Here is a 70,547-nt window from a genome sequence, read left to right as displayed (position 1 = left end):
GTGTGTGTGTGTGCGTGCTAGCCATGGTCTTACTCGTGTGTAACTGTAGCCTGCCATCAGCACTAAGGCTGCCACTTCCCTGGGGTCTACCTCATTGCTATGGCGATGAGTGACAAGCAAGAATGGGTGGAGCTGTGCACTGCAACCACTTGTTGCCCACACCTAGAATCTTCGCTTGTTTTTTCTTTCTCTCTCTCTTTCTTTCTTTCTCTCAATTCTCAAAGAGATACCCATCAGAATATATATGTGCATATGCTTCTGTGTTTGAGTACTATCTGACTGGTGTGTGTGTGTATATGTGTGTGTGGGGATTAACACGAGTGCATATTGCATTTCAATCTGTCTGTGTATGTGTTTATGAGGAGTAAAGTCTGGCTTCTTATAGGCTTCTCTCTCTCTCTCTCTCTCTCTCTCTCTCTCTCTCTCTCTCTCTCTCTCTCTCTCTCTCTCTCTCTTCTCTCTATGATTCATGAGCCATGCTGTCCTCTGTATATCTCAGGACATGTGTTGTAGCATATGCCTATGTGTGTGTGTGTGTGTGTGTGTGTGTGTGTGTGTGTGTGTGTGAATGTGTACATGTTTAAGGTGACATTGAAGGTGATAAATTCTTCTCAGACGAACGTGTAGATTAGAAAGAATAATAACGGATGGGGTTGGAGACTTTTTCCAGAACAGGTTCCTCTCAGACACACAGATCAAGTTTTAATAAAAAAAAAGCTTTAATTCTCATTCTGTCTGTTTCTCCCCTCCCCTTTCTGTCTCTCTCTATCTCTGACTGTCTGTCTCTCTCTTCCTGTCTCTCTCCCTCAGGGAAGAGTTTCACTCTCACCATCACGGTCTTCACAAACCCACCTCAGGTGGCTACCTATCAAAGAGCCATCAAGATCACCGTCGACGGGCCCAGGGAACCACGCCGTAAGTTCTGCCCGCACTCCATGACCTTCAAACGCATGAGGGCTCCGTGCCATGAGAGTGCCATGCGCACGTCACCGCTGTTTCACCAATCACACGTATCAGTGTTCATTTCATGCTCACCACTGTATTACTGTAATTGACAGTGCAATTAAAATAAGGAGAAGTAATTGGCTGTCAGTCCTGCTGGTGTCTGTGTGTATGTGTGTGTGTGTTTGTGTGGGTGTGCATGCATGTGTGCATGCGTGCGCATACGCGAGCCCTCGCACGTGTGTGGGCATGTGTGTTTTACAGTGAGGTTTATACACTGTTGATGTTAACGTGGTGGTTGGAGGAATGTTAATAGCAGTAGTGTGTTGATGTCTGAATCCTTCTCTGGTGCAGCTCTCTGCAGCTTAGGTGTTCCAATAGCTGTGAAGTTTTGTGAAGAATATGAGGAGAAGCTACACAAATAATGCTTCTCTAGTTTGCTTATAATCATGCGGCAAATAGTTACTGAATGTCAGTGTTTATTCCCTAAGAGTCAGTTGATCATTGCAGTGTGTTATTGCTGCTTTAGGATTTTGGCTGTATATTTATAGGAGGTAGTTCTTCCGTAGCACCCGGTGTCTTTATTTAAATGTGGTAAAATATCACTAAAGAGAAATCCAGCAGGTCTCCTGGAACAGTTCTCATTGGACACATTAAACTTGTCTTGGCACGAATCATCGTGCCTGTCACAGCTATACGGCGTTTATCATCTTGGGATGTGTATGTGTGTGAATGTGTCTGTGTGTGTGTGTGAGTACGGGGTGCATGTGTGTGTGTGCGCGCTTGTGTGGGTTTGTGTGTGAGGGGATATAAGACCTGAGTTTTTTATAGAACAGCTTTATATGAGAGCATATCACACTCCACCCTTGTGCTCACGGCAGTGGTAGGGCTACTCCCCCCCCCCCCCCCCCCCACGTTATTCCGGTCGGGATTCTGTCGTGCGGCGCCTCCCCGTATATGCAGGGTCTGGCTGGCTCTGTCCACTGGCTTCAGCTTCAAAGTCCTCAGACCCAGGCTCTTGTTTCAGGAGGACTTCCTCCCTCGGAGTCCGCACACACTGTGTGTCTGTGTGTGTGTGCGAGGGGCCGAGTGTGACTGACGCTTTCGCACAGCTGAGAGACTTGTATTTTTTTTCCCTTGTTGCTCCTTGCATTGTTTTTGCTCTTTTCTTCCTCTCATCGCCTGCAAGCACTTTCGTGCCCTCCTGTTGCCTGGACGTCAGAGCGGGGGGTCACCAGGAGAGATGCTCAGATGCTCCCGACTGTGAGTGGGCATACGTGCGCCACAAGCACGTGCGTCAGCATCGGCGCGCGTAAGCCTGTGCGCCCAGACGCTAAACAGAAATGTGGGCCGCCTCTCAGATCTCCCGCTGCCGCGTGTGACTTCTCATGGACAAAATATAACCCACACCCTCAGCTGAGGTCAATTAGGAAACCTCTCTGTGCCCCTCGATGGGCAGATTTACTGCTGTACATTTACACTGATTCTTATTTCTTCTCTCACTTTGAATCCCATTCATTTTATCCCATACTGCTTATGCCCAGATGATTCAGGCTTAAGTGTTCGACATCCCACCCCACCCCACCCCACCATCTAGTCAAATGTTTCCATCCCTGCATCCCTCTGTCTCTCCTCCCTTCATCTCTCTGCCCTGCGCTGGATCAGGGTCTGGCTTCCTCTTGTCTTAACTAAAACATGCTGCTCGGAGACATTAGTGCCACTCCATAATGGGGCTCCACACTGAAATGTACAGCAGATGACAGGATCTGGGAGCCATTATTGATGTATGAAAGGGAATAGGAAAATGAGCTGGAAGAACAAGAGAGAGGGAGGGAGAAAGAGGGAGGGGGGATATGGAGAGAGGGGAGATAGGGAGGGGGGTGTGGGTGGGTGTGTGTGTGGGCGGGTGTGTTGTAGCATGGGGCAACGCAATGTTGATCCTAAGGATGATTAGCTAGTAATGTGGGTGGGCTAAATTGTCAGCTTGTGTGTGTGTCTGCGCATGTGTGTGTGTGTGTGCATGTGTGTGTTATTATGCCACTGATGAATCTGAGTTCATACATCTCCCTCTTTTTATACAGTATGCATAAAAAACATACGTATGTCTATATATATATATATATATATATATATATATATATATATATATATATATATATATATATATTACAGTATGCATAAAGAACATACGTATACACACACATATAGATATATATAGATATAGATATAGATATAGATGTATGTATATATATATATATATATATATATATATATATATGTATATATATATATTACAGTATGCATAAAAACCATACGTATGTCTATATATATATATGTGTGTGTGTGTGTGTGTGTGTGTGTGTGTGTGTGTGTGTGTGTGTGTGTGTGTCTCTGTGTGTGTGTGTGTGTGTGTGTGTGTGTGTGTGTGCAGGCCACAGACAAAAGCTGGAGGAAACCGTAAAACCCGGAGCGCTGGCGTTCTCAGAGCAGTTGAGGCGGAGTGCCATGAGGTGCAGCCCCCACCAGGTCGCTGCGCCCAATCCCCGTCCTACACTGAACACGCCCCCTTTCAGCAGCCCCGCCCACAGCCAGCTACCTGGTCAGTTCTCTAATTGGAAAAATACAGAAATGTGTTCAATGAAGAGTGAGTGAGCCAAGTGTTCTATTCTATTCTATTTTACCACTAGGGTCTTAGTCATTCATAGCCACTGGCTGATCTCAGTTTACTCTTAATGAGCTGTCCTTGAAGTGCCATAAATTATGTTATAAAAATAATTATTTAATTGGTTTTTGAGCATGATATAGGATTTTTGCAAGGTTATAACTAAACAGCATTAAAAAATACAAACAAGGTTACTGGGTAAACATAGAAGGGAATATGGATATAGATAAAGGTTAAATGGGGCACTTTTGTTCTCGAAGTGCATTTGCAGTTGTTCTTCAGTGCCTGTTTTGGTGTGAGTGGCCTGGTGTGTTTGGTGTCTAATGTGTTCTTGCCAAGGGGGTTGGTTGTGTATAGGGACGCATTCTTCTGCACATGTCGTTCAGCATAGACATAACAATAAGAGGAACAGGACTGTGTTTGAGTGGAGCTGGGATGACAACACCCAGGCATGATATCATACACACCAACACACACACACACGCACACACAAACACGCACACACACACGAGTGGCGTGGAGAGATTCCTTCACCTTAATGCTGCGAAACACATTGTTTTAAATCAAAGGTATTCGATTAAATGATTTCAAAGTAGCTGCACAGCGTAGCGCATTTGTGGGAAGAGAATCATCACCTAGCACTAGCTGGGTGTGATTGTAACTCTAATAGCTATGGTATTTTTTTCTACACTGTTGTATGCCCTGAAATGAGGCCTCTTTTCTGGGAATTTTGTGAGAGTGACAGAGCTAAGCATTATGTTAGCATGATAATATCACTTCTGCTTTTTCTGTTCATCGTTTTGTGCATTTCCTAATCGGGTGTTTTAGCGACAGGGCCTGTGTCTCTCAGAGAGATAGACCGTTGCTTTCTCTTCCTCTGTGAAAGAGTGTAAATAGGAGGGGTGCGTGGGTGTGTACATATGAGTGTCTGAATGATGGAGAAAGGTGACAGAAAAAGACACAGAGGTATTGCATGTGTATTTCTTGGAGGAAGCAGGCCAGGGTAGAAGAGAGAAGTGAGAGTCAGCTGACAGGAAACAGCCATGTGTGAAAGTCCCCGATTCAAAATTCTAAAAACATTGATTGTGGGAATAATTCAATACTTCACACTTAACAGTTTCCAGTCACTGAGGCTGGGCATTTGGTTAATGTGTAGTGAAGGTAAACAAACAAACACATGGAGACATCATACCTAGAGGTATTTAGCTTGTAAAGCAAAGTGAAGTTCATAATATGTTCAAGCATAACTTCAAGCAAAACATAAAAGAAGGCTGGTGTGTCTCTATGTGTATATATAAATATACAGATGCGGTTAAAAGACTAAGGCTTGAGAGGACAAAAGCCTGAGAGAGAAGGTAGAGATTTGGTGCGAGCAGAGCAGTGTGGAGTGTAGTGAGAACTGGCCAATGGCTGGTGGCTGGTGGCTGATGGTTGGTGGCCCAGGCCAGGCCAGGACAGGCCGTGTGTAGGGCAGCGGAACGGTCTGTTTCCTGCCGCGCATTGCTCTCGCCCCTCTGATCCTGCAGCCAGAAATAGCAGTGGGAGTGGAGCCAGCGGAAACCGTTATTAAGTCATTCAAGAGCTTTTTCTCTGTTCTCTTCCCCCTCATTTTTTTTCTCTCTCTCTCTTTCTCTCTGTATTTTTCTTTTTTATATTATGGAAAATGAGGAGCAGCTGGGGCCTTGAGATGCCGTGTGTGTGTGTGTGTGTGTGTGTGTGTGTGTGTGTGTGTGTGTGTGTGTGTGTGTGTGTGTGTGTGTGTGTGTGTGTGTGTGTGATACAGAGTTTAGATACAGTGTTCATCTTGGTGGCATTTGTAAGCAACTTTTTGTTGTGTCCCCATTTCGTGTGCGCTCATGGTTTTTGCTCATTAAAGAGGAAGTTTGACTTTGGAGAGTTTTATATGCAGATCATTTGTATGATTTGCCTGTGGGTCTGTCTTACTCTCTGTCTCTCTCTCTCTGTCTGTCTGTGTATTTGTGTGTGTTTGTTTGTTTGTTGTTCGGAAATGGTTTAACGGTGATGACACAAATTGTTTAACAGTCTACATGACTAGAATTTTAGGAAGTACAGAGTGAAATTTGCCAGTGTGAGTTGGTTGGTGAAAATTGCCAAACTTATTTGTTTGGTTTACCTGAGAATTCAAACACAATGAACACAGGTATCAGTATTTTTCTTTCAACTTTCAAAAATAATTTTCTGGAAAAATAGTAAAAAATATGAACTTTGTAAGTTTAAACTCTAGATCACTTGGTGCAATTGAACCCAAGAGCACAGCAGTAACTTATTTTTATTAAAAGAACTTTCAACCCACTTGCAAGCAGCCGAAAACGAACGCTTCCCCAAGACCAAACTGGATGATTTGAGCACTTTTTCCACATTAGTGTGCAGAAGTGACTCTTCGAGTGTGTGTGCTCGCCCCAAAAACTTGTGTGTGTGTGTTCCATTCCCCTCTCTCTCCCCACTCTTAGTGTGAGAGTGCCTGTGTGTCTTTTCATCCCACTCTTCTTCGTGTTCCCTCCTCCACCGTTCCCTCTATACTTCGGCACATGCGTGCTTGTGTATATGTGTGTGTGTGTGTGTGTGTGTGTGTGTGTGTGTGTGTGTCTAGGTCTGTGTGTGTGTAGGTCTGTGTGTGTGGGAATCCTGTGAAAAAAAAAAACAAAAAAAAAAACATGAATGAGGCTTGCACCGGATGCCCAAATCTGCCTCCAGCCACCCACCCAGCCATGTGTGACTCCTGCCCCAGATCAGAAGCACCAGGCCTGGGGAGGGGGAAGCAGAGAAGAGGGGGGCTTCTGGAAGGAGCTGGGGGGCCCTTGGCAGCGGGCCGCACTCTGGCTCCACTTGAAACGGACCCCCACACTCTCTCTGCCCGCTCTGCGCAATTTGCTTCCTCCCCAATGCCTCACCCTCCCCTTCTGTCTGGTAGTCTGCAGGCTATCGGCAAGTGTTTATTAGACCGTGGGGAGCGGGAAGGAGGGAGGGAGACAGAGAGGGAGAGAGAAAACACAGAGAGAGAGGGAAAACTATGGAGAGAGGGAGAGACAGGACTCTGGCCAACATGCTGAGGGAAGGCCTTACTTTTGGCTCCTCCTCTCAACATCTTTGCCTCTGTTGTGGTTCCTCTCGCTCTGAAGAGACGCTGTAGGTCTTACTGTAGTATCAAACTACAGCCATGTCAGACTCTGTGGAGAACAATGTTGTTTGGAACTGTTGTTTCGTCCCCTTTCTATCTCTCAGACTCCACAGTATCAACTGTGAGGTACTGAGACTTTAGCTCCTAACATTATGATACTCGGCTCCAGCTTGATAGAGCAAAGCCCCAAACCTGATACACCACTGATTTACACGCTCAGTAAGCATGGCAGGGGACATTTCTCTGCACAGACCACTGCACGGATATTTATATGTTCGACTGTTTTGAATGTCTGCATAATAGTATGGGGAACTGCGTGTTTTAAGGTCACCAATTTAAGGATAAGGGGAATGACTAAAGACATGTAATGGTATGAGGGGTGTTTTTTTGTTCACTTGTTTAATTTATTTAGAAAATTTTAAGTCCACAGTTAAAATAAGCATGCTAGAAGTACAGTCGAGGCAGAGCGACTTAATTAAAGGTCTTACGAAATATAAAAATCTTTCTTCTTGAAAGTATTTAAGTCGTCAAGGGCCTTCATGAGATCTGGGTTCGGAGCGATGGCAACAAAAGACAACCTTGGAAGTCTTTAGTTGGTTTTTAGTTTTTGTCAGCTGATCAACTGATATAAAACAAATAAAATAACAGAAATAATAAATAATTTATATAAGACAAATAATAAAAATGGACTCCCAGTCTGCTGTAGGGTCGTACCTTTTCTTATGATTGTATGACATGTTTCTAAGGATGTATCTAACATCCAAAGCGAAACAGTGGTGGTCTCAGCACTGACCTTTCTACCTTCTCCCTTTTTATTCCAGACTCCAGGCAAATGCAGACGTCTCCGTCCTGGTCTTATGAGCAGTCCTACCCTTACCTGGGCCCTATTTCAGCGCCAGCAGTCCACTCTACGACGCCCATCTCCCCCGGCCGCAATCCCATCCACTGTAAGATCTCCTGCTCTCCTGCACACCAGCACATTATATCCAACCTTCATCTGTCTTCTGCATTCCATCAGTAAATGAATGAGGAGATATTATTACAGTTGTTTTCATTGTTCAGGTTCTCATGCAGTGATCAGATGTATGTAGGTTGTTTGTGATAAAATGACTTGTATGGTAGTCATTTAATGTTTATTGCAGTCTATGATGAGAAAATCTAGTTCTCAGAAGTGTAATGGTCTTCTGGTCTGAGCATTGAGCCAAAGATATAGTACAATATAGTTGGGTAATAAAAGTCTTGGACCAATGGAAACTAGTATGTTTTTAAAGGGCTATATCTGGAATTATTTTCTTTGGCTGGAGGGATTGGATACATGCCATATCTTTCTGGCTGTTTCTATGCCATTTACCTGCTGTAAGAACACTCCTCCCAAAACTTTCATCCCCACAGGTCCAGACCTGACAGCGTTCGCGGACCCACGTGTGAGTCTGGAGCGGCCCTTCTCCTCGCTCCCCTCACTCCCAGATAGCCGATTCTCTGACCCCCGCGTCCCATACCCCACTGGGGCCTTCACGTACACGCCCACCCCTGTCACCAATGCTATAGGCATTGGCATGTCTGCCATGACTGCGCAGGCAGGCCGCTACCACACTTACTTACCACCTCCCTACCCTGCCGGTTCCTCCCAGGGCCAAGGTGGACCCTTCCAGGCGAGCTCCTCACCGTATCACCTCTACTACAGCACTGCTGCTGGGTCATACCAGTTTTCTATGATGCCAGGGGGAGGTGGTGGTGAGCGCTCACCACCACGGATCCTGCCACCCTGCACAAATGCCTCCACAGGCTCTGCCCTCCTCCACCCCTCACTGCCCAGTCAGAGTGATGTCGTCGTGGAAGCAGAGGGAAGTCACAGCAGCTCTCCAACCAGCATGTCTGCTGAGGCGGTGTGGAGACCATACTGAGCAGTGATGGACTGGCATGTTGACCAATTAGAAGTGGGCAGCTGAATTAGTTGTGCTTTCATTGGAGCAGTGGGCAAAGGACTCATTTTACATGGCATGAGACTTCTCTTTCTTTTGTTTTTCTAGAGTTCTGGATTATGATTATGATGATGATGATGATGATTATTATTATTATTATTATTATTATTATTATTATTATTATTGTTGTTGCAATAATGACTCAACTGTATCTTTGTTAAATTTGTCAATGACACCAGCTTTCCATTGTTATAGGGATACAATGATACACACTCTCCATAAACAAAAAACTCGCATATATTGCTACATCAGAATTATTTTCTGTAGGAATACATATAAACACATAAGCCACCAGTTCACAACAATGAACAATTATAGATGCCAAAAGACCTGGGCAACATTGATTTAACTTACTCGGTAACAAGGAATTCTAGACACCACTGCCCACCACTGCCTGTTCATTGACAATGAGTGTATGGGGATTCATGATTGAGGAGAACCAGCATGAAGTCTGGTTCATGGCCTGCTCAATAAAAACATGTCAGTGTTTTGTGGCCGAGCTAAGGTTAGCATTGTTAGCACTGGCAGAGCCAACATAAGGCTTGACCCAACGCCATGCAGTATTTCCTTTGGAGAGTTTAAACAGGCTCTGTAGACTCAGTCCCAGTTTTACGAGGCTTCCTTTTTATCTGGTCACTGCCTTTCAAGGTCTCCTTCTCCACTCCATTTACGCTGCAAAATGGTCTGTATTTCATATTTCCAGTTGATCTCTACATAGAACAATATAGCGGATGATTTGGAATTAAATGGAAGGGACTCGGTCAACATACTTTTGTGTAAATAGACTGTAAACTACTTTCTGATATCATTGGTCAATAGCCATTTGATGATGACATCAATCGTGACACTGTCCTGACTTTCACACACTTGAGAAAATTAACATAAATGCAGCTTAGCCAATATGTTTTTTAGTACTTCTTTATTTTGTGAATGTAAACCTTTGTTGTGAAGAAGTTGAATGTTTGTAAACCGTGTCGTGTCTTTTTTTCCTTCACTAAGCATCAGTCCAACTCATGAGAAATCTGGAAAGTTGGTAGTCTGTCTCTTACACACTCTCTCTCTCTCTCTCTCTCTCTCTCTCTCTCTCTCTCTCTCTCTCTCTCTCAGTGTCATCTTGTGCTGATGGGACAATAACTGCTTGCCTCCTGAGTCAGTGCCAGTTTCTAACACCCCCACTCCCAGAACTAGCTGCCATGTGCTATTCCTGACCCAAGAAGAATTTATACAGACAAATAGACAGGTCCTAACCTGCCTTGTGCCAGTCAACACTATCTTACACACAAACAATCTCTCTTTATATTCTTCTTTGCCAGTCTCTCCCTTTTTTCTATCCCCCTCTCAACCATCCACTTCCCCCAAAAATTTCTAGAGACACTATATTTTGACCCAAAGGATCTTTTGGATATAAACCGACACATTTAGTTATTTGTGTATTTCTTTTTCTTTTATTCTTTCTTTCTTTAATTTTCTTTCTTTCTTTCTTTCTTTCTTTCTTTCTTTCACACATAAAACGCACATAGAGGATAGAAGAGGGCAGAGGGCTATATAAATGCAGACCTGGCCAAACAGTCAATGTGAAGAGACCACAGAGCCCTATGGCTATAATCCTGCTCCAGGATACAGGCCAAGATCCATAAAATCAAATCGTCTTTATAAAAAGAGCCCGGGGTGTTAGAGCAGCATGACACCGCCAGCCACACACACACGCACATACCAACGTCTGTATTTATATGTGGATTTTGTGTGTGTGAGTGTGTGTGTGTAGGTGTTTTGGGGTTACTATCTCTATAGGGACCAAGTCACCATAGTGATAGCAAAAGATACAAATTCTGAGTCTGAAAATATTTTGTACTTTTCATATAAAATGCAGGTTTTAGATGCAGATGCAGATGTAATGGTTTGGCTTAATTACGGAAACAAGCATATAATTTTTAGCTACAGTAATACACAAGTTTAAAAAATCTCTCTAGAGACAAATGCGTGTTGGGTAGCTAGAGTATGTGTGTATGTGTGAGAAACATGCTGAGGGGTAAAAGAAAATGGGTGACTATAAAAACAACAGCAAGTAGACACTAGGACTGAGGTGAAATGGAAGCTATTTACAGCAATTAGACAAGAGGTTTAAAATACACCTCAGATCTCAATTCTCCAACATCCTGCAGAAGGAGCTGCAGCTCTGAAAATTTGCAAACTAATGTTCATCTTAAAATTGAACACAACGATTTTTCATTAATTAGAAGTTAATAAAAACTGAAATGTCTGACTTAACTTAAAGCACATTTCATTTCAGCTGGATGTTGGGCAAATAGAAACAATGAAAGTACCAGGAAAAGTCCAAACTTTCATAGTCATCATTCAGCTCCCAGCTTTAGACCACCCAATAATATTTTGTAGTGATTTCCTGATTCAATTTCCATATTCTTAGACAATTTAGCCTAAACTGATTAAGGGTCAAGGTCTCTCACCTATCAATTACAAGCCATTCATCAAGTGGATGGTCTATCCCCCACATCATGCTTGACAACCTACAGAATCAATAAGCAGTGCTGTAACCTCCAAAAACCAGTCCACTGTCATTTCAGTTGTGTTCAGCTTGCAGATTTTAGACTGTGATTAATCACAAATGATGAACAGGGGGGAAATTACCAGTGGCAAGAGGCAACACAGCTCCATTAATCTAAAAACTTGACATTGCAGGTGTAGATAAGGGGAAGCTGGCAGAAGGAGGAGGTGTTGAATGGTTGAGCTTTATCCCACTTGTCATGGAATTCAGAATATAAATTTCCTTTAACCAGATAATGGGCTATATGAATATAACCATTTGGTCCTCTTAGCTTGTCTAAAAATTACGGCTCCTTTATCACATTAAACAAAGTAGGTGTTTAAAAAAAAAAAAAAAAAAAAAAGTGTGCGAAGGCGTACAGTTTACTCAGCAATTCATAAATTAAAACAAATTTGATGATGAAATCAATGTCATAATTATGCTGTTCAGTATTATAAAACATTGGAGGCAGGGAATGCGGGTTACCAGAGCTCTAACGTCATTTGCAGATGGAGGTCACAGCGTTATGATATAAGCCTTAAATGAACTGATTATTTGGATGCTTCAGATTACGTGAGAAGGTTTTTAATGAACATCAAACGTCAAATACAAACGTTAAGGTTACTGTTATTCTTTCTCTTATATCTTTTCTATTAATTTGGAGAGCTGTCGATGACTCTAAATTTGGGACGGTGATCCTCAAAATGCATCTATGGGGGCGTAGATTTTATAACATGTACACATACGCACAATTTTTACTGTAAGCATTTTATGAAGATTGACAAACGTACACGGGCTTGGGTAAAATATTGCGTAACTGGAACGCACTAAGCACGCTCTTAAAGAAGTTCGCTAGGAACGCGCGTCGTTGACGTATTTACGTCACGCGCGAAATTTGGAATGGCATAGGCAACACAACAAGAGCGTAAGCGTATTTGTGTGTGGTTTTTGTAGTGTGCCAGCTAGCTAGCGCCTTAAAACGATTACTTTATCTAGTTCTCAACAATGTCAGAACAAGGCTGCTACTCTCCAAGCTTCAAAAAACCGTCCGATGTTCTTCGAATGAGAAGGAAAAGGGCGCGCAGCGAAGGCTTGCAGGGCACCCGAAGCGCTTCTACAGGCTCCGGCACTTCAACGTTAGCAGGCATCCGACCCTTTTCACCGGGTCATCTGTTAAATGCTGAGGCTCGAAGCGGTGGTATAAAGCGCAGAAATCCTTTCGCAAACATTGAAAACACGTATAATAGCCCAAAGAAGAGAGCGGTATCCTGTACAGAAAATTGTCCTGAGTTCAGAAAGTCGCTTGCCATTTTTAGCGAGGAGGGACATTTAAGAGAACAAAATGCCAGTGGCGGCGCCTCCTTTGGCGACCTTTTGGACTGTACTGGGAAGCAAAAGGAAAACCAGAAAACGGTAAGTTAAACTACCCAGCTGTTTTCGAGAGGTGGTGTTGGTTGGATATCTTCTAGTCATCCAAACGTAAGCTAGCTAGCATTAGCTATGCTAGTTACATAGCCAAATGTCGACATGTAGTAATTACACAGACAGCTGTTATCGGGCTGATATAATGTTTAACTACAGCATTTGTAGATATGTAGCTAACTTTATATTTTTATGTTGCTAGCTATCAAGCTAGAATATCTAACTAGTTACCAGCATAAGTAACCTAGTAACCTATAGTTCGCACGCTGGCAAGGGTTGAGCATTTAACCGCTAACGTTGGCAGTGGGAATGACTTATAACGTACTTGCACATGTTTCTATGAAAAATCCTAACCCGGAGTGTTATAGGATAAAACAAAATACATGTTACCCGACAGATTCACGATTTTCTTTCAGGTGTGTTAATCTCAATTACGCCACTGCTTAGGAAAGCAAGAATGTAACGATTGATTCTGTTCTTCACAGCCAGAGAAACCTGCTTCTTTTTCTGAAGATTCTTTATTCGAGGAGGATATATTGGATGCAGAAAAATCCAACTTCATCTCGAAGGTTGTGAAAATAACCACGTTGCCAGCATTCTACGGTGCTGCTTTTGTACGTCAAAGGTTAATGGGTCGGTCTTTCTGTAACTCCAACTAGAGTCCGCAGGCCCCTGGTCTTTGTCGCACACCTGCCGCTGAAGTACTTGGAGAATATCCAGCTGACTGGAGTCTGAAGACTCGACTGCTCTTCACCTCTCCCCAGTCATTCTCCTGGGCTGAGCACCTGAAGGCTCAGGAGGAAGCACAGGGCCTGAGTTTGCACTGCAGGGCAAAATATACTTCCCTGCCACAGGCTCTCCAGGTAGAATTCACACTTGACCTTGTCCTGTCTGAAAAAGTGAGATGTATGATAGACACTGGATTATTGTGCAAAAAAAAATACATTGCTTTACTTCACAGATTCAGCACTGTCAGTTAACTACATAATCAAACACCACGTTGCTGGCAATTTTAATAGTTATTTTCAGATAAATGCAGTTGTTGCTTTGGCAGATGTAGCTATGGCTCATTAACAAGTATGGTAAAAAAAATGAGTAATGTCCTGATAGAAAAACATTTTTGTCACATCACTCTGTTTCGAGGTCACATTATAAAGATGAAGTTGTTTGGCACTGGTTGGTTATCGCTGCTTTCCTATTTGCAGGAGCCCCGCAGCTGTGCTGAGCTGCGCTGTGCTTTCCAACAGTGTCTGCAGTATTGGCAGCACCCTTCTTTGCCATGGCTGTCCTTGTTCCCCAGGATTGGAGCGGAGCGTGCATTTCACAGCAAGAGCATGCCATGGGCGCAGGACGCTGCACTCCAGCAGAGCCTGATGGGGGAATGGTGAGTAGGGAAAGGGGCGTAACTGCGGGGGCAAAAAAAACTCTTTGGTGCTTGGGGAATATTTTGAGAACTTTCCTAAGCTTATCTGTAATTTAACCTTGCCCATACAGTGTGTTGGCCTGTAATGTTGTAATGCACTTGCCTGTGTCATCGCTCTGATGGTCTAATGTTCAATGTCTCCGGTTTAGCTACTAGTGTGTACCGCGTGTTTCCGAATATCTATGTTGTATATGTCTGAAATTTTCCTTTGTTCTACAGGTCGGTGAGCCTCACATCTCTGTACAGTCTTCTCAAGGCCAAGCTCTGTCCGTACTTCTACGTTTGCTCCTACCAGTTCACGGTGCTGTTCAGAGCAGCAGGCATGAGTGGAGCTAAAGTTATAACTGCACTGCTCTCACCCACCACTAGGGGACTGCGAGAGGCCATGAAGGCTGAGGGTAAAAACAATCCACATTGTACCTTGTACATTTAGTTTATTATGGGCACATACAGGCGTTTGAATGCAGAAAATACACAGCAAATGTAGAGCTGCTTTGAACAAACTAGTCTGGACTGGGACTGAATCTTGACACATTGATGGTGGTAATAGTCTCATCAAAGAACTGGTGCTTCATCCAATTTTTCATTACATTCAAACTTCTTTAGCACCTTGCAATAGGGTCATTTAAGTTATTGAAAGGAGTTTGGGCAAGCATCATTTGTCATGGGCAAATGGAATGTGTCCTGGACAAAATTTTGCATTGTTAAAATTTAAATTCAATTTTAAGTATGAGTCTTTGTGAACTGATCTGCACTGGAATTCTGTGCAGCATAAAGACTGATTGTACACATGCTTGCATGAACTGTTCTTATCTACCACTTTCAAGTTACCTCATCTTTAGTATTTGCCCCAGAATCCCATTGGCATTGTATTACAAGTGATGCAGCGAGTTAATTAAATCAGGTGGTTTAGAACTCTCTTGTTTTCCGGTAGTCTGGTTTGGAGCTGATGAACACCACAGCATTTCCATGTCATTCCAGAGTGTTTACCATTCTCTTGTTATATTCTTTGTAGGGATAGAGTTCTCACTCCCTCTACTGGAGGAAAAGAGGAAAAGCAAGGAGTACTGCTCCTCTCGGCATAACGGCTCTCAGCAGACTGAAAATGAACCCAACATGTAAGTGCTTCTAGTATGTAGTAATTGCATTGCATATATTACACATTGCATGTTATTTTTAATGGGATGCCAGTATTCACATTGGAAGTGGTGGCTACTTTTATTGATATATATTATACAGTGGTAGTCAAAATTGCAGTGAACTGCATAAGGTTTTCTGAGAAACAGGGCATTTCAGACTATGCAAGCAAAGGAACAAAGGGATCATCTTCTGATAGGTGTATGTGTTTGCTTGTTTTTCTTCCCCTTTCTGCTCTAGGAAATCAGAGCATAGCGATAATGAAGAGGCTATAGATGATGACGATGATGGCGGTGGGTTCTCATGGCTGAAAGAGATGGGAGTAGAGGACAAAATCAAGAAGCCTGATGCAATCTTCATCAAGATGTATGTTAAAATTGATTACTGTCACTGCCAGTCTGTACGTACCAGTTCTAACACTAACATGAGATGTATATACTGCTGTCTTTTTTGATGCTGTCACACACGGAACGCGACACGAAAATGCCCAATATTCGGATGCGTGTTTTTTGTTTTTGTTTTTTTTGTTTTTTTCCCCTTTCTTTCTACTTTCCCCCCCACCTAAAAAACTGTTTAATAACCAGCGCAGTACACCAACATCAAACATGTGCCCCTCGCTCTCCTGGCAGACGTAAGGAGCACAACGCTGTCCGGATGGACCACAGACCAGAGTCGGTGGTGCTGGTGGAGGGCTCCAACACCTTCACCCTCATCAACTTCCTTATCAACTGCAAGAGCCTGGTGGCCGGAACCGGCTCTCAGGCTGGCCTGCCCCCGACACTGCTGGCACCGTCCCCATTCAGAGGAGCTACCCTGCACACGCTGAAGGTGAGCACCTGTTCGGTGTGTGACACCCCACCTACTTGGATCCGTAGTGATTAGTGTAAAGCTCAGTGCCAAATGACCACTTCCTGTGTGATTACATAATTTGTCTTAAATATAATCTCCTCTACCCCTCAGGCAACATTTACGTTGCATTTAGCTGAAGCTTTTATCCAAAGCATCTGACAATTATAACCAAATACAATTTGAGAATTGACAGATAAGGGCTGAATAGTGGCACCTTGGCAGTGATAGGGCTTGAACTTCCTTCTGATTGCTAGTCGAGTACCTTAACCACTGAGCTACGACTGCCCACCTTGATGACTACCTGTGTCATGCGTGAGCAGACCGGTGTTCTCCACATTCTTCCTGTCCAGGCACGGAGTATGAACGTGAAGACCCAGGAGAGGGCGGCCTACAAGGACATATGCAGTCTGGAGGTGACTGGGCCCATCATGCCCCACACACTGCATGCGCTCACGCAGCTCCTGAGACCCGCCCAGAGAGGAGAGTTCTCCGTGGGGCTGTACACGCACGAGCCCAGCGCTGTTCTCAACGTGCCCGTCGTCAAGCCGACCGAACCTGAGTTGCAGGTTTGTTGCTTGTAAATGGGTGCTTGGATGAGTAATGCTCAAGTAAAGAAATACATATTTGTATATTTATATTTTATGCAGACACCCTTATCCAGAGCAACTATTTTAGGCATGTTACAAAGGTAGGTGAATGTAATGTTAAGAGTTGCTCAAGGACTCTTATAGGTATAGCATGGCACATTTGTCCAGAGGGGGATCTCCACCATGGAAGAGGCAGCATTGTTACTCATTACGCTATACAAACCTAGTTCATGACCAGGGTGTTAACTGGTACTGTATCAGCACGTTACAGACATGAGTTAAAAGATTTCTTTAACCTGATCAGCGTTTAATTTCATGCAGGGGTTGATTCTTTAATGGTAAATATGAAGTAATTGCATTGTACTACTTAGTAGTACTGTTGATTATACTAAATAATAAATTGTTTAATATTAATATAATGCCCACCCTGTCATGTACTCATCAGTTCAAATGTGTGAAAATTCATTCTTATTCAAGACTTGCAGGTTTGATACCCCGTTTAATTCTTACGCCAAATATATATTTAGAACTATGTAGGCTTGTCATGACATAAAAAAATCACTTCAGCTTCTTACAAGAAAGTTAAACTGGTTATCAGAAGCAAAGAACCATCATCAGTTTGAATTTTATTAAAAGCTACATTGATAAAATTCAATTCAGACTGATCTGTGGCAGAGTAAATAAGTTCACTGATTGAGGACCCTAAGGGCTGGAGTGAGTGTGACAGCACATATTTTTGGTTGCCAGCATTCTGTATAAATAGCTTTCATGTCAATGACACTTAGAACGAGACCTTCCAACTGGGCTTTAAGATCTATGTCCCCGTTGAATTTTACTGTGAAAAGTTGACCTGTGCTCGTTAAGTAATTTCACCAATTTCTCTCAGAATTCCTTTACACAGCCTAACCATTAAGGTGTCGTCCCCCCCCCCGCCCAGGTGACCGCAGCACAGGACCTGAGTGCGTGCGGCCTGCAAAACAGCACGGTGGAGCAGCTTGTGGAGCCAGCCACACTGGGCAAGGCTGCTCTAAGGCAGCTGCATGTGAGGGACCACTCCTATAGCTGGAGGACCTGAAACCCAGTTGCCTCCTTTCAGCCCACCATGGCCTGCTGTGTGTGTAACTGTGGGGCTTCAGGACTCAAAGGAATTGACACAAGTGTTAGGACTGTCCAATAGGAATGCCTCGTTCCTCTTTTGGACAGGCTTGCTGTTTGTTTGGCTAAGTGAGAAATTCTACTTTAGGAAATGTGTCCAGAGTTTGTCATGCTGAAGTGTTCTGTGCTATATCTGGCTTGAAAGGCCATATGAGTAAGGTGGACTTACAGTACATACACAGGGCCCAAGGTCATTTGCAGCAACATTTGCCATCACAATTGACCAAATTCAGACATGCTAATAGAGGTTGATTCTTTTCTGATGTTCTAGTTTGTTGATTTTGTTTTTTACTCTTACTCTTAAATGTGAAGGTTTTTAACAAATGTTGTCAAACTATGTCCCTGCCGTATGCTAAGTGTAAGACATGAACAGTTCTGAGGGGGTGGGGCTGGGGGTGTGTGCGCACATGCTTCTCAAGACTTTACTTGAAGGAGTTTTACGTAGTACTTTCCGCTTATATAGCCTCAGAAGTGATCTCTTAACCACATAGACATACTTTACAAACCTTTTATTGGACAAATGTTGAAATTTGAGTCAGTATAATCATCTGTATTTTTATGACAAAAAGACATTTATTTCAGAACCATCTGATTGGGTGTTATTTCAGGGTCAAATCTGGTTGAAATATGTAGCCGCCTACTGCTGCTCGTCTTTCTAATCTTAAGTATGATACATTAAATGAGCTTGTCTTTGTTCCATTCTTTTATCTACATTACATGGTCCTTGTCGTTACGAAACGTTTGATTATAGTTTAAAATTACCCTGTTCAGATTTCTCCATGACGTAACTATAAAACGTGTTAACTAGCCAGCGTGTACACACGAATTTGCTTGGGCAAATTAAATTTCGTGTACTTATGGTTTTGCGTCCTGCAGTTGGGACCTAAAAAATTTGTCCAGTCGGAATTTATAAAATGTCCGGGATTTGACGTTACTTCAGTGTCGCTGTACACTGCGGCAGTTTTTAAGCATTGTCGTCGCTCTACATTATAGGTCCCGTTTTCTCGCTTCACCGAAGCGCATGGCCGGAGAGGATACAATAAGTGCCTTAAGGCGCCTTAACAAAGCCTAAAAATACCCAAACGCAGATAGAGGAAAAAATATTCATATAAATGTTACACTCACTTCATCGCACTCCGATTAAATAACATTCTATGTATGTATGCGTTATAAAGCAAGTTATAAATAAATCGGACATAATTAAAGCAGTTACCAATTTATATGGAACTCTATATTAGGCCAAATTACTATAAGTAGTTAGGTGGCACGTGTGTCTTAAAACAGCATTTTCCTGTGTAAAACAATCTTCAGGAACCTATACCTGGGTATATCAAAACTACTGAAAAGTGTCTAGTGTCAGCTAAATGCGGAAAAACAAGATCATCTGGACATATAGGCTCTGAAGGCAGTTATTGGTCATGTAAGTAAGCATAATTAATACCCTTGTATTTACACCCCACATGGGTCCTCTTTGGAGAACGAAAATATGGTTACCCTGTTTAAACATGTCTTACACCACAGAGCTGCGAGGGTATGGTTTGCACACAGCTGCTTCCTTTCCAGCCAACGTCACATTTATTGTGTCTCTGGAGTAAATCGTAATGTAATGCGTTGGATTGAAACGCGAGAGGCGACCAGCATATCTGGAAGGGTGTCTAAAAGAGCCGCGTTTCAATGCTGCACGTCCGACAGCTAAGCGTCTCTTATCAGTGACATTTTAAACTTGTTTTTTCACTTCGGTAAGTATATGTTTTGTTCCTGTTTTCGGACCTCGCCTTTACGGATTCTTACCGGTTTCATACACAGGGATTCATGTTTTTTTTGGTAGCAACATCGACACCTTCCTTTGGTTATCATGAGCTGCAAAAATATTTTAACTGGTTTGTTTAATTGATGCGAGGCTGTTTCAAATGTTTTCATTAATTATTTTTTTCTTCGAGTGTTTATTCGAAATAAGTAGTCTCACTTGTAGCTGATCTGAAAAAGTTTAAGTGGGTTATATGAAATCATAGGCTAAGCATTAAAATAGTAGACTTAATTTAATGTCTTCGATGACAGTTTAAAGGTTAAAATATTTAGAACTATGACTTTAAGATACATTAAAACAGAACCCTCTTCTGAGTTATATGGAACATAATGTAGTACACACACACACACACACACACATACACATACATATATATATATATATATATATATGTATATGTATATATATATATATATATATATATATATATATATATATATATATATATATATATATATATATATATAATTTCACACACACACATATTTTCCAATTTCCAACGTTTCCAATTTGGATGCAATCACACACACACACACACACACATATATATATATATATATATATATATATATGTGTGTGTGTGTGTGTGTGTGTGTGTGTGTGTGTGTGTGATTGCATCCAAATTGGAAACGATCCAATCCAAACAGCTGTTTTATGGCTAGGATGATGAAGCTACTAACAAGGTCATATGGCAAATTATTTCATTTCATGATCCATAGGTTCATTCATTTATTAAATTGTTTGGTAGTTTATTTATTTATTCCGGCTATTTTATTTGTATATGTGACCTCATTTTTATTACTATGCCTTAACATTTTTGTAGTCATATTCAAATGTGACTCCACAATATGATCAATATGATCATCTTGCCCCTTTGGTTTATTGTTGTACAGTGTTATTGCTTTTTTTGTATTTTAGCCTCTACTGCTCTCTGAATTTTTGAGAGCAATTTCCTGGCTAAATGAACGTCTTTGGTCATGTAGTGATTTTAGCATCAGCCCTAACAGGTAAGTCAGACCAGATTGTGTGATTATTTGAAGACTGATTATTAAAGTACATAGAAAGTGCCTGAATACTCACATTCTTAAACCTTTTGTTTATTTCTTACTTTGTGTCACATTCTGTACCATCTGTACTACAACAAAGCATGTCTAGCTGTGATCACTCAGATCAGTGTGGAGGATGTCCCATTTGGTGGCACAGTGTTCCTGCCCTGCAACAGCTCAGCCTATGGTGGAGGAGAGCTCGATGTGAAATGGCAGGTCATGGGCAAAGATGTGGCTTCTTTCCTGGATGGCCAGGTGGTGGCTGGGAAGGAATATGAGGGGCGTGTGGAGCTGCTCCAATCAGAGACCTTGGAAGGGGACTTCTCCTTGACACTGACCAATGCAATAATGAGTGATACAGACATATATGAGTGTCTATGGCAGGGGAAGATGATCATAAGCATAGTGACACTTAACGTTTTGCGTGAGTACTTCTGAATTTTGCTATCATGCTGTTGCCAATAATTTTGTATGGTAAAAGACTACATAACAGAAGACATACAAAGGCTAATGACATTACACTAGCTCACCATTTTCTTTCCTCATTGAAGCCCCACCATTTCCTGATGCTCGTACTCTCATTTTGGAGGGTGAGGATGTCACACTGCCCTGCTTCGGTAAAATGCCCAAAAATAAACACTGGGAGAATATGTATATCCAGTGGCTGAAAGATGACATACAGGTCCTGCTGCTCGAATCCGGCATGGTCACCAAAGATGGTGGCTCCCAGAGCCAGTTATTACCTTCCAAAGAGGAAGTCAGCCAGGGCAACTTTTCCCTGACCATCAAGTCAACGAAGGTTTTGGACCAAGGTGTTTACAGATGCCTCTATAAGACCAACGATTTTGAGGGTCCACGAAGGGGTCATCCTGAGGCATACACTCTCACTGTTACAGGTGCAACATATTGTGGTGGGCCCAGGGGACTGCATGAATAGTTTGGGGGTGGGGGGGGGAATCGGGTGCATTAGCGCTGCAAAACCATAGCTGTGTTGTGCACAAGGTATCCCATACTGACACTGAAAATATGGTCTCTTATTTGACAATTTGCCAAAGCTGTCTGCAAATCAAATTAATTTCTAAATGTGATTAGTGAAAAGATTTTATATTAAATGAAAATATTCTTTGAAAAAATGTATTATTTAATGGAAGAAATGCTGATCTGTGTATTGCAAGTAATGGTTTTATCTTATTCAACTGGATCTTCAGTATTAGCTCAGAATCAGCCATTTTTACATTTCCATTAATGTTAATGTTTTAGTATCAGTCAGATACATGTGTTCATTAAATACAGTTGTATACTATAAATAAATAAATAAGATTGATAATTTCATTATTTATATTCGCACAGATGGAAACATTTAATATGTAGTTATTTATTGAATGGGTTTGGAGATTTAGGACGTTAGGCCAATGTAACAGGAATATTCCTGTTTAGATATTTTTTTTATTATTTCAGAACCAAACAGTCCAAATCCAATTTTGTCATTATATTCTGTGACAAATCAAATCTGCAAGATCTGTATGGTGCTACCTAATAGTATTCAATCAAAACAAGTGGAAGAGCTCTACCTGTTGCAGCTGTGTGGGGTTTTAAACACTGTACTTTTTTGCTTAGTGATCTAATTACAGTGTTTCCTTCAAGTGACCTCAGAGCCACCTCTGTTCCAAGCTGTGCCAAGCACTACTACTCAATTTACTGGGTTGGATGTTGATGCTAAAATGGATAGCACTACGGAGCAGCCTGCTCTGGAAGGTAATGTAATGAGTACTAGTTCTACTGATTACTTATGCATAAATATATTTATAAACAAATGGAATACTTACATTTCTATTGTGGCTTAAAGAGGTCTGTCACAGACTAGGGTAAGGAGAGTAAATGGGTATAACGTCACCTTTTAGCTATTTGACATAAAGCACCACAAAGGGGCATGAAATCATAAACTCTGAGTTGTCTCTGAGTTATGTCATGAGTGACATAAACATACCAGGAAGTCTTCTCTCATTAGGCTATGTTTCATTCAGGCTTTAGTCCCTATATCTTTAAACCATCTATGGCATGTACTATATCACTAGCTAGGAGGATCAAGTTCAGGGAGTCCCAACTGTGCTGTTGGGTTCACTGAAAAGGGTAACAGATAGGTAGGCAAGCTGAGTGTGTTACTCCCAAGAGCTTACTGCAGCGATGGGTTTGCCATAGTATTGCTATCCTCTCCACGTCTGGAATTTCTGATTCTGTTAGATATTTCAGTATTACATTACAATATTGTGGCTGTCCATGGCTAGTTCACAGTAATGCTACAGTAGATGATGTTTGGACATTGGGAGAAATTCAAACATTTCTTGAAGTTGCTCAAAGACCTGCAAGCCACTTGCAAAATGAAAACATCGTTCTGTTTTCTGTGTGTAGGAATGAAAGAAAAAATGTAAACTATGTAAGCCTGTTAGAATAGCCAACTTCTGATTACTGTGTGCATATAAACCTAGCAAAAAATCTTTTGTTTGGCAACCTCTCGTGTTTGGCAACCTCTGAATTGATATGGGGTTCTAAATTTAGTTTGACACTGCTCTCAAACTCCATGCTGTGGCTCTCTAGGACATTAATTTGATAGGCATAAAATTATTTATGTGATAGTATCATCTGGTGCAAGACTTACAGCTTATATAGTGTACATTAATCTTTTTTGTCCAGTTTTCCAAACATTTACACCTGATGATACAGCTTGGATGAAGAAAGCCTTTGGTGTCACAAAGAATACCAAATCTAGCACCAGCATGGAGGTTACTGGACTAATAACTCATAACAGAGAAGACAGCACTACAGTGCAGGATTCTGTGAGAGGTACTGTAATGATATTCTATGGCTCTAACAATAGAAGGGCTTTGTGGCACTGGACCAGTGGAACTGGAGGATTCCTGCTTTGGTGCTTGCTAGAATCTCAGAACCAATTTTGATATTATCTACAAATCAAATCTTTTATATTTGTGTGATGCTACCTAACAGCATATTTCAGTGGACAGATGTACTGCACTTTCTTTTGATAATAATGTGGAATTTTTGTAAGTGTATCAGGACTGCTTTGTGACAATGGAAGTGTTACATTTCATTGAATGCAACAGTGAATTTATACATGAAAAGTATTTACTATTGTCAGATTTTTCACTCTTTGTTGTGGTCGTGCTTCAAGGGCCAAGCTCATAAAAGAGGAATTTTCCTTCCAATATCTAATACTTGTGGAAAAAATATTCCATGGGAGCGTCATACTTTTCCATATCATAATGAGTCTATATGTGCTTACATGTATTTGCACTGCAATATTTATTTAGTGATCTAATTAGTGAATAATAAGCTTTTGAATATCTGATGTCTTTCCTTATCACAAAGTCAAATTAAGTAGAAATGGCATATAGTAATATATATTTAGTGATCTAATTATAATGTGTTTCCTTCTAGTGATATCAGACCTACCAACACAGGCCAGAATGACCACTGACCTTGTTGGTGCCAGTGCTAACAGGACTACAAAGCTAAATACCATAGAAGGTACTGCAATGAGTAAAGATTTAATTTGTCAACCACTGACAGTCATCACAAACAAGTAATAAAATGGTTACTTTAGAAGACAAGCTAATTAGAAGCTAAAGCAGTTATAAATGCTGTAGAATCCTCAAACAAGTGGCAGTTTCTAGTGTGACAGTTAAAGATCTGCAAATCCTTTGAATTTGATAACATCAGTGTTGACTATACAACATAAAAAGAGACAAAATGTCCTCACAGATGTGCAGGATTAATTAGTAGCTTCTAGAAGCAATTGGTTAAAGTTAATATCAATATATATGTAAGAATATCTAATAAATGAACGAAGTTACAGACTTTGTCTACCATGGACCTTGACTGTTTAAATACATTGCCCAATTTATTCATATGTTACGATAGGAATGAAAGTCTTTCATTGTGATTTAAATTATGCTAAGATGACAAATATGTGCCATTCATGGAGGAAATGGTATGGAATGGAGAATGTAAATGGCTGTTGCACCTACACATAGTTTTTAAACTGTAATTGTTGTTTAGTGAGCTAATTGCAGTGTGTTTTCTTCTAGTGATATCAGATCTACCAGCACAGGCCAGAATGACCACTGACCTTGTTGGGTTAATCTCTGGTGGCAGTACTGACAGCACTACAGAGCAGGATCCTCTGGAAGGTAATGTAATGAGTAAAATATTTTGAGAGTTTTAATACTGTGAAAGGCTAAAGTTACATTACACAATGAATCCCACAATGGAACGAGGAGAAAACTGTAATGGTAGATTAGAGGAAGTTTATTCAACATATTTTGAAAATCACAGTCAAAATGTATGTAAACCTCTAGGAAAATTATCTCCCCAAAGATGCTATGTGGAGTAAAGTGTTCACTGAATCAATTCATGTATGCATTTGACCTGCAGAATCCTCAAACCAGTGACACATTTCATAGGGTTACAGTTAATGTTCTGCAAATCTTTTGCACTTGATACATCTGTGTTGAGGAGTCATCACAAAAAACACTAACCAATAGCATAATTTATTGTGAGGTTGCAATGTAAGAAGCCATCTTTACTGAGAAAAGATAAAAGCTTTCAGTTGTGGTTTAAAAGAGGGAAGAGAATGAGACTGAAGTAGAGTACTTCATAGTTTACAGCACTAAAAGATCTGTCCCCAGTGGTAACCAATCTGAATTTTGGGACAGTAAGAAGACCAGCATCAGAGGACCTAAGTGTTCTGACAGGGCAGTGTGGATGCAAGATTACAGCTAAATATGGGTGTGCTAGGCCATAGTAGAAGGGTTTTAAACTTGATGTGCAGTAAGCCAGGCATACAGTGTAAATGAAATAGAATTAGAGTGATGTGCACCAATTCTTGAAAGTACCTGTAAGAAATGGTTTAATTGTCTGAGCAGTGACGTCCCATAATTTTGAAAATTGCTAGTTTGCATTCCACTGAATGTAGCAAAGAATGCCACAGTAAATTTAACTTGTGAAGGTGCCTTCCTGACAGCAGCCTCCATCTGGCATCCGTGGTGTCCATATTGTGCTTTTGATTCATACAGTTGGTGCATGTTAAACCATCAGCGCCTTATCACCTGTGTTCTTCACCTCGACATTGAGTCTGAAAAGTATTCTACCATCTTTGTATTTTCCATATTTTGTCAAGACCGTGCTTGAAGGACAAGTTCATTAGAGGTTTTTTTTTCTTTCCAAAATGGAAAATACTTTTGGAAAAAATATTCCACACAAGCCTCATCTTTCCTTATCACAAAATCAGAATAAGTAGAAATGGTGTGTAGTACACAATATAAATAGCTGTCCTACCTATGTGTTTTTGTTTCACTGTAATGATCTAATTATAGTGTATTTCCTTGTAGTAATATCATACCTACCACCACAGGCCAGAATGACCACTGACCTTGTTGGGTTAATCTCTGGTGCCAGTGCTGACAGCACTGTAGAGCAGGATCCTCTGGAAGGTAATGTAATGAGTACTAGTTCTACTGGGTGTGTAAGGACACAGTCCCTATGGTAACAGTTAATGATCTGCAAATCCTTTGCACTTTATAATGCCAGTGTTGATGTTGCATCATAAAAAGGGACAAAACAATTCCTCATAATTCCTCTGTGCAGGACTAATTAGGAGTTACCGTTAGCATTTGGTTAAAGTTACTATCAAAAAATAGGTAAGAATAGTTAATAAATGTACGAGTTCACAAAATCTTTCTACCAGTGACCCTGACTATTGAAATCTAATCCAATAAAGATCTGTTCAATAAAGCACGATACTATAGGACTAGTAGTCATTATCATTGTGATTTAAATAATCATATCATCACAATTATGCGCCATTCATGCAGAAATCCAAGTAATTCAGTGAGTTCTCACACATATATTGACTCACACTGCTTGCCTAAAATTGTACATTTGTTTCTATTTTGATGGTTATTCTACTGTTGATGTCATGCAATCTCTTGAAGGTCATCCCAACAATGTTAACTTACTAATACTGCTAATTTATAGGATTCTTATGTAAAACAATAAAGATACTATATTATTATTGATAGTAGTAAAGGCAGTTATCAAAAAGTGAAAATAAGTCAAATTGGTGTTGAGTACACAATATAAATTGCTGTTTCACTTATGTGTATTTTTAGCACTATAATTTTTTAGTGATCTAATTACATTGTCTTTACTTCTAGTGATATCAGAACTACCACCACAGCCCAGAATGACCACTGACCTTGCTAAGTTAATCACTGGTGCCCATACTGACAGCACTACAGTGCAGAATACTGTGGAAGGTAGAGTAATGAGCCCTAAATAAAAGATTTAATTTGCTAACTATTAACAACCATCACAAAAACACCTATAAAGAGGTGAGTTTAGAAGTGAAACTAATAAAACTATAAGGGGTTATAAATGCTATGGAATCCAAAGGGACAGTTCCTAGGGTGACAGTTAATGATCTGCAAATCCTTTGTGCTTGATAACATCAGTGTTGACGATGCACCATAAAAAGCAACAAAACACATCCCCCACATCTGTGCAGGATTGATAAACAGCTACATTAAGCATTTGGTTAAAGGTATTGCCAATAAATAGGTAAGACTGAATATTACATGTATGAATTCACAGACTTTTTCTAAGACTGAGCCTATTTAAATATTTTGTTCAGTTTGTTCAATAAAGATACAATATTATCTTAAAGATACAATACTTGTCTTCCATGTTACCATAGGACTAAAGGTCTTTCTCATTGTGATTTAAATCATAATAAGATCACACATTCATGCAGAAATACAGGTAATTCAAAGATTTCTCACACATATATGGACCTACACTGTATGCCTTAGATTGTGCATGTTTATTTTTTGGCAGGGAGGTCATAGCATGACAACCTCTCAAAGCGCATGCCAAAACCTTTACTTAACTGATGCAGGCTTAATGACATTATTATTATTATTATTATTATTATTATTATTATTATTATTACTGCTACTTCTTCTACTATCACTGGTATTACAATAACCTTATTATAATGAGTTTTTTTCTAGTGATATCAGAACTATCTGGACAGGCAAGTACCATTTCATGAAAGTGCCTATAAGAATGATTTAATTGTTTGATCCCTGACAACCATTAGGTCATTTTGAAATCTGCTAAAATTCCATGAAATTAATTTACATTTCATTGAATACTACAATGGATACTATAGTGAATTTACCTATGAAAACAATACACAATCTTTAGCTTTTTCCCCCATTTTGTCATGATTGTACTTTAAGGGCCAAGCTCATAGTTTTTTTCTACCAATGTCAAATGCATTTGCAGAAAATATTCCACAACAGATTCTGGAATTTTTTTTTTTTTTTTTTTGCTATTCCTGATTGCAAAGTCAAAGTAAGAAGAACTGATGGGTGGTTGAAATTGCTATTGGATCTATATGCAGTTTTTGCAGTGTCATTTTTAGTGATCTAATTACAGTATGTTCCTAGTGATATCAGACCTACCAACACAGGCCAGAATAAACACTGACTTTGTTGGGTTAATCGTTGGTGGAAATGCTGACAGCACTACAGAACAGAATGCCATGGAAGGTACTGTAATGAGTAATGATTTAATTTGCCAAATACTGACAACCATCACAAACAAGATATAAAAAGTATCTTTAGAAGATAACCCAATTAGAAACTAATAAGGTAATGAGTACTAGTTCTACTAAGTACCCAAAGTTTTCTAAAAGGCTGATGTTAGAAGACAAGCTAATTAGAAGCTAATAAGATAATGTGATGAGCATTAATTCAACAGAGTAACCAAAGATATAATTTGCAAGCAGTCACAAACAAGCTGTAAAATGTTCACTAAAGCCACATTTCTCAATAAATTCCTCAAAGAAACAGGGAAAAAATACAACTTCAAATAGTACAATTAATTGCAGTTTATACAGTGTGCTTGAATCTTTATTGTCCAGTTTTCCAAACATTTACACCAGGTGATACAGCATGGACAGAGAAAGCCTTTGGTGTCACAGAGAAGACCAAATCAGGCACCAGCATGGAACTTACTGGAATAATTATTCATGACAGAGAAGACAGAACTACAGTACAGAACTCTGTGAGAGGTACTGCAATGGTAATTTGATAACAGCATCTTAAAATGGAGAGCTGTAAAATACAGTGTTTGAACAGTGAACCTGTTCTCTTTGGATTATAAAACGTAGAATTTTGTGAAAAGTGATGTATCAGGATTGAATGGTTCAGACATTGGAAACATTGGTCTGGAATGGATGATTGAAATGGCTGTTGCAATTATGTATAGTTTTTGCATTACCAATATTTACTTAGTAATCTAATATACATTTGCAGCATTTAGCAGACACTCTTATTCAGAGCTACTAATAAAAGTCATTTACTCATAGAATATATCCTAGCCAGTACAGTAGGTTAGAGTTCAACTAGAATACTGTTGAAATACAGGGATCAATGCTGATGACTAGAAGTGCAAAATACACAATCTCGGACAACAATCAGTGCAATAAACAATACACGACAGTAAATACTAGAGTTTTAGTTAGTCAACATAGGAGCAGGGTTAGACAGAGAATAGTCTCAATGCTTGCCTTCCATGAGACTTAAAGCATGGTATTTCAAGCCAAGCTGTACTTGAGGTTCAAAGTAATCAAGGTGCAGATTGGGCTTTGACCACCGACATCATGTATGGAGGGGCTGGTCCATTTTTTGCTTTGAAGGCAAACATCAAGGTTTTAAATCTGATGTGGGCAGCTACTGGAAGCCATTGAAGGGAGCGCATCGGTGGAGTGACGTGTGAACTATACATAATTACAGTGTTTCCTTCTAGTGATATCAGACCTACCACCACAGGCCAGAATGACCACTGACCTTGTTGAGTTAATCTCTGGTGCCAGTTCTGATAGCTCTACAGGGCAGAATCCTCTGGAAGGTAATGAGTACTAGTTTTACTGACTACCCAAAGATTTAATTTGCCACCCACTGACAGCCATTACAAACAAGCTGTAAAAAGTTCATTAAAGCCACATTTCTCAATAAATTCCATAAAGAAACAGGGAAAAAATTACAACTTCAAATGGTGTTATTAGTTGCAGCTAATATTGTGTGCATTAATCTTTTTTGTCCAGTTTTTCAAACATTTACACCTGATGATACATTGCGGATGGAGAAAGCCTTTGGTGTCACGGATAATACCAAATCTAGCACCAGCATGGAGTTTACTGGACTAAACACTCATGACAGAGAAGACAGCACTACAGTACATGATTCTGTGAGAGGTACTGTAATGGTAGTCTATGGCTCTAACAACAGAAGGGCTTTGTCACTAGACCAGTTGAACTGGAGGATTCCTACCTTGGTGCTTGCTAGGATCTTAGGACCCAATTGCACAGATCCAATTTGACAGTATAGTCTAAAAATCTCTTTGGACTATAAAATGTAGAATTTTTCTAAGCGATGTATGCACTGGTCTGGAATGGATGATTGAAATGGCTGTTGCAATTATGTATAGTTTTAGCACTGCAATATTTATATAGTAATGTAATTACAGTATCTTTCCTTCTAGTGATATCAGATCTACCACCACAGGCCAGAATTACCACTGACATTGTTGGGTTAATCTCTGGTGCCAGTGCTGACAGTGCAGGATCAGAGCAGGATCCTCTGGAAGGTAATGTAATGAGGACTAATCCTACTGACCACCCAAAGATGTAATTTTCCAACCGTTGAGAGAGCTGTAATAATTTGAGTAAAGCCACATTTCTCAATTAATTTGACAGTGTAACCAAGGGGAAAAGCCTAGTGTAACAATTTTAACATAATACCTCACATTTTCTACTATATTAGTTACTATGTTAGTGATATTTTGTCAGTATTCTACACACACCAATCTGCTAGCAATACCAAATATGAAAAAAAAGGGGGGGGGGGGAGTATGACTGACATTAAGGAAATTAATGTAAAAATGAACCTCTAAGAACATAATCTCCTAAAAAGATGGCACCTGAAGTCTAGTGTTCAGGTAATAGGTTGAGGCATGTGTTTGACCCCACACATTTGGGTTACCTGCTGTTTACAACAGACGTCTGTTGCCATATGGGCAAAATATAGCCCAGTGAAAGTGAAATATAGTGAAATATAGTGAAATATAGCCCAGTGAAAGTGAAATATAGTGAAATATAGCCCAGTGAAAGTGAAATATAGTGAAATATAGCCCAGTCAAAGTGAAATATAGTGAAATATAGCCCAGTCAAAGTGAAATATAGTGAAATATAGCCCAGTCAAAGTGAAATATAGTGAAATATAGCCCAGTCAAAAGAAAGGACATAGCAGAGAGTTCAGTGGCTGAGACTGGAAGGACTGGTATACCAGTGATCTCTACATACAAATGGAATTTACCAGACAGCAACTTCAGAAAGTAATATTCATGCACTTCATGTACCAAGCGCATAAAAGAGCTTTTATTTCTTTCCAACACCAAGTACGTTTGGACAGACATTCTACATAAATTTCTGGATTATTTTAATGCTGTTTGAAAGACTTTTAAAACAGCATTTAGCAGAAATATCCAAGTATTAATTTAGCAGACATGTAACCCTAAAAAATAAATACAACACAAAAAGGTTCCATAATGTTGATTAGTAAATGTGTCATGTTTGTAGCATTAGGAAATATGACCCAGTCATCTTTTCACAAGTCAGGTTGCATTTTCTTGCTCGAGTTCCAATGGTTAATTATAACTCAGAGTGAAACCTGAACACATCCCAATTGGAAGGTCTTAATTAGCCTATGGTCATTCCAGAACAGCAGTTTTTTGACATAAGACCATGTAAACACATGCAGAGTGACGTTATAATCTACTAATGTAATGCAAGCAATTTAGCCACTTTTTCTTTCACTTAGTTCAACAGTCTTTATAACCGTTATGCTGAGTTTGTCTTTGAATTTGAATTAAATGGTCCTGTTCAAAATTCACAATGTTAAATTGTTTTCAGGTTATGGATATACTTCAGAAGTTCTATGGAAAGAGAACGTGCCATGGCTTTGTATTGGGATCGTCAGTGGAGTTATACTGTTCACTGCAGTGTTCCTGTGCACATTGGTGACACTGGGCAAGCTCTGACTTGTAAAATGAGAACAGAACATTAAGGACCCAGAACTGTTGCTAAGGACTGTAATTATGTTGCTAAGAGGTTGATGCTGCCCAACAGGGTACTGTCTGCCTGGGGCAGGTGAGACAGTCTGGTATTACCATGATCTGTATTGTTGAACCCATGCTGGGCATTTTGGTGCTACTTTTGGAGCTTCTCAGGTAATTTCTTTAAATACGGACCTTTAAAATGCTGGAGCAGTTAGCAGCATTAGATTTGTGACTGTTAAACCATTTTATGGTCATGTTCCAAATGTAAATGTAAATCCAGATGCTTTGTTAAAATTTCTGAAACTGTCTTATGCTTTCCGCATTTTTAACAGTTTAAGTGCTTTGCAATATAAATCAAAGTGAAGGTGAGAACATTTAGGTCAGTGATTTATCTTAATAAACTTGACTCTTGCACAACTAAGTAGTTTTGTAGTTTTTGGACTTTTTTTAATTACTGAAATAATTATTAATTCTCCTTTGTGTTTACAAACTTCCAACCTAAATGATTCCCTTATATTAAAGGACATTAAAGAATATTACATTAAAGGAGTCACAGCCACTGTTGAGTCATCCATTTATTTCAACTTTACCAAATAAAAAACTTCAACCTAAACCATGCTTTCATCAAAATAAAATGTTTTAATGGTAAGGGTGAGAATGGTCCAAATAACATTATATACATACGAACCCTACAATACATGAACAATTGTTGCATTAGGGGGGAAAAAAACAAACAAACAAAAAAAAAAAAATCATTCATTCAAATGAAGCTTTAAGAAAGCGTGCATAAAACTTACAATAGTAAAAAGTAATTGGGGTCAAAGCAGCATCAACACGAGAAACTTAAAAACTACGACTGCAGTACAGCATATGAAACTATAAAAAGGAACACGTGGACTATGCAAAAGCAGGACTTCTGTCAGCTAGATACTCAAGCCTCACTAGAAGGCGAGTCTGTTACCTCTCCTTCATGACTTTTTGGCTAAAGTTACTTGGAGAGCTTTTCTCTGTGAAATAATGCCCATCGCAAATATTAATTTTCAAGCACATTCACTTTTACAAGTATGTCTGGAGGGGCATACATTTGTTTCATTAGGTTAAAGGTCATGACTTACTATGGCTACAGAAACAAGTAACAAGAAAACCAAAATCAGAATAAAGTACTAGAAATTAAACAAAATGCATTCTCAATCTGGAAATTACGTATCCGGTATGTATGTGTTTTATCTACAAAGTCAAAGAAGAAATTATTTAGGCTGGGGTGCAGTGTCTATTTTCACCACGATGAAATGCGCTGCTGCTGTTTGTTTGTGTGTGTGTGTGTGTGTTGGATCAGGTGCTGGTTGCTGCTGTAAACACAGGTCCTGTGTGGACACCGTCTCCCGCTACCTCTCCCATGGCTTGCAGAGCTACAGTAGCTGCCATTGCTTTGGCATGCTTTTTATTGGGGCTGGCTGTCTGGGGCTGGTAATCACATCCATTTACCACCACCTATCAGCAGACAAAGAGAAGGAATGAACGCATCAGCCATGATGGGATCACTAGGAGTAACTTTGACTTGGAAGGTCATTAATGTCCAAAACATAACTGAACAAACGTCTGTAGTCGAAGTGCTCAATGTTCAAAAGAAATGCATTACTCCTGGTTTGATAATTTATTGAACTCTGGGAACCTCTCCATGTGCATGATGAAAGCTTGAGGGAGACTCCATATAGTAACCTATAGTCCTAGGAATGACACCAGCCAGTAGCCATGTTTACATGCAGCCTGATAAGCTGTTAATTAAGCCATTAGCTCAATGGAAATTGACTACTCCAATTGAGGCCCAATTCCCCACCTCATTCAATTGGATAGAAATAGTTTTTGGTTTACATTAACTACATTAATGTAAGAAGTCCACATGAAGTTTGTTTTCCTGAGTCTGCTATAATTTTAAAGTAATTAAAAAAAAAAAAAAAGGTACCAAACACAGGGAACAAACTGCTGCTCATCTCGCTTTGACTGGACTCACAGGCTGCTTATTATGGTAATGTGTAAACTACGTGGTGCCCTATGTATAATGTTGGACATGACTACTTGCAGTGCATGCAAGTGGAGATTTATCAGACTGCTGAATGGAGTGTGGATAAAAAGGTCAGTCTTAATCTATAAATGAAATATATTAAAGTGGATTGACAAATCTTAGCATCTAAACATAAGACTTTTTAAATGCATTTCAGTGTATATCGCTAAAGTATACTGGATTTAATTATTTTATAATTCATAAATTAATGTCAAATTGGTTTGTACTGGCCTAGCTCTAGTTAGCTAGCTAATATGCAGCTTGCCTGTTATGCGTATATTATAAACCGGACAGTCGGACTGGTTAAAAATTGTGATTAATTCTCAATATTCTTATGTTGTTGATTTCATTAACAAAAATAATTATGATAGGATTAGCATCCTCAGTAATGTATTCTAAGGAATATGGTGGTGTGATTATTCTGAAATTGAATCAAAACAACTGATAGTAAACGTGAAGTTTGTGAATTAAAACTGAATTGAACCGGGAAACAAACGATGATATCCAGTCCTATTAAACAGGTGTTTTAGTGAACACAACTATAAACCATATAGAATAGAACTATACACATATGGGTGACCTGAAATAAGTAAATCAAAACAAATCATCATCTTTTTAATTAAACTGTTCATTTGACAAATTTCCTTCCTAAGAAATGTCATATGCAACACACATACTCGTGCTAACCTTAAAGAGAAAATTCTTCCGGTGGTCAGGGCCACTGTGAAGCACCATGACAAACTCTGGCTGGGGCCACTTCTTCTTATTACACAGCTCCATCAGAGCTGAGACTGGGTGCTTCCCTGGAATCCATGGCAAGCACAGACCAGACAGTTAGTGAATAAATACATTTTTAACACTCGTCATAAAAAACCCTACCTCTATATACACGCACTGGCCACATAAGTGTACAGTTACAGGCCAACTCATTCGCTGGCATGAACTATTAATCAGCTTGCGTGTACCCCATTCATCACTGGTCAGGATCTGTCCAGATAATATTTTATAGCCAGTTAATATTTGGGCTGTGGATCATTCACAACACAGCATTAACACCAACATAGTAACGGCATGGTGTGGATCTGGTATGTGTTAGGTATTGGGGCGGGAGTCCGTGCATCTGGGGAGGGTGTTTCATGCTGGGCTGAAAGTGATCTGTCAGCCAAAAATATCCAACCATAGCCATGTGGTCAGAAACGTGCATGGTAACGAATGGTGTATAGACTAACTGTAAATTCAAAAGTTGTGTGACTAGTATGTGTACTTACAGTTTGAATAAACCTAGGCTAAAGACATTCAAAACACAAAATATTCCTGTGTTCAGGTCAGTTAGTGTATGGACTTTATTTTCTTAAGAGGTAGTTTCAAAATTATATCTACAAGAGAGATATATGTCAGGTTTAGTTTACTATATCAGATTTTCCATGGGGCAAATGTTTACATATACCAAGTAAGATTAAATGCTTGTTGTAGTGTAATTAACAACTTCAGTCAAACAAGTCAAGTTACTGGTGAAAAATTTACTTTCTACTTGGTGTCACTGTCAACTGTGGAAGGAATGCTCAGGATCACTGTCCAGCTGGAAAACATCATTTTGACCAGTGTTCTAGCTGATACCATGGTGTTGCTAGACAACACTCCTTCACAATGCCATCTATTTTTTGAAGTGCACCAGTCCCTTTTTTTTTTTTTTTTTTAGCAACCAACCACCACAAAATGATCTGCCTCTTGATATTTGTCACAGTTGAGAGGGTGGTGGTTGGATTAAAAACCTCACCATTTTTTGTTTATAAACAATACTGTTTATTATGCTGCTCTTCTAAGAGCTTCTGTCCTACCATCTTTTCAGGCCCATCGCAGTGTTGGTCTTTCTTAATGTTGGCTGAAGATGCATACAATTGTTTGTACAGGTGCTCGTGGTACCTTCAGTTTGGTCATTTCTCCTAAGGAAGAGCTGGACTTGTGGAGGTCCACAATTACTTTCTGAGGTGAGACTGCACGGAGTCTGGATGTCTTTAGCCTAAATAGAGACATAAATACACCCCACCCACCTAGAAGGTCCTTCATCACCACTAGGTTGCCAGATTTCTGGGTCTTCTCCCCCTCAGCTACCAGTCCTGCATGGGCAAACCATGCAAACAAAAACACATGAGTTCCTGCATGTGGACATCAGCATGCTAGACCAAATGTGCAAACGTGTGCTTTGATGGCCTCACCCTTGCGGTCGGTTTTGAAGTCGATCACGATGGGCTCCACGGTGCCTTCTCTGTGCTTGCCGAGACCTTCTCCCACACGCCAGCCCATCTTCCTCATCAGCAGCTCCCCCATACCCCCAGAGACGGGTGCGGCGCGGAGGAACTGGTCCTGAATGGAGCAGGGGACAGATATGGAAGGAGAGAGAGAGAGAGAGAGAGAGAGAGAGAGAGAGAGAGAGAGAGAGAGAGAGAGAGAGAGAGAGGAGAGAGAAGGCAGACAGGCAGAGGAAAACAGTAAGAGACTGCACAGAAATGCTGAGGCTGACAACAGAAGCAGGCTAAAACATGTCTACGTATAGAGACAATGCAAACAGGTATATCTATGGGACAAACTAAGGACTTCTGGATCCTTGACTTTACCCAAAGAGATAAGGAAAAAAATCTCAATTTCAAAAAACTTACAGCAGGATTGTGAAGCATCTGATAAAATAATTAACCCCAAGGCCCTTAATTATTTTAAGTAAAAATAATAACAAACTAGCATACACATCACATGTAAAAGCATAGTCCAAGGGACTAAATGAGACAATAATTCAAAATTTTATAAAAAAATCAGATAAATATTTAAAATGGTAGCATCTTCCTTGACAGGGCCATCCATACCACCCTTGACAAGGGGTCAATACCCTCACAGTTCTGTTGAAACACGCACAAAAGACATGGCAAAAATGTTTTCATCAGGGCGAACACAGAATCCAACATGAATAGAAGTAAGGGTGCTGTATGACGTACGTACCTAGGGCCACACCATCGGCCGAGCATCTGACGTGAACAGAAGGGGCCTGACAGTGCCCATGGCAACAAGGCTGCTACAAGGACTGACCCTGCAACAAGTTTCCATACAGAGGGGTGAGAGTTCACAGGTCAGACTGTGAACCCCCACCCCTCGTCCGTTCGTGCCACCCCCCCACCCCAGCTCTCCCATTTCTGTCAGGAGGGAAAAACAACTTAATGTTTTGGAACCCTGTTCCCCGTAAATTAATGCTGATAGCTACTGAAACCCAAATCTATAAATAAATAACTAGATTCTGTGCTCAGTTGGTGTTCATATGATCTTTTACTCAAAAAAATGTATTACTCAAAAACTGTAGAATTGCAGGTAAGTTTAATAAACTTTTCACTAATTTGCATAGTGGTCACCTTTTAAAAACACTTGAGCGCTTTGGATTAAGGTGTGAACGACTGCTGCACACTTCTTATAATAGGCAGGCATATGCAGATCTGTTTGAGAATGTGTCTGTTGCAGCAGCTCAAGACTCCGGTCTGCGGGTGTGGGGATAACTAAGCCTAGCTGACCCCGTCAGCAGCACACCACTGATCAAACCGGCTGTGTGCCCTCTCAGTGCGTAGGCATATAGCACGGCAGAAGGCATGGCGTTTCTCTGCTGTTTATTTAGCTCAGAAGAACTCTATAAAAAAACATGGGATCATCAAGCCTGAATATCAGGATTGCATTACACAAATAGTCAGAATCCAAAGCCTTCAAACGATACATCCTTTTTTTTTAAAATAAGAACCACCAGATATAGCAAGGTCAGGTGTGTTACTGCTTCTGGCATAATCCACATATCAATATAAATGCACTTGGATTTATTAAACAAAAGTGATTTTGGTTGGAATAAAATAACTTTTAATAAAACTAGAAAAGGCAGTATTGCCTTTCTTCAACACAGATTTCTTATGTTTATTTTTTTACTCACTTTTGGCTTGCTCACTGGGGGCTTGGACTCGGGACATTTGTAAAGCTGCTTTGTGACAACATCTGTTGTAAAAAGCACTCTTATAAATTTGACTTGACTTTTTACCCATTTTTAGTGTCCAGTCTCATTTGGAGAGGAGGGTGCCAGGTGACTTACTTCAAGTGATCTTCCTTCCTTCCTTCCTCTTTCAAAGAAGACTGTCTAAGCAGACTATAATCAACCCCTGAGATGTGGTGCCCCTCCTGCAATAGACCTGCTACAACAGAATTTACCCCCCCCCCCCAAAAAAAAAAACAAACAAAAAAAAAAACAAAACAAACCCCCCCCCATACATCTGAATGTCTTTGCTGAAAAGGTGCACCCACTCCACAGAAGAAATCCAATCTAAATAGCCAATTCAACGGTTATTCTTAGTTTCCTTCAGAAGCAGCTGTGTTCTGGTTTAGGCACAATAGTTCATATGCTCAGGCTACTTGCTTGTGACATGGGTTTTCTCCAAACTGCATTTATTTTAATTTGCATTATAATTGTTACAGAGTAATGCACTGTGATTGCAAAACATGACACTTTTCTTAATAATAATGCCAAGCAAACTCTGAAACATACCAGTTCTTTAGGCAACTAAAGTGAGACTTATGGTGAGCAATATAATAATGCTGATTACAAATAGTGCCTTAAAGCTAACAGTACATGCCTCTGCTGTTTTTTTTTTTTGTTTTTTTTGGTTTCACATTAGTTAGAAACTTACTGTGACTCTCTGAGTATGTTTGCCTTTTGTAATTGCGTTTATCTTGTGAATTTATTTAGTTTAGAACATGTCAGAGTTCATAGTTTTATTATCCTTATTACAAACAAGAACAAAGCAAATTTTTTTCTGCGATGTTGGCTTAGGGTCCCTGCTAAACAGGGGGCATGACTACCATCCGGATGCTAAGGGAGTGTCAACCTTTAATTCTGCGGGATTTATGTTTTTATTGGCCATTTTTATGAATGTCATTTTAAAGTACTTTCATGTGTTTCATGCATTAACTTGATTTCATGTATTAACTGTGCTACAATATTTTGCCAAGCTATAACTGGTCTCTGAAAGAGAGAGGGATTCCTAACCCAAATCTGCATTTTAAATTGACAAACTGCAAACAAGTGATTCCATCTGTTTGCTCTGTGACGCTGGCCTGATTCCTGTAAATATATACTGAAAGTAAAAAAGTTCCAGCCTCCCCTCACTTTGTTTCCTTGGTTACTAAGACGTCACCCAATCAAAATGCCAGCAAGGAACAACAAAAGCTGAGCCTTAAGAAAATGTCTAAGATGATCTTAATAAGCAGTTGTTTGATGTGGGTACAGCAAATTGGCAAAGACAAAACAGATGGCAATATTTACGGATTTTTGGTAAGCTGCATGAATTGTGGGAAGTCATTTCATTCTACATGTTGCCTCACATTATATGTAGGCTTGTACATGTTAATGTATTATTGGGGGTGGGAGCCCAACTGAAGCTGCCAATAGGAGTAAGGAGCAAAATAATTATTTTGATACAAAGATGACTGTATACCTTTAATAAAAAGCTTATTACACATTATCTCTGTGTCTATCCTGTGCCAGATGCATTTAAACAAAGCACACAAAATGTCAACCACAGTGTTGAACCAGTGTAAGTGTTGAACATTTACATTACAAGGTCATAGCTTTACCTTCTTGATCCAAGCCTGTGGACCACTGTTGGACAGCTCTTCAGAGGAGAGCACTTGAGCACCTGTGGAACCAGTGAAGAGGCCTGGGATAGTGTTGGACTGGGCCCAAGCGTCCACCTATTAAACACATCAGGTTCAATTGATCATTCTGTGTACTTTATGTAAAAACTTTGCTTAGAAAAGCTACCTCCTTGTTAACATTTGTGGTTCAAATCTGAATTGTAGTATTGGCATACTACTTTTGGACTTCAAAAGAAAGGCTCATTTAAACGAGCTAAATCCAACCCTTACATAACTCATGATTTGTTAGCAATGCCCCAAATTATCATCATCAGCACGAATGTCTTTCGCACCTGCTCCTGGGCACGATTAAGCATGCACATGGCACTGATGTCGAAGGGGTTCTCTGCCAGCCTTTTCTGTGCCGCTGCCCTCTCACTCACTGCCAGCGTGATGTCCACCGGCTGAGGACGCAGAAGAACACAGGTTAAAGGTCATGCAGAACTTGCTGCGACTTTCAAAGTGTACCATGGGGCGAGGCTAGTGCGGTGAGAGCCAACCTGTGCTGGTGCCTCGGGAAAGACACTGTCGTTGTCCTTGCTCTGGTCCTCGGTCCCAGAGGACCCCACCTTGTCCATCTTTTTGTCCACAGGCACCCACTCCCCATATGCTCCTTCTCCCTCCTTCTTGCGGTGCTGGGAACCTGAAGACACTGGGAACTCCTTGGCGAAGGCGGCCTCTGACCTCACTGCCGGCTTCGCCGAGGGGTTCTGAAGGAGGGGGAGGGACATGGCGGCACAGGAGGGGGGGAGGGGGAGGGGGTTACTGTAAAATTAGGGAAAGACAGAAATGTATTCAATTTCATGAATGGTTGAAGAGCAAATGTTTGCAAAGCACAAATTTAACATCAACCTGGCTTAAACAGAGGTCAAAAATAATTAAAGAAACACAGAGAAAGTATGAAAGAGTCCATCTTCAACCATTCATGAAATTGAGTACACTTCTATTTCTCAAACTCAAACACTACACAAAATGGTTCAGTTAAGCAGTCTATAAATAACTGCATCTGACGTCCCAGAAATTAAATATTCATCAATATTCATCCACAAAGACACACTGAGAGAGAGAGAGAGGGAGAGAGGCACTGCTTGAGTGAGATGCCTACACTGAGACTGAAGGTGATGCCCTTGTTCTCCTTAAGGGCAACCCCTCCAAAAGGTTTCTCGTCTTCCTCATCATCCGACATATACGGCTTTGCAATGGCCATCTCCTCCTTGCTCTCTGCAATCTTCTTGCATTTCTGAAGATGACAGATGTACATATTTTAAGATTATACTTCCAAAAAATATGCAACCCATTATCATTTGATGAAAGGAAATGATGGGGGGGGGGAATAAAAACAAAAAACAAAAACAAAAACATCGCTACAGGTCACTCAACACTTACTTCTGTTAGCTCTTTGATACTGTAGCTGTTGGCCTGCTTCGTCACTTTCCTTTTAGCTTCCTCAATGGTGGCCATGTTTGGTGCGGCTGAAGGCGGAGGCTTATTGGTGATTGTGGGCAAGGGGGGCAGCTGTGGCATGGTTGCAAGAGCCCCCATGTTGGACAGGGCGGCGGTCATGGTGGCAGCCGTCATGCTAGCCATAGCGGCGTTCATGGTCATGTTGGCCATCCCTGGCACACCCATAACAGGCAGGGGCAGGGGCAGGGACAAAGGTGTGGGATTCGGGGCTGGCAATGGCAGCTGAAGAATGGCTTTGGGCCTAAGGCTCTCTGGAACAGGCATCCCAGCTTTAGCACACATGGCTGCAGCATTAGCCTTGGCTATTTCGAGCAACTGGTCTTTATCTGTAAGGAGGATGGAGTGAGGTCAAACATAGGCCAAGCAATTACATGGCTAACGGCTTTAAAAGACCTTTGAATCCATTATGCTGTTCATGATACTTCATGGTCAAGTTTTCAAAACCTCAAAACCTCTTTTAGCGACAGTACACAGTGTTTCATGGTAGCATATTGCCAGTGTTTGTGTATCAACAGAATTAAAATTGCTTTTAAATGTAATATATTATGCATTATTCACAATTAAAATGCTGTAATGTACATTAGAGTACTAATTTTATGCCTAGTAAAACTTTGTTACTTTGTTTTGCTTATAAAACACCATCATCCAAAGCATAGAAGGACCATACATCACAATTCTATCAATCATGTTAATGGTGCTACTTTAGCAACATATCCCCTAATGTTGAGATAAGACAAACATCTCAGCAGTTTTGTTATCTGATTCCTTTGCCAGTACGGGCAGGTTTTTCTTTGCAGTGCCATGGAGCACCTCTCTGAGCATAGCACATGTATTTTGAAAAAAAAAGCAAAAAAAAGCCTATAAAACAAATGGCAGACAAACTGCATTGTCATTAGTGTGCATGAACTCCTTAGAAACCTAAAAACATGACATGCATAAATAACAGAGCTTCTGAAAGTGTTTCTTGACATGGTGAATATTAATCAAATTGTAAAAGTAATGTTTTTTTTTGCTACGAGTGTAATATTTTATAATGTGATTCCATGTGTTAACTTTTCTGATCCCCAAGTTGAAAAGGTACAATACTTAATATCGACAAAGTAGAGAAAATCCATTACATTTTAAAATGTTTTGATAATACACTAGAAAACATGCACATTTCTCAAAATGTCTAATTTGCACCAAAACATAATGGCATTAAAAACTCTTAATCAATAACCAACCAATCACTATTAACAACTAATTAATATCTCATGCTTTCAAAACTATCCAAAATGTATTCAGTCCATTTTATACAGTTCAGTACACCAAGACATATTGGAATTAAACTCTTTAGCTAGATCTGAACCATGTCATAATTAAACCATCACACAGGCAAATCACTTTCCAGGCCATCAACCCATGCATTTCATAAAAGGGGATATAAATTACTTCACTGACTTATGTTTTTATCTGTTTATTCAGAACGCAAAGCCACCTAGTCACGTGTCAGTTGCCAAGAGCCTCCCGAATGACCGGATCAATGGTGTGTATACAACAGTAGGAGTACTACTTTCACACTATGCGTGGCTGATTACACAAATCAAGTTAAAGGGAGAGTGAATATCCTCATTTATAAATGATGTGAGCTTTAAGGTAAAGGGCTTTATGGTTAGGATACGTGATGTAACTTCTTACCAAGGTCAGTAAGGCGTGGAGGTGTCTTGCTGGTGCTACGGCGCGTTCGAGATGTTGATCGTTTCTTCCGCAAGATGACTACAGGTGAATGGCTTGGTTCTCTTTTCCACCTATCCCTCTGACTGAACATTCTGTTCCTGAAACCACCTCTTCTTCGGCGAGAACCAGACCTCGATCTTCTTGACCGAGAGCGAGATCTACGTCTTGATCTTGACCGTCTACTTCTGTCAGAGGCCCTAGACCTCTTCTTTTGGCCTGGTGAACGTGATTTTGACTTCTTATTTTTAGGTGACTTTGAACGTTTAGTCCGTGTTCTAGATTTAGATCTTTTTCTTCGTGCAGGAGACTTCTTGCTGTTCTGGGATGATGATCTGGACCTCTTTCGTTTACAAGATCTAGATCTTGATCTCTTTTTTGAGGCTGATTTTGAGTGCCTTCGATCAGTTGGTGATATGGATTTGGATCTTGACTTGGAATGTTTCTGCTTAATTATCTGGTTGTCTTTCAAATCTATACTGATAGTTTCTTCTTTCTTTTCAGTGTTAACACAATAATCCGCATCTTTACTAGTATCTGCTGAAATGTTCCTCACATCCAAAGGCACCTCAGGTGTAGTGCACTTCACAGAAGGCTTGGTCTCAGTGGGGACAGTAATAGCAGCAGAAGAGGTGTCATTCAAGAAAGGAACAGGTCGCCAAGATCCAATGGGACCCTTAGCTTGGCCATCACTGTTATTGCCATCTTTTGCAATAGTAGCAGAGGAAAGCTCATCGATCCCAGTAATTTGTTGGATTTTATCTCCAGTTTCTCTTCCATTTAGAGGTTGTATTTCAGGGCTACGGTCATTCTTTGTTTCTGCAACAGTATCTTTCTTTTCAGTCTCACTTGCAGGCTGACAATCTTTTTCAAAAAACCTAGATTTTGACTGGGACCTAGATGTGGAATGTCTTGTCCCTATCTGAGACCTAGATCTAGAACGCTTGGAAAGGTGACGAGAGAGAGACCTAGACTTTGATCGAGATCTCCTATTCTTCCTTAAGATTACAACAGATCTTGATCTAGTTCGCTTAGACCTTGACCTGGATCGTGAATGTCTGCCTCTTCTGGCTGAATAAGATCGGGACCGCCTGTTTCGCCTTTGTGACCTTGACCTAGATCTGCTTCTCCGTCTCTGCTGTGGAGACTGTGTTCTGGGACTTTCCCTTGAACGAGATGCTGACTTTGATCTTCGGGATTTTCTGGGTGATCGAGATCCAGATCTCTGTCCTGACTTTCTTTTTCTTGACCTAGAACGTGAACACTGTCTTCTCAAAGTTTTCTCCTGTTGGGATGCTTTAGATTGACTGGAGCTTCTTTTCCTTTCATTGCCTCTTTCAGTTTCGTTGTTCTTGTCAGCAGTGGCTTCAACCTTAGGAACAATATCAGGTAAATCTTGAAGTTTCTCAACATTACTTCCGTCACAAAGTTCAGCTTTTGCCAAAATCTCCCCTGTTGAGGATTTGGTACTACCACTGAAAGGTTTTATTTCATGCTCAGATTCTGATTCAGAGCCAGAGGAGCTCCCAGACCGTGAGCCAGACTTTATTTCTTTCTCTCCTCCTTTGTGCTTTTTCTTTTTCTTTTTCTTCTTCTTCTTCTTCTTTTTCTTTACACTGAAAACATGTAAACTCTAGTCAAATCAACTGCCATTTCCAAATTCAAATATAGTTCAAAACATAGCAAACACTAAAATTCTCTGCAGTAAAGTCAAAATCGAAGAATCCGTGCTGGGTTTCTTGTTTATACAATTATACAGCTCAGTAAACTCTTTAGTTTAAAATTCAAAGTGCATCAGAGAAAAGAAGTAAACTTAACAGAACATGGATCAATGCAAGCATGCATTTGGAAAAAAAAAAAAAAATTAAAAGGAAGCAGTTTAAGATGGTTAACTACTTTTTAAGAAGACAAAGAAACCAACATGTAGAAGTAAACCTATCAGAAGAAGCAATGACTGCATCATACCTTTCTTGATTCTCTCCATTTGATTCAGACTCTGAGCTGCTCTCCTTTTCCTCTTTACGTTTCTTCCTCTTCTTTTTGCTTTTGTGTTTTTTGTGCTTTTTTGCTTTCTTGTGTTTAGTAATAATTTCCTCTTTGCTGTTGTCTTGGGAGCTGGCATTTGTGACTTTATCTAAAGGGAGAATAAAAATATGGAGCATTTTAAACCAGAGTTTCTGTATGGTAGAGCTTCCTGAAAAATATAGTGATGGCTTACCTATGGTTATACCTATTGTTTCAGCAGGATGCACCTCCTTGTTTATTCCTATTCCTTGGTCACGGTGTGGCTCCCCATCATTGGAATCTGCCTGGCTTTTATGACTGAAAGAAAAAAAAGGTTTCTTGGCATGGCACAACCTTTACATAAGTACAGTACTGGCCTCTGCAATTAATAAATTATAATTTACCACAATTGCAATTCATTCCACAGCAGTGATGAATAATCATTTTATAACTGTGGCTGATGGATACCCTAAATATTTGACAATCATTATTCTTCATTACTCTATGATACAGAAACATAATTTAAATACTAAGAAAATTCAGAAACCATCAATATTAAATAACATCAATGTGACTAGTATCAAAATCATCAATGACAAAACAATAAGCCTATATTATGTTGCCTTAATCGAAATTTAAAACTGTGGTTCCTTCTCTTAGTCAAGGTTCAAAGGCATTATAGGTTTTATAGGAGGCAGTTAAACTGCACTATTTCACTGTTACACTTTTTACACAAAGAAATGCTAATTTGCAGTTTTTGTTTGTTTATTTTATTTTAACTTTATATTTTTCTGTGTGTAGCAAAGGCTGAGGGCAGCAACCACATCCAGCTTCGAACCCAGGTCCTTTAGGCAATAAAGCTAAACCTATGACCACCAAACCTCAGTCACTGTGCCTAATCAATGCATGTAATATAGAATTTGAAAATTTTAATTACATTTTCTATATTATATTTAAAAAATATAACAAATCAAGCTTGATTCCCTACTTCGGTATCAAATATGTAATCCAATCTAAAAAGTGGTGTAAATGTACTCTTCTAATAAACAGTCGTGTTTTCAGGTTTTAGATTTTAATAACGTATCCTGCGTTTACAGAAAGTAACAATACAATTTCCTATTGCCCATATATTAATACATACAAACGATTAGTAAAGAAATAGAACAGAACGTCTTGCATTCATACATTTTATATTAAGGTATATTTGACGGATGGTCCTGAATTTAGGAACTTTAAGGGATAGGCATAGTTTCCTAGACAGAGGACTACCCTAAACTTGAATAAAGAGAGACGTTAAAAAAAAACCAACAACAATGATTCCTTTTTCTAATCCATGTCAAGGAAACTGGCTCTCAACTGGCTACTGTGTAAACTAACAAAAAGATAGCTAAAGAATAAGATAACACAACAGCCGTTCTTTTTTTAACAGTTTGCATCAAATCCAACAATTTCAGTACATCCAGCGTTAGCACCTGTAAACCTAAAAAAGTATGCAATAAATAGTTTAACGTCTCAGTGGTGTCTCTCTCTTAACGAGCTAGTCCATTAAACATCAGCTAGCTACCCAGCATGCTGCTCCTGGCTAGATAGCCAGGATACCTAACCAAGCTGGCTAGCTAGCTCAGAATATAACATACCTCAGTCGTTAAAAACGGGGTATAAGCAAGCAACCATTAACCAAATGCCTGAACACTTTAGTTTTGGTGGGGCTTCATGTTAGTTAGCTAGCACTATCTTAGCTAGATAGATAACCTAGTTAACTAGCTTAGCTAATGTCAGTCAGACTTTCAAGCTGTTTTGCTCTGATGTGACTAGTTAGCTAAAATAGTTAGCTAGCTAGGGTTGCTTTGTCTTGGTATCACACTGCTTGCAGTTGATGCGGTTAATTTACATCCTGTTATCCAGTGCCGTTAAGTTAGGTATTTTACGCTAGCTAGCTAGCTAGCTAGCTGAGGTGAACCACCAGACCAAACTCAGCCGCAGAGCATTTCTCAATTACGCAAGATATTATTAAGCATCCGAATAGACAGCTAGCAAGCTACAACTACTCTATTGAGACACGTCTACACATCAGTATTGTTTAAAATGCGCAAAGCAGCACGTTCCTAATGCAGTTTTGCCTTTTGCGCCTACAAAGTTGTCCAGCAAGCTAGTTAGCTAACTAGCCATGTTCGCTATTAATCTTACCGGCTATTTTAGCTAGCCTAGCTCATTTGAAAGCAACCGGCCACCCAGCCATAGTACCATTAGTAATGTTAAACTAAAGACGACGATAAGCAAGCTAACCACATAGATTACGAACATGTAAAAGTAGATTTGAAAAATACCTATTATCTTGGCTTTCGTCCTCGATTTCTTTTATTTTATTCATTACAAAATCTCTGAAAATCTGTTCGATGTTGGTCGCCATCACATTCAGTGTAGCTAAGACGACCGCCTAATGTCCCACAATCCCTTTAGCAACAACATTTGGGTCAGAGGTGCATTCGCAGACAGGCTTTATTCGGCACAGATTTGTTTATTTTGCAATTCATCATAAATCAATACATATCCCAAGTATTTCTCCTTTGTGGAAAAAAAATCATGTTTTTATAATCTCCGTTCATAATCTCACTAACTCGTATGTAAGCATCCTATGTATGATATATAGCTAACTTTGCTATGCGTGTATTTCGTTTGTTAATTAGTCTATTAAAGACTGTATTTTGTTCTATTTACATAAATTACGCCTCATAATAATTTACATTACATTTACCCCAATTGGCTGTATGCCGGTTGTAGAAGTAATAATTTTTAACAATTTAAATTGCTTACGTTTTTATACCGTTTTATACATTTATTTTACAGGTTACTATAAATAAGGTTTCTCTGGTTGTCTGAGGTGAAACATACAAATACACATTATGATGTGCTCAATATTGCTTTATTACAGTCATGGATCATGGTTTCATATAAGACAACATGACCAAGATCACCCATCTTTATAATTAGGCAAACAACTTCATTTATTGAATACAGCTGCAAGCATAACCCTCTTACACAAAAGTCCATCCAAAGGCATTTTACTTACAGTTTGATAAGAAAACACAATGATATTATTTCATGTGCATCCAATTACATGAAGTTTCTTTGAATCTATTCAGTTGGCTAAATGATTAAGGCATGCTCTGCTTAATAAGAATAACATATTCAGTGTAGACAGAGATGACTGAGATGGATCTTTGTGCTGTTACAAGTGGAAAACCTCTTCAGGTTACTGTCTACTGTTGTCCACCAACTGTCATCTATTGGTGTTTGTGTTTTGTGTATGTGTGACGGAGAGAAAGAAAACATTATTATTATTGTTGTTGTTGCTGTTGTGACATAGCAAAATATGCAAATCATATAAATATATTGTGAAGAAAAATATCTATTGTACTAGCCCAGAGTGGAGTTAAGAAGCTACAATCTAGTCTTTCTCATTCTAGATAGACATTGCCCTTTTATGCGACACAGTGGTAGTTCAAAGTTGAAATTTCAAATTATTGATAACAGGTCACTACACTTATGCAACCTGCAATTCATGTCTATTTATTCTGTAACCTACTTGTTACTTTGTTATATAGTTACCCTGCCATGTACTTGATGACTTCAGTCACTTATTATATATTATAGTGTAGGCATGAAGATCAGAAAGCACCATAGCCGAAATGATCTACACTTTGTTAGAGTGTGAGCTGAGAGTCCATATGTTGTTTGTTTGTTTGGGTTCAGATCACACACAAATGAGCCACACACAAACAGTAAAAGTGTTCAGTAACGGTGGACAGAACACTATGAATCTCACCCATTTTGAACATCCCCACTGTTCATGTCAGTATTGAGACTCAGTTAAGTATACAATAACATGTTATAATTGCTGCCCAGTTAATTTGAGCAGGTTCATGAAGAATAGTGGTTTACCTCTGCTTCACTGAAGGTTTATGCATTTGGGCTGAGATGATAACACTTTCCATGAATAATCATCCCTTGGCAGATTGCAAGTCCCTCACCTTTCAAAAACAGTAATACATTCCTGATAATACTCACTAAATAATTTACAACAAAGCTTTCACATACCATTTCTTTGACACTGTAAATATAGATGTCAAACATTATTTTATAATATAAAATCATAAATATTTAATGTTTTGATAACATTTAATATTAAATTTTACTTTCAAAGAAAGAAAAATGTTCTACAATCTGTGCTGCAAAAAATGGCAAGATGTTTTCATTGTGTCATTATTTTATACTTAGTATGGTTTTAAGTATAGAACCGAACAAAGGATAGTATTATATACATGCTGTGCTGTTTTTACTCACCCCCACTTTTCCTTGTTTCAGCAAGCTTCATGATGTGGTTGCTTATTATATTAGCATGATTATTTTTCATACCATGTCTGAACTCCTTTGGGTGAAAGGGTCCCTCTATTACTGATGAAATAATCACTGGAAAGAATGGTACTAGATTAGATAATATTGAAAATAGCTCTTTTTATAGATATAAATATTTAAGCTCTCTGCTCACCTTCATTATTTTCCAGGGGTTTAGGCTGGTAGAGATGCATGCTTCGAGCTTCTACTGTGGTGAAGATCAAATAAGGTGCCCGTTTAGTTTTACACACACTCACAAAACACAACACACACCTAATGCACACCTTATCCACAATATGTACCCTCATTGTTCTCTACGATGTGGTTATTTTGCAGTTCCTTTGAAATGCCTTGTGACTGGACAGTACTTTGTCCATCCTCAGACACTGCTGAGAAATAAATATAATAACGGTGTTAGCATAGTAAGTGATAACCTGTAATGTAATTACTGTCATGTGAGCAATTTGCCACTTTTCTATTAATTTCCATGCATCTCAATAAGTACATATGCAGGTTGACTGTAGTAGCCATTTGACATAAGCACACTTACCTAGTGCTGCTCTTCTTTGCATCTCAGAGAGTGGCTCAAGTTGCTGCCCAGTCCTGAGGTCTATCAGAGTGACTTGTGAGTCTTGAGTGCCCTGCCGGAACTCATAGTTTGATGGGTAGTTGTAAACTATGGACAGAAAGATCACAGTAGTCCATGGATCATCACACCCATTGTAAGATGAGTGTTATAATGTTGGCACAGGTATTCTTTGGAAGTCTTACTTACAGCCTGAGACTCTCCTGTCCATCTCACTCTTACGTTCCTTCAGCATGCCAGTGTTGAGGTCCATGAGGAAACGTCGAGAGGGTTCTGTGCCCTGTTTCTGGAGCTCAGGTGGAGCTACTTCATGGGTTGTGTCTATAGCAACACTATCAGTGCTCTCCATGTCAATCTGAGCTTTTCTGAGTGTCATCAGGGTGGCAGGACTGTACTCATCCACTGGAGAAATAATCAAATTTAAAAGTACAAGATTAGAATTTTAAAATACAAATTATAAGTTGATACATTCATAATATCAGGGATGCCCTGGCTGTTTGCCCTTCTTGCCACCAGAGGTCCTCGTCTCCTGAGTGCTGACTGTCTCCATGATCACTGATCATATGCAACTGTTCCCAGTTACTCTCATGAACCTCCCTATATAACTTCCACTTGTCCCTGCAGTTGTTGCAAAGGATTGCTAGTGTCTGAGTTCTGAGTTCTGAGTTCTCTCTGGATTTTGACTGTTTATCTGTTCTCTGTTTTGAGATTTTTGCCTTTGCCTCACTTAATACCTATCTCAGTAAACCTGTGTATAGATCCTACTGCTATGTCTGAGTCATTCTGGTCACAACTGTGTTTATTACAACTGTCCATTTCCATCTCCCATCAGCCCCACCCTCCTAAAGAGTTGTGGAATAGATTCCTTTGATAAGTATGAGTTTCTGAAATGGCCTGTTGATGGTGCCTTTTATACTTGGAACACTCACATGGTGCTGTGCTCCTCTGCATCTCCAAGTGATGGGGCAACAGCTGCCCGGTGCTGATGTCCACCAGAGTAGCCTGAGAGTTTTGGGTGCCCTGCCTGAACTCATAGTTGGATGGATAATTATAGACTGTGGAGAAAGGAGGAGATTTAAATCAGTGCAACATCTGGGTAAAAACCACATAGCAAGAGACCCGCCCATGCTCCATGTTGTAGGGCACGTACAGCCTGAGACTCTCCTATCCATCTCACTGCTGTGTTCCTTCAGCATGCCGGTGTCGAGGTCTATGAGAAAGCGTCGAGAGGGTTCTGTGCCTTGCCTGCGCTCTTCAATGGGAGCAGATCTCCAGCTGGGATTGTCCTGAAACTTTGCTTCATTATCAGGAGTAAGAACAACCTCCCATTCTGGTTCATCTATAGAAGAGGAAATACGTAGTTCAGATGAGAACAGAGTGAAGGAGGGAGTCATGTGGACAGAATTAAAGTCAGATTTTCTGCCATGCATTTTTTAAAATTTAAAATATATAAAGCGCTCTCTTTAACACTTATGTCCATTGTACTGGTCTGCTGTACTCTTCAGAGAGACTATTGTTCTGGTCAGCTAGGAATGGTCGAGAGGGTCTTGTCTTGTCTATGGTAGTTAGCATGTTCATACTCACACATGTATTGATCTTGGACCATCTGTGGGACATTAAGTATCCATCCACCATTTTGGAACCGAAGAGGATCATTTTGTAAAGGTCTGGCTTGAAGGCCTATACACACACACATACATAATCTAATATTAGCAAGCATAATGAAAAGCCATAGTATTGGCTAAATTTAAGTCTACATGAGTAGCTTCCATTCAAATATAAGTCAGTCATTTCCAAATAGCAGTGTATGATTTATTGCTTTCCTTTGCAGACTTAACCAATCAGACTTGCTCTGGTCACTGTGGAGCACAAGATGGCAACTGATATCAGGTTGTTTGTAGATAATAGATAATTTATAATATGCTGTGTTGGCATGGGTCAAAGTTCATGATCAAAGTCCTGATCTTGGAAAAAAAAGACACAAAATTATTTAAGATAAAAAAGAAATCAGTATCTACTTCCTCCAGAACAGTCTGGCAAGGTGTGAATATTTTCAGAACTGGATTTACTAAGCCATATATGATGCCTTTTTTTTTTTTTTTTTTTTTTTTTGCATGTTACCTGTTGAGAGAACAGATGCATTGACCTATAAACAGTCTACTGCTAGGAAAACAAGTTCCTTTGGTTCTCACTTCATTCTAATGATTCTACAAATAAACAGTGGCTAATATTATATTTAACCCCCCCCAGAATCCTTCAGTATTTTGCAGGGACCACATCTGTTCTTAAGGAGCCTCCTCTAAGCTCTATTTTAATACAGAAAAAAAAACATCAAAGACTGTATATACTGTATATACTGTATATATGTGTAATGCCCAAACAACCCATTATGAAAAAGAGCCTATGTTTTCCTTAATTATTTTCACTCAGACAGACAGAGGATGCTTACCAGCCACAGCACAAAAGAGCAACACCTTCCTTAACATGCTGCACAGAACACGAAAGTCAGTTAAAGTCAAATCCAACTGAGTTTGCCCAGTGTAAGACAAAGCTTGCCTTGCCTGTAGTCTCTCCCTTAAGCTTCTCGAGGTCTGTGTACCAGCAGGCCTGTGTGTGTCTTCGAGATACAGGTTGCTTTAAATATTTGCTTGTGTCACTGTAAACCTGAATCTAATGACTCCAAAAGGAGGGCACTAATGAAATGTCATGTCCATAGTCTTAGACTTTGAACCTAATTTCTATACTTTTTATCACAAGAATCATAAATGCTGAACCACTGGTGATACGATTTTTATAAAATGATTGTCAGTCATTAAAAATGATATGATTGAACGTAATGATATGAACTTAATTAAGCTTTACTGATAGTGAAACTTTACCAAAGACTTAAAAACAGAAACAATGAAAAATAGTCAAAAACATGTTAAGGACATTTAAATACTTTTGTTATATTTAAATACTTTTAGTATATACTTTTACATGCACCCAATAATTCTGTCAAAAATACGGTTTGTTGAGTATTACTCTGGAATTGCTAAACCTAGTTCTAGGCTAACAAAACACGTAGCTGCATCATTCTATGTTAATATTAGCCTAAATATGTGACTAGGAAACAGCATATTCCAGAACACTCACATTAATAGCTATATGCCACAAATGAGGCATTTAATTTAGCACACTGTATTTTGTCTGTGAGCTATGCATTTTTTGTTTTTTATTTTTTAACAACCATGTGAAGTTGTTTACTGCTGAGATAAGACTACGGATGAGGCAGTCAAATTATAGCATGCTGGGTTTGGTTGACATTTATCACTAAATCTAAATATTATGTTTTGTATAGTGTGCACAGTAAAGAAATGTGCTCACAAACAAATGGATTTGCATTAGTGTTCAAACACTAAACCTTGCCTTTGGCTATGCTTCTGTCATTTTGAAGAATCTGCCTACACACAGACTCCCTCCACTGGACTACATCAATTTCCTGTATTTTTCTCAATTTCAGACTTATAATAAAAGGCCTCCTCTGGGTTACACTGTGTGGGTGTATGGACTTTTATCACAGAAGCGATTTGTAATAGCCACTGATTCAATCTTTCAGCCTCCGTAATTTTACAACCCATTCCTTAAAAAGCATCCCTATAGACATGTGTTCCACCATGCAACTAAAGTTCCTCTACACTAGAGGGCAGTATTATCAAACAAATTTCCAAAGAAATTGATGCCTTATGAAATAGATGGATGACACTGAATTAACATGCTTCTACTAAGTCCATACATCAAAACTTTCAGTGTCATACTTTATGTCATTCTTTGACAGAGACAAAGAGGTAGTAGAACAAGACAGATATTGTTATAAGAATTAGATTAAAAGTATATATTTAAATATTTCTATATTTCTACATTGCTAAATTGGCTAACATAAAAACAACAGCCTTTTTGTTGTCAATAAAATAAATAAATAAATGAAATAACAACTGTGAGAAGTGAGAAGTGTTTGGAATGTACAGTCTTTGGTGTTGTAATTAGTTACATGTATTTATAGCTAAATATGTATGAACCACAGTTGGCCAACGGAGTGAGAAGGATATTTCTCCATTACTGACTGCATGGCTGATGTGTCATGTTTTCATATTGGTCTTGGTCATAGAGTAAACCAGGAGGTTAATTCATTTCAGTCAGGCTGATATTTGTTCAGATTTTAGCTGTCAAGGAATCATTCTAACACACTTGATTCCACACCTATATTAATTATCTGGGCCTTAACAAGTTAATTGGTTATTTATTTCCATCTATGAACAAAAGGTTTACCAAAATCCATCAGTCAAAAATGCTGTCAATCAGTGAGAGACAGAAATCTCTTTGAAATTCTCTTACACTGAGGAAAAAGACATTTGACTCAATGCTGTTTTACAATTCCCAAATGCCACCAACACCACAGCCCCCAAGCCTCCAAACACAAACCTCTTTCATTTGGCCATTTCTATTACCTCTGTGCACTTGCCCACAAAGTGTCAGGTCTTATAAGTTCATGGGCCAACGGCTGCACCCAGAGCTGGAGGTGAGACTCACAGCCCCCATGCCACCTCAGTCAGTCAACTCGAGACACTGCCCCTGCTCCATCTAGCCTGCAAGGTCCACGTTCACATTGTGTCCTGCATCACGATAATAAAACCTCCAGTTTTCTAGAAGGGTTCCACCATGGGACTTCCCTCTTCCCACCACTACTGCACCGCACACAAACATTCACGCACACAAATGCGCAACACACGCACTCGGCCTCGGTGTTGACTTAGATTTGAGGAAGATGGTGGATTGCTTCGAGGAGGCAGGGAAGTGCCAGTGTGTACTGTAAGAAATGCACCTCGGCTTCTGTGGATCGACTCCCAGGCATCTGCAGTATGGCATGGGAAAGCAGCGAGTAGAAAGTCATGTGACATATCGACCCTGACTGGGTTCTGTTCAAGTCCCACAATGGAATGAGCAGCATGAAAATAACCTCTGTGTGGGAGATGTAGTTTCCTACTTTACTGTGCGTTTCCTGATTCACTGTGAGTCATTACTAGGCACCTGTCAGCCATGCCTAAATGAGGTAATTTTATTTGAAGCAATTTTGCCATACCTCCAAGTGCTGTAATATGTAATATATACCTTTTTATTCACTTTACAAGAGCAACTTGATTTTGCAGCCGAACGCCTGTAGTTCCATACTAAATGAGATATTATCCACATTTTTGTTTGGAATTGGCATTGTTGCCAAAGGAACCACATTTCAATTCACAGCACAAGAGTCCCCCTGCGTGTGAGATCATTTCAGTTTCGTGTCTAGCGGCTTGTCTTGCTCGTGTGTTCTTTTTTTTTCTTGTTCTTCCTCATCTCTCTTGGATGGGAAATATCTTGGGCTCTAGTGTCACAGAGGAGAAACCATCAAATGAGTAATGAATACAAAACGTGCACTTCCAGACAAGAACAGGCAAGAATGCATGTGGTCTGTCTGCGTGGTTTACCAAGCATTCCTTTGTCACCTGTCAATGTGCCTGAAGGGTCGTGATGGGAGTGACGGGAGTGACTATGTTGGTGTTATCGATGGTATGAGATATTGTCAAACTACTCTATTTCTACCAGAGAAGTTTGAACAGTTGCTCACTTATTTAGTCTTGTTCCCCTTCTCTATTTCTGTGACTTATTGCTTGGGTTATGTTGATGTTTGTGGTTGATTGCTTGTGTTGTGGTTTCTTTGTCACTACTTTTAAATGTGATGGCCAAATGGCATTGTGGAAAGTGTTGTTTGTGTTACCAAAAGTGATGGTGACATAGACAACTAATCACTCATGTCTTCCATCATTCAAAACACACATTAAAATTGAATTATGCAATAGCTACCTCCCTCTACAATCATGCACACACACAAACACACACTCACAGCCACAAATCTACACAAATCACTGGATGGTAATGAGTAATTAGTGGACAGGTTAGAATAATACTCCATGGAAGCCAAGGGATATAATTACATGAGGCGTCGGCCGCCTGAAAACATGGGACCGAGGTGCATAAATAATTGTGCTGGCCATAGCCAAATAATTAGATTTGAAACGCGCTCGAGGTTTGGCCGCCGGCTCCCTGATCTCTGCGAGACTCCCAAGCAGCGGGAGGAGGGGCCCAGAGACTCCAGCCGTACTTCATTATTCGTCACACCCATCATTTACACCACTGCACAGACACTGCGGCCGCCGTTTGTCAGGCACAGAGGCACCTATCGTTTCCCTCTGGCCTTCAAGTCTACCATCTGGTCAGGCATTTGGCAAGACAGCCTTAGCCTCAAAAATGCTGATGGCATGAGCCAGCAAATTTTTTTAATGAGCAGCTGGAGTAATGGGATCTGAAATACGTTAGGATACTGCGACCTATCTACTGTTTGCTGTCTTACCAATAATGAACCTTGCGCTAGAAATGGACTATACTATGTGCGAAATGATGTAGGGGTTGAAGTTTTCTCATTGTCCTTACACACCACAGAAAAACAAGAAAATAAAGAATAAAGAGACCTGTCACAACCACAGCCTATTGAAGTAAAAGAAAAATTAGAACCCATTCATCCATTCAGTAATTAGAAGCCATGTGTTGTTAAGTGCATCAACCAAACATTGTCACCAGGAACATAAAAACTGACCATTGCTCTGAGACCAAAAATGTCTTTCTTAATATGTATTTATGTAAAGCAACAATAAAACCACTTAGCGTCTTATATGAGCTACACTGAATCTTACCAAGCATACAATCACAGATCAATATCATGACATCATGGAATCCTGCAAAAAATGACCTCAAGTATGTTTAATATTGCTGCTTCTATTAACATCATCTAATGCAGAATCACAGAGATAGTCTCACGTGAACAAGGCCAGCATTCTAATGGGTGCCTCAAGACTGTCACTGCATCTCAGAGGGAAGTGTGTCCATTGGAAATATCTGAAAATAGAACATTGAATGTTGATCCAGTACATTTGAAACAATTTTTTTCCCATACCAATAAATAGCCAAAGAACACCTGGAGAACATTTTTTCACAGTAGACAGGTTTATTGCTATTTTAGAGGTACAGGATATGAAAAGAGCTTTCAAAGAATGACAAAAAAATCTTAACATCCAAAACCACAAATAGCTATCTGTAGCGATAGTTTCTCTTTATTTTTTGATTAAACATTGTTTTTCTTATGGTTGAACTTTTCAACCCTACCCTGGAACTTTTGGTCTCACAGGAACTACGACCCCTGTGGTGTAAAGATGTCTGTCAACTGCAGTCATAAAGCTACACTTAATTAAGACCTTAGCATGCAAGGCTTAGTACCTCTACCATGTCCATTTGACCTTCTGTCCCTTTACCAGGACATCCTAAGTGTTCTAAATATCATCTAAGTAATTCACAGACTAGAATCTCAGAGATCTTCTTCAAGCCTCCATATTTCTACAATTTCTAAAACTGTATGTTCTCAAAATTCCATCAGATTTAAACAACGGGACAAAAGAACCATCAAAGTACATTCTAGGATGTGAAATGCATCACATAATTATTTGCCATTATTTGTTGTTGGTGCAAAGAAGGAGGCAGGGCTGTAGTCCATCCTCCACAAGTGTTGGCTACTTTGATGCTTTTTACAAAGTATTGGCATTTTACTGCATAATTGATCAGAAATTTGCAATTTCTTTTTACTGCGGTTAAATGTACAGTTCTATGTGTTTTATGCGTATCTGTATAAACAACACAAGTAATGTTAATGCTAGTTAGGTAAAATTAATGGCACCCTTGCAAAAAAACAAAACAAAAACAAAAACAAAAAAACATTCATTTACTATTTTTCTACATTCTACAAAATAAAAAGAATATGAAGCATTATAGCAAATTTGATTTTTAAATGTCCACATGAATGAAGTAAGTCTAAATAAAGCATATTTAGCATTTTAATCTAATGTTAATGAAAAAATTGTACAAAATCAAAACCTAAAATAACTGATTACACAAAAATAGGAAGTGGCTGATATGGTTTTTCATTGCAAGGGCTAAATTGTAGACAATTAACTTTAATGCTGGTGTAACTAATGTTAATGCTAAATATTATTATATTACTCCATGTTGTATGCTGTGTTATTACACTATATTATTACTCGGTCTTATGACAGTATTGCAATGTTATTACCCCATGCTATTACATTGTATTACTACAGTTATATTTTATTAAACATTGTGACTTTATAGTTATTCCACTATATTACACGTTGTTATTGCATAGTTATTACACTATGTTTTCCATTAATATACTTCATTACATTGTATTACAATTGGTTATTACATAGTAGTTATGTAATAACTACATTGTTATTACACCAGTTAACACCATTGTTATTACATAGTTATAACATTGTTATTGCTTTGTTATTACACTGCATTGTTACATTGTGTTATTATGTTGCTATTACACTGCACTATTACCTTGTGTTATCACATTGATAGTACCTTCTGTTGTCACACTGGGCACTTACTGTGTCTAAATTTTTTCATTTTAAATATATTGTTATTTTAAAATTGAAATAATTATTGAAATTATTCTTTGAGACATAAAAATATATATGAATTATGATAGTTTGCTTTTGCATCATCAGTTCATGTTAGCTAGATAATGCAAACTCGAATAGTTTACTGGTTATAATTTACATTTTACAAGCATGTGATATCTTGCACCCAGTTAGCAGTGCTACCTTTTGCTAACATAACCAATGGCTTTGGTAACATAAGTAGTTGATGCCTTTGTTTTAGAGGTCAAATATATATATTTGGTGGTTAAATGGTTAGCCTAAAAGTGGCTAGTGATAAAATTGTCATTATCTTGTCTTCTGCACTTGCTTTTAAATACTAGCATAGGACAATTTCTACTGCTCCTTGTAGTGAACAGAGAAACTGAGAGAAGCTGGCTCTGACTCAATGTGTTACAACGTAAAGCATTGTGACTTTTGTATTGACTTTTACCCACATGAATATAGTGGGGAATGGACAAATTTTATTGGGGCACATGTCCTGTTAAATTGGGTATAGTGATGTCCCTGGGGAAGATGCATTTTTTTTTTGGCATTTCTTTGCCTTTTCCTTGACCACTTTAAAAGCAATTTATATCGCGTCATTTTTTGTTGTAGACAGACCAATATTTTCTATGAAGCTCCAAACAGGAGAAAGCATTCCAATTCTGCATCAAGCTTAGATTTGAGTTTTCTAACACAGAGAGAGTATGGTAAGTGTACTAAGGGGTTATTCAAAAGACTATCACTAGATTACTAAAAATTGATTTGCCAGCTGCAATTCCTGATAGGCCGTTTTACTCACTCCTGAGCAAAATCAAACACATTTATACTGAGATCACAGCAAAGAGAACCTGAACAGTGGCCTGTCAGAAGAGTAGTTGGATGTACTGGTGAATCATTTGTCTCCAACCAACCCCCTCCCACCAAGCCATTTAATCTGGATGCTCTGGGAATGAAACAAGCATGTGGCATATCCATTGGAAGGTGTTTCAAACCTGGGCTCTATTTTCAGTCCCTGGGACACTGACCATTACCCTGCAGGTCACCGGTCCAGGTGCTGAATCTGTGCACCAAGGTGTGACTCTGCATGGCAAACATTTGCCAGTGGAAAAGGGAAGCGATGTCACCTTCAAAGACCCATAAGAAAATTACATTTAAATTTGAGATTGGTGACCCATTTATCCTTTGGTGTATTGTGAGGATTAAATGATTGGCCCATGGGCAGAGCTTCAGGATGTGTCAGATGAGTGACAGGGGGCTGGTGAGGAGACAGATTAACGTAGGCAACAGCAGAGCAGTGGGAGCAGGAGAAATTGAAGAGAGAGACGTTCACTGCACAGGAGAAGGGCGACCAATAGATGAATTTGTGGTGAAGTGTGAGGGAGGACAGGCAACGAGAAGGAAAGCATCAGGAGAGCAAATAAGGAGTGAGGTGAATGGGGGTGTGTCCAGCTCTGTGAATCCCTCCCTCCCTCCAGCTGTAATTAACACTGGCAAACTCACTCCATAAATCAGCAGCTGCCTGCCTTTCAGCAAAGGTTCGCTGTGCCAGCTCTCTCTCTCAAGAGAGAGTTACTGCCGGGGCACACTTAGACAGAGGAAGAGTGCAAGAGTTGTGCCAGTTCAGTCAGGAAAGGGTATGTGTGATTGCAGTGGAGTGCATTGTTGCCCTGTTCTCAGATTTGTCACTCAGGCAGAATTGCTCACTGAACAGTTTAATCATGTTTTGACTTCCACAATCTCAGTAAGAAATGTTACCACTGTCTATGCCAAACTTTTTTGGCCCTCATGTTGAAAATATTTTATACTCATTCTGGTCAGCGCATGCGCTGGTGCATTGGCTTTGATGTTTCATGATGTTTTTATTAATATCTTTGTGATAAGACAGCACAAAAATTTTGTTCAAACATTTCATGAATCTGTAGAATCTGCCCTTTCAATTTTTGTCAATAGTAGGAGTTCAGAGTCTATGAGAGGTTAAAGATATATACATTAAGATATAGGTCATCTGCCTCTCACAAGCTAGCTAGCTAATAGCTGCTACTGTGCAAAATTGATTAAATATGAATTGTAATGCAATAGTCATTACTTTTGATTGACAAATTAACTGTCCATTATTAAATGTTTACTTTGTAAAAGTTTTTTTGTGTGAAAGTAAGCTAGTATAATATCAGTGAATGGCTATGTTTTCGTATACAATTATATGCTGCTTAGACTTTTCTTTTTTTGCCATATTTTAGTTATAGCTGTTGTAATGCTCATTTCTCACTACTTTATTCATATATTTCACTAGATAAATTTTATAAACCAAACACTTTGGTAAACTTATTTCAAACATCAAACCATTGGTTCACATGATTGTAAGTATGTTATACATTAAATAGTTCACATTAGCTAGGCAATGGTAGCTGAGTGGTTAAGGTACTTGACTTGTAATTAGAAGGTTGCTTGTTTAAGCCCCACCACTACCAAGTTGCCACTGTTCAGTCCCCTGAGTAAGGCCCTTAACCTTCAAGTTGTACTCAGTCATAATTGTAAGTTGCTTTGGATAAAAGTGTCAGATAAATGTAGATATGATACATTTCTAAAACTGGACCTCATATTTCCATCTTTTATTTCTTTATTTAGCGCTCTTGGTCAAATTGTACCTTATTAGGAGTAGAGCTTTGGTATATAACATATGGGTATCATGCTATAACAACCTTTAAAGTGAATTTAAGAAAATATGCAAAAACAGAAAACAGTTAACCTTAGTTAACCTTAGTTATTTTCTTAATAGGGATTAGTAGGCATAAGTAACGCATACAACTCATTTGAGTAGTTTTGTAAATTGCCAATTGTTATTAAACAGTATACCTGTATGCCTAATATTATTAATAATAATGCAGTTTTTGCATAAATCATGTATAAATATAGTGTTTAGTATTTAAGTATATATAGGTTTATATAACATCTATAGTTTCTATCTAGCATTGTTAAAGTGCTAACAACAAACAACTCATTTATGTTGTATATTTATATAAAATTTCTCAGCAGCTTTACTTTTCTTGTTATTATTTTTGTTGAATGGCCCTGATTCTACACACTCACTCCCAATCCCTTCACCTCTGACATGGTCCGCAGTCATAAACAAGGTGTGCAAATTAGAAGACTAATCACCAAGATATCACAGACTTTCATAACCTACAATAACTGGACTGTAAACATTTGTTCTCCAAAATTTTCAAAATATGTTTCTTCTTCTGTCCATTGTGATTTCATTGTTTGTAAACATTACTGAATAGTATCTATCTGGATGTACAACTACTGTTTCAAAAGTATGGTTCCTCCCAATGTTTCTTCCTTATGCCACCCAGATAGATTTTCATGGCCACTGTTGCCATGAAATGCTTGCACATTAAGAGTCTAGACCTTGATTCATGTAAAGCTGCTTTGAGATAAAATCTACCTTGTAGAAAGGCAGATCTTTCTTTAATTTAGGCAAGGTCAGATTTCAGTCTATTCTGTGTCTTCTGTCTGTCTTTCATTTTTAAATTGACTTTATTAAGAAAATTCAATTAAATTCAATACAAACACTCCATCACAAAAACCTCACAAACAATATCCACCGGAGGACCCAGACTACCTTCACTCTATACATTAACAATTAACAATACAATTTACATCTGTAAATTAGGCATACATCATCCATTTATATGTCCAAAAGAGTCCAGGGAAATTTCTTTTTTCCTCTCATATCAAAGCGTCTTCAACCTTTTTAACTCACACACGATCTGTTTAAACACTGTTTCTACAGGTATTATACATTGCTCAATAATCATCTTACATCGTGTTTTCCAAACCTTCGAATTTATCACACAAACAATCATCCAACAAAAGTCCTTCACATTCTCAGTCAGATTCTCATTAAACACTCCATACATAATACTTTTCCTGTTACGATCCTCATTTAAACCCAATAATCATATATTTCATAGCAAAAATAAATATAATGAACAAGAGAGGTACATTGGGCAACTCAGAGGAAATGGTGAGTAAGTGTAAATGAGCTATTGTTTATATAGCTCTTTACATATATAAAGCCACTTATTTATGGCTTTCTATGTACACTCTGCCTGCTAGCATCTTGCACCCCACTGTCATGTGCTGGATTGTCTCAGCAACCCCAGTGCAAGATGGTGTGAGGATATATATATATATATATATATATATATATATATATATATATATATATATATATATATATATACACACATACACACACACAACAGGTCCCTGGGTGTCTGCAGCAGTGTATCTGTCATTTCCTGAGATTATGATGGAAGGCTCCTTTTCTCTGTCTGGATAAGCCTCACCTTTTTAACACCTTTTGCCTGTCTCACAGATGCCATCGATTCTGCAAGCACTTGAAAGCTCCTTTCCCCTGGTCTGCCTCTGAGCACTGCCCTATATCAGTGACTGGGAAGCCCCTCTTTCAGACCTCCTTACTCAAAAGTCATTGATTGGTGAACCTCTGTCCTCATCGATCTTTCCCCAAAGAACTATGTGGAAGAAAAGCGGACAGAATGTCTAGCCAGGGTTTGGAGAGGCACACAATTCTTCCCTGCTGTATGAGACAGATATGTAGCCTTTTCTTATGGTGAACTAAATAGATTTGAATCTGATTCGCTGGATCTGGGTTCATTCATTTAGAGCAGGCCTGAGAAACAGCCACTGCAGCTAGGTTTGATCTCTGCCTTTTCAAGGTAGGCATTATTAACGCATTATAAGTCCACTGTGTAGGGGAACGTTGGTCAATTTAGCTCGAAGGATTCACGTTATGTCTTTATGCACAGCACTTGGCATGCATGCGAGGCCTTCAGCCGCAGAATTACCGACACAGCGTTCATTCATTTCTCAGTGATCAAGTAAAAGGAACCAGCACTTTGAATCAATGAAGACCGGCGTGAAAGGAAAGAAAATGTGAGTGGGCTGGCGTGCGAGTAGTGGATTGCGTAGCCGTTATTATGTTGCGATGCTGTTCCATCGTGATGGAAGGATGGAGTCCTAGGGGTGCGGCAGGCCCAGGCAATAAATCATTGGTCTGCGGATGACAGTTCTAAATGAGCGCTCTCATTGGGCTAGACAAGTACATCACTTTGTGTGTTACTTACTTCAGGCTCCGCCACACCATCTGTGCAGATTAAAAGGCACCCGTTGCTCCCTCTCCCTCTCTCTCTTTCTCTCTCTCTCGCTTGCATGTGTGTGCATGTATAAGCACTGCAGCATGTTAAAGAGGAGCTTCGTAACTCTCAGGGCTTTCATTCACCTCTTGGGGACAAATTTCGCCATTTATTTTGTTCGTTCTCATTCTCTCCTTCATTGCAAAGACAAACATCTCCCTCTCACTCAGTTCAGGTCAGTTCACGTCGATTCAATGGTAAAATTCAGTCGTACATCTGGATTGCCAAAGCCTGGACTACAAAGGTTGAGATTATCAAACAGTAATAAAAGCAGGAGATTGAATGCTGTAAATGTGAAAAACAACTGTGAAAAAATGAACATTAAACATTGCAATTTTGTGACTGGAAAGAAAAAATATGGCACAAATTGAAACAGGGTTAAGGGCAGCAGTGAAATGACTAGGTGTGTTTTACATTAGGATGTGCTCATGTGTGTGTACAAGTATTTGTATACACCTTGTTCTTACAGTGGCAGACAGGCAAATTTGCTGACTGTGTACAGACTGCCCTGTTAATCTGTTATTATTCCCCTGAGTTGTCATGTGTATGCAAAGTATAAACTCGCCTTGCCTTTCCTAAGTGATTTGTTATTTTTTTAAATGTTAGGAATTTATTTATCATAAATTTGTTTAAGAAATTCTTTGAGTATCTTACTGAATTTTGAGCATTCTGTCAGAAAGCACAGCTATGTTGTGTTTTGTTTACCCAACTATCATATTCTTTGTTTATTAGGCAGCCAAGCCAAGATTTTTTTCATTTTTCAGTCAGTGACCAGGTGACGCTGAATACAGTTATACTTCTTCATGAAACTCAATAGCAAATTAGCCGTCATGGTCATGTATGCGATGATGTACTGTCTTCTTAGAGCCACATAACACTGCATTTTACTTTGGGAGTTTGTGTGAGCTTCCTAATGGGCTGTACTTTTTTTTCTCTAGTGTTACTGTAAATTGGTCAGATGTACTATAATTTTGAATAATTATTAGGTGTAATGATTGCACACAATACTTTGCGATGTATACAGGGTTGTTCCTGGGGTTCATAACAGTACCCTTCAGTATCTCCTCGACTGGGAGGGCTATGCACCTGAGGAACAATTGTGGGTTCCCAGGGCTGATATCCTGGACCCCTCTTTGTTTGCGGACTTCCACGCCCTCAGGGCTGTGGTAGACCCAGGGCTCCCTGTTCTCGGGTGTCCAGTGTCACCCGTCAGATGGAGGGTACTGTTACGAACCCAAGGAACAACCCTCAGCCCCATACAGCCATGCCCACTCGCAAACACCCCCGATCTAACTCACAGAAATTCTAGCACACACCTGATTCCTATTCGTGTATACAGCGCGAAGTATTGCTTTACCAATGTGGCGTACCGAGCGTTTCCTTATCCTGAGTGTTTTCCTGCCTGCTTTCTAGACCTCGTCTCCTGCCTGACCCTTGGATACCTCTCAGATTCTACCACGTGTTTTGAGCCTGGACCAACCCGACCATGCTTCCCTGTCTAGTTCTACGAATTAGTTTGTTTGATAAAATAAAACCTCTAGCAATTGGATCCTCTTCTGTGTGTGTGCAATCATTTTGAACAAGCACTAATCAGACAAAGGTGAACATATGAACAGGGAGAACCAAAATAAGGACTGGAATAAAGGAACAGACGAGGGGCGGAAAAAACGAAACCAAGAAACGGAACAACCAGGAAGTAAAAGGAAAACAGACACAACAGGGAAACTATGGAAACAGGGATGTCAGGAGGGTGACCATTCATGACATTAGGTAAGGTGTTACGTTTTGTTCCTGAACCTGCTAACCTAGATTTGAATCATTTTAGTGAGTGAACTCTGAATCATGGCTGAGGTCCAGCTGAGTGAGGCCATTATGTTCTTTACTAAAATTCATAGTGATATGAATGAGTGTTCCTATTCTTTATATGTTTCCAGACTTAGTTTGGTAATGAGTGTAAAGAACTATGGCTTATTTATCATTTATTATAATGTGAATGGGGATAGCCATTTTGTAAGTGCTTCCAGAAATGGATTGGCCTTTGTTTGCATATAATGATTGGACATTTACTAATTATAAAGATCGAATCCTCTCCTGTGCACATTATTTGTGTTGTTTCTGTGACTTGTTTTAGGATTTCGTTTCAGGGGTCTGTTCCACATTCTCAGTTTGGAAGTGAAACCTGGTCTGCACTGTGGTGAGGAAACCCCACTCACTCGCTCTGTCAGTTCATTCATTACCTTATGATACATGTCCTGAAGGGGTGATGCTGGTGCCTATATAATTACAGCAGGAAGAAGGATTCATTTCATTCATGCTTAATTAATCAGTATTATGTAGCATTTTGGTCCCTGTGATTCAGATCTCTTTGGCGATTACTTTTGCTTTGGTCAGGCTTGATGCCAGAGTTCTGTGTTGCTTTCTGGTACTGCTCGAGCAGAGGCAGGTTTTGATGCAGGGTCTGACAGCAGAAGCAGGTCATCGGCTCAGAGAGCATGTAATCCTTGATTCATGCAGAGTGAGACCAGGGGCTTCGGCCTGTTGTAAGATCTCTGCTAATTCGATGACATAAATATTAAACAGTGTTGGGTCTTGGCAGCAGTAGTGCCTCACACTTCTCGCATGGCATATTTTTTAGTTGTTTATATTCTTTATAGTTTCTTTATTTCTTTAGTTATTGCAATTTTTTAATGTTGGCTATTGCTTTAATTAGGGAATGTGCTTTACTCCTTATACTTTCAGTTAATTTGTAGCTGTGCTTGGTGCCAGAATGAAAATGTGTTTATGATATCACTAATGTATGCAAATGTTTTGCTCTTTTATTTTGGACAGCATATTTTTCATTTCATAGTTCATCTCTCTCTATCCCTCTTTCTCTAACCAAACAGAATAAAAATGTGTTTATGAGATCACTAAAACATACAAATGTTTTGCTTTATTGTAGGCAACAGATTTCTCAATTCATATTTCATCTCTCTCTCTCTCTCTCTCTCTCTCTCTCTCCCTTTCTCTCTCTCTCTCTCTCTCTCTCTCTCTCTCTCTCTCTAACCCTCTCCTCAGGCTGTTTCTTTGCCGTTTAATTCTATTCTCCACTATTCAGGCTCACGTCCAGTCTGGCCATCTGAAAATAGCTATTGGGAGATGAATTCATATGTCATGCTTGGGCAGGTTTTCCATACCAAATGAAGGCTGGCGGCAGTGAAGGTCACTGCTGGCAGACCAGAAGGGGTCCTGCCAAGCCTCCAGAGCTTTCACCAAGCCTGGAAATGGCTTCAGTAATAAGCTGAACATCACACTGACACCCCCCCCCCAAAAAAAACCACCCCCCAAAACATAGTAATAGAGGCACTGCAAATCACCTCTTTCAAACCTATTGATTTGTTATATATCTGTGTCCCCTTTTATTGTACCCTGTATTTTAACAATTTTGACTTTATTTGCACAAAAAGGAAAATGATTACAGTATGCCTCCAACCAACCAGTAGAGGACAGCACACCCAAAATGTCACAATAAATGACCAGTGAGAAACTACTGACCTCTGTCCAACTAGAGCAAAGCACTCTAAAGGTGTGACACCATCAAAGTAGACCACATTTGCATTATATTCAGGGACAGTAAGACAGCAGAAGGACATGCAATAAATCTGACTCGAAGGCCTATGAAGATATGACTCTCTTCCAAAGCAGTGTTACTGACTTCAAAGGAACATCTTGGATTCTGGTGTCTACACTCACAAACAATGCAGATTGAAAGAGGCATTCAAAACCACATGCATCTCAAACAGTAAGGCACCTTTGATCTTCTTCCTTGTTCATCATGACATGCGTTTGTCTTATGTTCCCTTGCAGATAGAACAAAAAAAAAAAATAAAATAAAAAATGCTAGTTAGGTAGTTGTTTCTCATTCATGAATACCACCATAAATGGATTTGAATAGCTGTAGGTGTCTTTAGTAAGGTACAGTGTTAAAGAGCTCCTTCTCCTACTGTGTCTGCTTGTCTCAGTACCCTGTTGCCTCATTATGCATAATAGCTCTGCCTTGCATGCTGTCTTCTCCCTTCTTCTCTGCTTAGGGAAGAGTGGGGGATTACTCAAACACATTATCAAAAAATGTCAGTAATTGGAATTTGACGAGTAGAGTGTGATGCATTTGTTTACACGTGTTAACTGATGACTTGAGCCAAACATCTGCTGAAGCAAACAAATGCTTATTTGTCACAGGGCTCACTAATGTCTGTCATTAGTATGTGCAGGCCAATGTGGATCAACAAGGAACATGTATTTCAAGGCTGTAGTCAGCTGAAGCCACACATAATGCAACAAAACAAGAAGTCAACATAACTGGCCAACAGACAAACAAACAAACAGTGGCTCAGATTACTAAGATATTGAAGAATAGCTCATGCTAACATGCTAGGTAGTTTTCAGCTTACTGCAGGTAGTTCACTACATGCAGCATCAGTTCCAACCTGAAATGACCCACAGAAAAAAGCACTCCACCTGGATGTCAAGGTTTTTTGTTGTTAATACATTGTTAGACATACAATGCAGGCCTAGAGAAGGACACAATGGAGCATCAAGGTTATAATGCTGCTCTGAGAAAACTCTGTCATCATCAGTAAGAGGTCATGCTAATCTTTTTAGGCTTCCTGGCAGTACTTCATATAATAGTATCTTTGGAGTCTTGTTTATTGTCTGCTGATGGAGCTAGTGCAAAAAAAGGATCTAATAATTAGGCCTGTCCCCAACTACAATGGTCTGCTGCTCGACTTCCTCTCCTGTCATGCTGCTTTATGGCAACATGAAAGCTGAGTGGTCTGTGACTGAAGCTGCGGCAGCTCCTCCCTTTTGAAGTGAGGTGGCAGGTCAGGGCGGCATGATCTTCACCACGACTGCCCGCCGCACCACTGAGTGTGGGCTTGGCTCTGAGAAGTACGGTGTTCAGTCATTTCAAACACTGTTGGATACATGTTGGAAAGAGGGGTGCATGCAATTGGTCATGACACTAGCAGAAGATACATGATGCCTAAAGTGTGCCCAGGCTAATCATATTCTTGACTATTATTTGTACGTGTATCTATGTCTCTGCTGTAGCCAGAGTCCTAAATGGCTTGATCAGCCATTGCCACTTTTCTGTCAATTCAAATATGCCCTCAAAAGGGTGGGAGTGTTGGCTGTGGGGGGGGGGGGGGGGGGGGGGGGGGTTGGAGCAAGAATGGCTGACATTGATCCACTGATTAGTGCTTGGTTTCTAGGCAGATATTCATGCAGATAAGCGTTCTTGATGAGACGAGTGTGTCAGCTGCCTAACAGCTTGCCTGATCAAGGCACTATTGAGGAGTGACATCCTGCCACAGCCATTAGCGATGCAGCCATTCTGCTGATGCATGCAAAAGGCCACGGCTAAGTTTCATGTTATGAAACAGTATTTGTCATTATTTAACAGGATACTGAAATGCACCTAAATAGAGATGACACTGTGGTGATTGTTTGGCATGCTTTATTTCTTCTCTGTGCACCTTTATCTGTGCTCAGGTCTTTGAGGCATGTAGTGCTTTTGCCCTGTCAGCAAGCACACATCCTTGTGGTGATAGATAGCTGACTGAACTTCCTTTTTGCCCTTGCCTAGTTCCAGTATACCCTATTTGTTAACTTTTCAGCAATGTCATCAAAGTCACGCGAATGTTCTGACTTGGTCCCCTTAACTTTCAGTGAAAATGAGTCTGTAGATTTCCTTCATGCTATACTGATTCTCCTTTCATCTAAGATGCCCAGTAAATCTAATCAGGCTTTTACTGGAGTGGACTTCAGTTTCCCAGTGGTAACTAGGGTTTCTCTGGTTTGTTCTGTCAATACTCTTGAGTACATCTGAGACCTTCCAGGATAATTGCCAGGAGACTTTTATTAAAGCCCTGCTCTGTTCATTGTATGTCTTCCTTTGTGCTAAAAGGAAATGGTGAATTTTGTTCTGGTACAAGTCTTTCTTTCTCTCTCTTTTTGCATTAGAAATTCAATTTCCTGGTGCAGCTCCCTTGAGCATTCTCAGAACATCTACTGAATTCATTTAATTTTAATAGTTCCTAAACTATTCTAATTCTACTTGCTGTCACAAAGAATATAGAGGACAATATCGGTTTATTTTTACTTATTATTTTTTACTTATATGAACTAGTCATTATATCAATATTATCACAATGCAGGGAACACTTGAATACAGCACAAAAAAAGAGATTTGTACACACTGGCAGCCACCACAATGAATGATCTGAAACAAGAGACACTAAAAATTGTATGTAGCTCAGTTATGTGTGTCAAAACACACCACACAATCTCTATAAAACCAAGTAGTGTGTAGCACCACTAGATGTTGAAAATGCAACAGCATCACCTAATATTAAGCGTGTCTGTGTTTCAGTGAGCTTTGGCCTATGACCACTGTTCCTGTTTGCCAGTGCTGTTTGTTCATGTTAAGCATGTACTTTCATGATGTTCAGGACTATTCTACATGACACTCGTCATGTAATGTAAATGTAAAGTGATGGAACATTGTCTATTATTCAAGCTTTCTTCAATGCTGGAACTTCACAAGCATACAGACATAATCATAGACACACACACACACACACACACACACACACACACACACACTAATTGGGCAGTTTTTGAGATTGACACACCTGTAATTTGGGAACCTTGGACCTTATGCCATTTAAAACAGGCTGTTTCTTGTATGTGTGTGTGTTTGTGTGTGTGTGTGTGTGTGTGTCTATGATTATTTACATACGCACGTCTGTGTGCTTGTGAAGTACCAGTATTGAAGAAAGCTTGGATGATAGACAATGTTCCATCACTTTATGTTTACATTATCATGGCAATAAGCATGACACACATTGTCTGCATACTGGATGAGAAACAGGCTTCAATTTACAAAAC

At 39.6% G+C, this 70,547-nt stretch overlaps 5 protein-coding genes across 31 annotated transcripts in view; 3 read left to right on the top strand and 2 right to left on the bottom strand.

Moving 5' to 3' along the window:
• Positions 1-9,694, top strand: part of runx1 (RUNX family transcription factor 1) — a 36,814-nt gene extending 27,120 nt beyond the window's left edge. For 6 of the 7 annotated variants that reach the window (XM_027018510.3, XM_027018506.3, XM_081701150.1 and 3 more), the window contains 4 exons: positions 811-915; positions 3,374-3,541; positions 7,565-7,690; positions 8,136-9,694. In XM_027018510.3, coding sequence (XP_026874311.1) covers positions 811-915; positions 3,374-3,541; positions 7,565-7,690; positions 8,136-8,647 — 911 coding nt within the window. In that variant the 3' untranslated portion in view covers positions 8,648-9,694. The remainder of the gene's footprint in view (positions 1-810; positions 916-3,373; positions 3,542-7,564; positions 7,691-8,135) is intronic. The other variant, XM_081701152.1, reaches the window with a different exon arrangement.
• A 2,451-nt stretch (positions 9,695-12,145) lies between these two features.
• Positions 12,146-18,557, top strand: donson (DNA replication fork stabilization factor DONSON). The gene is made up of 10 exons (XM_035534940.2): positions 12,146-12,680; positions 13,175-13,258; positions 13,349-13,552; positions 13,895-14,073; positions 14,332-14,510; positions 15,128-15,230; positions 15,490-15,615; positions 15,879-16,077; positions 16,449-16,664; positions 17,623-18,557. The coding sequence occupies exons 1-10, from the start codon at positions 12,273-12,275 to the stop codon at positions 17,758-17,760; spliced, it is 1,836 nt and encodes a 611-aa protein (XP_035390833.1). The 5' UTR covers positions 12,146-12,272; the 3' UTR covers positions 17,761-18,557.
• Positions 18,558-19,195: 638 nt separating this feature from the next.
• Positions 19,196-32,309, top strand: LOC113582620 (uncharacterized). Of its 6 annotated transcripts, XM_081701116.1 has the most exons (15): positions 19,196-19,260; positions 19,362-19,579; positions 20,566-20,654; positions 20,794-21,117; positions 21,245-21,589; positions 22,338-22,448; positions 23,385-23,534; positions 24,147-24,236; positions 24,797-24,898; positions 26,099-26,200; positions 28,717-28,845; positions 29,583-29,684; positions 29,881-30,030; positions 30,318-30,422; positions 31,747-32,309. In XM_081701116.1, the coding sequence occupies exons 3-15, from the start codon at positions 20,609-20,611 to the stop codon at positions 31,872-31,874; spliced, it is 1,884 nt and encodes a 627-aa protein (XP_081557242.1). In that variant the 5' UTR covers positions 19,196-19,260; positions 19,362-19,579; positions 20,566-20,608; the 3' UTR covers positions 31,875-32,309. The 6 variants fall into 6 exon arrangements, with proteins under 6 accessions (XP_081557242.1, XP_081557243.1, XP_026874279.2 ...); XM_027018478.3 differs by lacking the exon at positions 19,196-19,260 and having other exon boundaries at positions 19,312-19,579; XM_081701117.1 differs by lacking the exons at positions 19,196-19,260; positions 29,583-29,684 and having other exon boundaries at positions 19,311-19,579.
• Positions 32,310-32,454: 145 nt separating this feature from the next.
• sonb (SON DNA and RNA binding protein b) lies at positions 32,455-47,302 on the bottom strand. 16 transcript variants are annotated; one of them, XM_027018511.3, is made up of 13 exons: positions 47,172-47,302; positions 45,059-45,162; positions 44,806-44,974; positions 42,805-44,456; positions 41,050-41,453; positions 40,769-40,903; positions 40,164-40,373; positions 39,957-40,067; positions 39,604-39,720; positions 36,171-36,318; positions 36,006-36,071; positions 34,642-34,757; positions 32,455-33,383 (listed from the first exon to the last, which is right to left on the bottom strand). In XM_027018511.3, the coding sequence occupies exons 1-13, from the start codon at positions 47,252-47,254 to the stop codon at positions 33,225-33,227; spliced, it is 3,474 nt and encodes a 1,157-aa protein (XP_026874312.3). In that variant the 5' UTR covers positions 47,255-47,302; the 3' UTR covers positions 32,455-33,224. The 16 variants fall into 16 exon arrangements, 3 of the variants coding, with proteins under 3 accessions (XP_026874312.3, XP_026874313.3, XP_026874318.3); XM_027018512.3 differs by having other exon boundaries at positions 45,071-45,162; XR_014118187.1 differs by lacking the exons at positions 32,455-33,383; positions 34,642-34,757; positions 36,006-36,071; positions 36,171-36,318 and adding exons at positions 36,351-37,033; positions 37,350-37,618; positions 37,910-37,971; positions 38,066-38,165.
• A 1,484-nt stretch (positions 47,303-48,786) lies between these two features.
• wu:fa56d06 (uncharacterized) lies at positions 48,787-52,364 on the bottom strand. The gene is made up of 10 exons (XM_081701597.1): positions 52,275-52,364; positions 51,410-51,505; positions 50,916-51,164; positions 50,755-50,880; positions 50,015-50,227; positions 49,790-49,915; positions 49,542-49,628; positions 49,394-49,447; positions 49,189-49,314; positions 48,787-48,875 (listed from the first exon to the last, which is right to left on the bottom strand). The coding sequence occupies exons 1-10, from the start codon at positions 52,309-52,311 to the stop codon at positions 48,805-48,807; spliced, it is 1,185 nt and encodes a 394-aa protein (XP_081557723.1). The 5' UTR covers positions 52,312-52,364; the 3' UTR covers positions 48,787-48,804.
• Between the last annotated feature and the right edge of the window lie 18,183 nt (positions 52,365-70,547).

This window comes from Electrophorus electricus, chromosome 18, assembly GCF_041902795.1.
Source record: "Electrophorus electricus isolate QZ-2024a chromosome 18, ASM4190279v1, whole genome shotgun sequence".
NCBI lineage: Eukaryota > Metazoa > Chordata > Actinopteri > Gymnotiformes > Gymnotidae > Electrophorus > Electrophorus electricus.
The sequence above is the reverse complement of the archived record's forward strand: the minus strand, read 5'-3'. Positions and strand labels throughout refer to the sequence as shown.

What these genes read in the sequence shown, in the direction of transcription:
- LOC113582620 (XM_081701116.1), top strand. Translation starts at nt 20,609, where the DNA reads ATGAACGTCTTTGGTCATGTAGTGATTTTAGCATCAGCCCTAACAG. An exon ending in AGTGCAGGATTCTGTGAGAG is followed by an intron (nt 23,535 to 24,146) that starts GTACTGTAATGA and finishes GTTTCCTTCTAG; the next exon opens with TGATATCAGACCTACCAACA. An exon ending in AGAGCAGGATCCTCTGGAAG is followed by an intron (nt 26,201 to 28,716) that starts GTAATGTAATGA and finishes CATTTACACCAG; the next exon opens with GTGATACAGCATGGACAGAG.
- wu:fa56d06 (XM_081701597.1), bottom strand. Translation starts at nt 52,311, where the DNA reads ATGTTAAGGAAGGTGTTGCTCTTTTGTGCTGTGGCTG. An exon ending in TATGTGGTTTTTACCCAGAT is followed by an intron (nt 50,881 to 50,915) that starts GTTGCACTGATT and finishes CTTTCTCCACAG; the next exon opens with TCTATAATTATCCATCCAAC. An exon ending in CATCGTAGAGAACAATGAGG is followed by an intron (nt 49,448 to 49,541) that starts GTACATATTGTG and finishes TCTTCACCACAG; the next exon opens with TAGAAGCTCGAAGCATGCAT.
- donson (XM_035534940.2), top strand. Translation starts at nt 12,273, where the DNA reads ATGTCAGAACAAGGCTGCTACTCTCCAAGCTTCAAAAAACCGTCCGAT. An exon ending in AATCCAACTTCATCTCGAAG is followed by an intron (nt 13,259 to 13,348) that starts GTTGTGAAAATA and finishes AACTCCAACTAG; the next exon opens with AGTCCGCAGGCCCCTGGTCT. An exon ending in CCCTGCCACAGGCTCTCCAG is followed by an intron (nt 13,553 to 13,894) that starts GTAGAATTCACA and finishes TCCTATTTGCAG; the next exon opens with GAGCCCCGCAGCTGTGCTGA.
- sonb (XM_027018511.3), bottom strand. Translation starts at nt 47,254, where the DNA reads ATGGCGACCAACATCGAACAGATTTTCAGAGATTTTGTAATGAATAAA. An exon ending in GACGAAAGCCAAGATAATAG is followed by an intron (nt 45,163 to 47,171) that starts GTATTTTTCAAA and finishes TTTTTCTTTCAG; the next exon opens with TCATAAAAGCCAGGCAGATT. An exon ending in AACAATAGGTATAACCATAG is followed by an intron (nt 44,975 to 45,058) that starts GTAAGCCATCAC and finishes TTCTCCCTTTAG; the next exon opens with ATAAAGTCACAAATGCCAGC.